Source organism: Glarea lozoyensis (genome assembly GCF_000409485.1).
Source record: "Glarea lozoyensis ATCC 20868 chromosome Unknown GLAREA5, whole genome shotgun sequence".
Lineage (NCBI taxonomy): Eukaryota > Fungi > Ascomycota > Leotiomycetes > Helotiales > Helotiaceae > Glarea > Glarea lozoyensis.
Genome location: NW_007361000.1, coordinates 752,590 through 813,537, shown reverse-complemented (window position 1 = coordinate 813,537; position 60,948 = coordinate 752,590). Strand labels below are relative to the sequence as shown.

The 60,948-nt window shown below is 45.0% G+C and overlaps 15 protein-coding genes across 15 annotated transcripts; 11 read left to right on the top strand and 4 right to left on the bottom strand.

Annotated features, from left to right (window-relative positions):
• Positions 1–1,416: 1,416 nt before the first annotated feature.
• Positions 1,417–2,954, top strand: GLAREA_04471 (uncharacterized protein; the record flags this gene model as incomplete). The annotated part of the gene is made up of 2 exons (XM_008086848.1): positions 1,417–1,477; positions 1,567–2,954. 2 exons carry the CDS (start codon positions 1,417–1,419, stop codon positions 2,952–2,954), a joined length of 1,449 nt encoding a protein of 482 aa, XP_008085039.1.
• A 6,169-nt stretch (positions 2,955–9,123) lies between these two features.
• Positions 9,124–12,769, bottom strand: GLAREA_04470 (P-loop containing nucleoside triphosphate hydrolase; the record flags this gene model as incomplete). The annotated part of the gene is made up of 4 exons (XM_008086847.1): positions 9,124–10,017; positions 10,068–10,520; positions 10,569–12,275; positions 12,323–12,769. 4 exons carry the CDS (start codon positions 12,767–12,769, stop codon positions 9,124–9,126), a joined length of 3,501 nt encoding a protein of 1,166 aa, XP_008085038.1.
• Positions 12,770–13,163: 394 nt separating this feature from the next.
• Positions 13,164–14,783, top strand: GLAREA_04469 (uncharacterized protein; the record flags this gene model as incomplete). Its single annotated transcript, XM_008086846.1, has 2 exons — positions 13,164–13,215; positions 13,267–14,783. 2 exons carry the CDS (start codon positions 13,164–13,166, stop codon positions 14,781–14,783), a joined length of 1,569 nt encoding a protein of 522 aa, XP_008085037.1.
• Positions 14,784–15,105: 322 nt separating this feature from the next.
• On the top strand, positions 15,106–18,159 carry GLAREA_04468 (Nucleotidylyl transferase; the record flags this gene model as incomplete). The annotated part of the gene is made up of 4 exons (XM_008086845.1): positions 15,106–15,189; positions 15,230–15,452; positions 15,504–17,158; positions 17,206–18,159. 4 exons carry the CDS (start codon positions 15,106–15,108, stop codon positions 18,157–18,159), a joined length of 2,916 nt encoding a protein of 971 aa, XP_008085036.1.
• A 348-nt stretch (positions 18,160–18,507) lies between these two features.
• On the bottom strand, positions 18,508–21,907 carry GLAREA_04467 (P-loop containing nucleoside triphosphate hydrolase; the record flags this gene model as incomplete). The annotated part of the gene is made up of 11 exons (XM_008086844.1): positions 18,508–18,531; positions 18,580–18,678; positions 18,728–18,878; positions 18,925–19,110; positions 19,158–20,055; positions 20,107–20,303; positions 20,357–20,387; positions 20,438–20,592; positions 20,689–20,799; positions 20,850–21,433; positions 21,647–21,907. 11 exons carry the CDS (start codon positions 21,905–21,907, stop codon positions 18,508–18,510), a joined length of 2,697 nt encoding a protein of 898 aa, XP_008085035.1.
• Positions 21,908–22,310: 403 nt separating this feature from the next.
• Positions 22,311–26,756, top strand: GLAREA_04466 (NACHT protein; the record flags this gene model as incomplete). The annotated part of the gene is made up of 10 exons (XM_008086843.1): positions 22,311–22,568; positions 22,634–22,657; positions 22,704–22,896; positions 22,946–23,356; positions 23,414–23,968; positions 24,020–24,125; positions 24,290–24,553; positions 24,602–25,062; positions 25,120–26,098; positions 26,159–26,756. 10 exons carry the CDS (start codon positions 22,311–22,313, stop codon positions 26,754–26,756), a joined length of 3,849 nt encoding a protein of 1,282 aa, XP_008085034.1.
• A 6,639-nt stretch (positions 26,757–33,395) lies between these two features.
• On the bottom strand, positions 33,396–33,734 carry GLAREA_04465 (uncharacterized protein; the record flags this gene model as incomplete). Its single annotated transcript, XM_008086842.1, has 1 exon — positions 33,396–33,734. The coding sequence occupies one exon, from the start codon at positions 33,732–33,734 to the stop codon at positions 33,396–33,398; it is 339 nt and encodes a 112-aa protein (XP_008085033.1).
• A 9,769-nt stretch (positions 33,735–43,503) lies between these two features.
• On the top strand, positions 43,504–44,985 carry GLAREA_04464 (uncharacterized protein; the record flags this gene model as incomplete). The annotated part of the gene is made up of 3 exons (XM_008086841.1): positions 43,504–43,654; positions 43,707–43,845; positions 43,911–44,985. 3 exons carry the CDS (start codon positions 43,504–43,506, stop codon positions 44,983–44,985), a joined length of 1,365 nt encoding a protein of 454 aa, XP_008085032.1.
• Positions 44,986–45,774: 789 nt separating this feature from the next.
• On the top strand, positions 45,775–46,377 carry GLAREA_04463 ((Phosphotyrosine protein) phosphatases II; the record flags this gene model as incomplete). The annotated part of the gene is made up of 3 exons (XM_008086840.1): positions 45,775–45,860; positions 45,911–46,188; positions 46,238–46,377. 3 exons carry the CDS (start codon positions 45,775–45,777, stop codon positions 46,375–46,377), a joined length of 504 nt encoding a protein of 167 aa, XP_008085031.1.
• Positions 46,378–46,733: 356 nt separating this feature from the next.
• On the top strand, positions 46,734–47,658 carry GLAREA_04462 (uncharacterized protein; the record flags this gene model as incomplete). Its single annotated transcript, XM_008086839.1, has 2 exons — positions 46,734–47,393; positions 47,485–47,658. 2 exons carry the CDS (start codon positions 46,734–46,736, stop codon positions 47,656–47,658), a joined length of 834 nt encoding a protein of 277 aa, XP_008085030.1.
• Positions 47,659–49,162: 1,504 nt separating this feature from the next.
• GLAREA_04461 (Zn2/Cys6 DNA-binding protein) lies at positions 49,163–51,703 on the top strand (the record flags this gene model as incomplete). Its single annotated transcript, XM_008086838.1, has 8 exons — positions 49,163–49,246; positions 49,314–49,411; positions 49,465–49,763; positions 49,811–49,987; positions 50,043–50,146; positions 50,244–50,420; positions 50,465–51,159; positions 51,214–51,703. The coding sequence occupies 8 exons, from the start codon at positions 49,163–49,165 to the stop codon at positions 51,701–51,703; spliced, it is 2,124 nt and encodes a 707-aa protein (XP_008085029.1).
• A 487-nt stretch (positions 51,704–52,190) lies between these two features.
• GLAREA_04460 (uncharacterized protein) lies at positions 52,191–52,505 on the top strand (the record flags this gene model as incomplete). Its single annotated transcript, XM_008086837.1, has 2 exons — positions 52,191–52,351; positions 52,406–52,505. The coding sequence occupies 2 exons, from the start codon at positions 52,191–52,193 to the stop codon at positions 52,503–52,505; spliced, it is 261 nt and encodes an 86-aa protein (XP_008085028.1).
• A 1,889-nt stretch (positions 52,506–54,394) lies between these two features.
• On the top strand, positions 54,395–55,590 carry GLAREA_04459 (uncharacterized protein; the record flags this gene model as incomplete). Its single annotated transcript, XM_008086836.1, has 2 exons — positions 54,395–55,455; positions 55,506–55,590. The coding sequence occupies 2 exons, from the start codon at positions 54,395–54,397 to the stop codon at positions 55,588–55,590; spliced, it is 1,146 nt and encodes a 381-aa protein (XP_008085027.1).
• Positions 55,591–56,597: 1,007 nt separating this feature from the next.
• Positions 56,598–57,107, top strand: GLAREA_04458 (uncharacterized protein; the record flags this gene model as incomplete). Its single annotated transcript, XM_008086835.1, has 2 exons — positions 56,598–56,731; positions 56,807–57,107. 2 exons carry the CDS (start codon positions 56,598–56,600, stop codon positions 57,105–57,107), a joined length of 435 nt encoding a protein of 144 aa, XP_008085026.1.
• A 976-nt stretch (positions 57,108–58,083) lies between these two features.
• GLAREA_04457 (uncharacterized protein) lies at positions 58,084–59,232 on the bottom strand (the record flags this gene model as incomplete). Its single annotated transcript, XM_008086834.1, has 2 exons — positions 58,084–58,206; positions 58,261–59,232. The coding sequence occupies 2 exons, from the start codon at positions 59,230–59,232 to the stop codon at positions 58,084–58,086; spliced, it is 1,095 nt and encodes a 364-aa protein (XP_008085025.1).
• Positions 59,233–60,948: the final 1,716 nt, after the last annotated feature.

Sequence of the window (60,948 nt, the reverse complement as noted above, 5' to 3'; positions counted from 1 at the left end):
CGGCAGAGAATTAATTAGCGTAAAACTATTGCAGGGTGGATGATGTAAATGAGCTTCGTCCCGATGAAGCAGAGTTTGAAGTGAAGGCGATGTCATTTGTGGATGTGAAAAGAAAAGGTAGAATAGCGGTGAATCGTGTGGTTGTTTGACGGATGCGATACCCAGCGATGACTGATTGATAATTGAACTCTAGCTCGACTAATCGTGGCAAAGAGGAAATCGGCGCATGCATGCTGAGAAATAAGGATGGAATAGGACGGAATTTGTATAATAAGCTTGAACGAACTATGAAGCAGTGTGCGCGTCAACCTTTGAGTTCCGAACGATCGTGATGGGAAAGATGTTCAACAAACATGGCTTTTCTGTTCAGCATCTTCAAACGATATTAGACGACTTAGCCGCCCCACGCGCGGTCCGACTTCCTTCCTTTCCGAACCTCGCATATTGCCGCGTCTAGTCGCATCACGTGTGCAGCTTTCTCCTAGTACGGCGCTTGTTCAGATGTTCTCATCTCTCTGAGTTTACAGGTCGGCTGTTATTGGAACTGGACGGGTATATCTTCCGCTGCTTTTGCTCCTTTTCCCTCTTTTCCTCAGATGTGTGTCTCCTCTGTCTTCTTCTAGTTCTCCCCAACCTGCTAGCTTCACTACTAGCGTCCAGCTGTCTGTGCTCAGCTCCCGTTCCACGGTCCTCGACCTCGATTCCTTGGCCATTCTCCGTCCACCTTCTCCCTCTCCGACGTCGAGCCCTCGAGCACCTTCCTCACGCGCAGACATCCCGACTAACTGCCGCTTGCCAGGAAGACATTAGAGGTTAGAACGGAGCAAATACTGTGCTCTCTGTATTGAGATGCGCTCGATTTACTAGCCGCACGCCACCCTCCAAGCCCCCCCCCACCAGGAAGAAGAACTCGAACTAGCTGCTTGCCAGGTACAAGGTAGAACAATAATGGATGATGCATGTTGTTCACGGCCATATATCTAATCTCGAACAACCTCTCAAAGCCCCAGGACCCCCGATTTGAGCCACCCTTCCACTCCTCCCTATCCACTATCGCCAACTTCTTCCTCTCATTACTTGCTCCAACCCCAGCAGCAGATCCATTCATAAGATCGGGACTCACCCAGTTTCCTCACATCCATTTCACCATATCCAACAGTTATTGTGGTCCACCCACTTGTGCCCCTCACAACCTTTTCTCTCGAAGCCCACGATCCCGCTACGGTTTATCCTGTGTGACTCGGACAAGTACGAATCGATACGATCAATCTGTTACACGATCGTGGTACAACCGGCGTACCCCTCCACCGCCAGACACACAACAGCAGCGTGTGTGCACCACCCTCCCATATACACAGGCCCAAGAGCATGATTCATGATCTATTCAACGTGCCAATTGTTACATCCATAGACATAATGTCAAGTCCTCAGAGTTCCGCCAGCCCTGCGACCGCAGAGGAGGAACCAAGAAAGAAAGGTTCGTAGCTTGTTAATAATCTGCTCTCCATCCTTAGGAAGTGGAGTGGCGCCTATTTGAAAGATGTCAGATACTAAAGTTTTAAACAGGCGCCCGAGGAGGAAAGCGATCAGTCACACATCTCAGCAAAGCCCAGCTTGCCCGTAAACGTGCCAATGATCGAGAAGCCCAACGCAACATCCGTCAACGGACGAAGGAACATATCGAGAACCTGGAGAAGAAAGTGAAGGAGCTGGAAGAGAATAACAGATCCGGTTCCATGGAGCGCATACTTCAAAGAAATAAAGAGCTCGAGCTCGAGGTAGAAAAGCTCAGGGCGCAAATAGCAGCACAATCAGGACATATTCCGTCACCAATTCCAACAGAGCTGTCAGAGGACTTGATGATACCAAGGAAAGGAAATTTGGACTGGGTTCCGGAACAGAATCAGCCCAGTGGTTGGCAGACTTCCTTTGTTCAACCTATCGACGCACATCCGCACGAAGTACCCGCTACGGGAAGCGCTTACACTTCAACCCCAACAAGATCTTTTCACAACACACCCGCTCAAATATGCTATGAACAGGTTATCGAACCAGAGCCATCGAAAGCCATCACAACTCCCATTGTCACGCCTGTCTGGGAGGATCCAATGGTATTCGGGCAGACGTCGCAGGCTATAGCACAACCAACTCCAGCTTGGGCGCCCTTTCACCCCGCGTTTGATAAACCATCCAGATTTGCCGATCTCCAAACGTCAGGATTTACTGACCTCATCAACCAACCGACCTTTACCAACACAACTTGCTGGCAGACGCAACCCTCTGTGTATGCTTGGCAGTTCTCGACCAGGCTCAAGGCACCGGTCACTTTCGTCGATCAATTAATGTTCAATGTCATTCACTCGCAACGCCACCTTGCGTTACATTCCAATCTATCCGGTGAAGACCTTCTTGGACCAAATCTTCCTTCGGTAAATGTATTGTTCAATCAGAGTGCCCCGCCGGCTGCCAAGCCACCGTCGAACATCGCCGAAGTCATGAATCGTTATTCAGAGGTACTGTCGAGCCGTGGCTTTGCTCTTATTCCCGAGAAGCTTGCATCATTCATGTGTATGTATCGTTTCGTTCAATGGCAAATCTCGCCTAATTTCCAAACATTCTCAAAACTTCATGAGTGGCAAGCACCAACTCAGGCCCAACTGGATATCCCTCATCCCGCATGGATGGATTTGCCACCTTGGGGCCTATTCCGTGCAAAGGTCATCGAGCATCAGGATCGGTACGATAACCCGGAGTTCCAGAATGACTACGCAAGCAACCTTTCGGTCAACTTTCCTCACGAACCTAGAATGGCACTCATTTATGAAAACGGACAACTCATGGTCAGTCCTTTGATGGACCGACACCTAAGTGATATCAACAATATGAGCATGAAGAAGCCTTTCGCGGACAAGTATCCTGAATTTAGGGATGTTTGTCGTTTTGAGGAGATTTGATTACGAAGAGGTTGATGATTTATGAATTTTAATGTTGATTTTGTATATTTATCATTTGTGTTTCTACGGTTTTATCTTTGTGGTGTTACAAAGGTGGTGGGGGATCTGGATTCGGAGCGCTTCAAGACGGCCACGAGAAATTTATCTTTTGGGCCTCATCAGCACCGGCTCTGGTTGAGCACGTTTGCTTTGGGAAGGGCGTTTGGTTCTATAGTACCATTGTTGCGCTCACGAGCCACTTGGTTTCTTGGGCGTTGGTTGAAGCAATGGGGATACACACACAAAGCAGGCAGAGCATGGTGCATGCCGGATGCCGGGTGCTGTTTTAGGTAAGTGGGTTTTGTACTGCTGTGTATGTTTGTATTGGAACGATGAGTATAGTGTGTTTGATTGTACCATTACCAACGATGCCAGGTACCGGCGATTAGCTACAATACTATTTAGTATAGTTTTTACCACTGTTCTACCTACCTGAAGTTTTCACATTGAATCTGAATGTTGTCTCTACTCCCCGACTCATCTCCGACTTATTCCCGACTTTTAAGATTCAATTATGATTCATTATGATTCCGTCTTCTTCTCCCATCGGCATCTCACACATCTACACATCGGATCATCCCCTCCGTACCATTGGCATCACACACACCTTTTCTCGCCTGTGCTCTCCTGCAATCATCAATGACTCAACCCCATCGGCAATATTCATGCACAACGACAAGAGCCGAAGTTGCCTCTGCCAAGCTGGCACTGACGCTTTTGACAGGTGTCGGTGGCGTTTATTAAAGTTTATCCTGCGTGTTTGCGTCCAAACTTAAACTTTAAGGAGTTTATGCGGTGTGGTTTGTGATTGACCAAACATCGGCGGTGAGCGTTGTGAGTGGACGTTCGACCACGAGGGTCGGCTTTTGACGGCGCTGCGCGAGCGTGAAGCGTCTATGTGCTTGGAGCCTTAATGGTCAAGCAGGGGGTCTGAGGGATGTTTAGGGTAATCTTCTACAGCTTGGAAGTATGATGCGGTAACATGGTAGGGGTTGGAGATGGCCCGGTAAGGCTTGCGAGGAGGTTTGATGTGTGAAATGGGAAGGTGGACGGACGTTGATCATGGAATGAGGCGTGGGTTAGCGAGAACTGGAAGCTTGGCTTAATTAATTAATTCTTTCGATTTATTTTAGTTTGATGGCAATGTCTAGTTCAGCATCAGAGATAGATTGCACTTGAAGTTTGTGTAGCTTGCTGATTAATAGCTTGCTTAGGACATTTTGATGTGTACAGAGTGAAAGCAATCTAGCCGACCAAAAGAGACGGAAGATTGAGCAATCAGCAGAGCTAACTAGTTTCAAACATTCTTGCAGTACACTCCATTGGTTCGAATCTTGTGCATGTTATTTTGGGTCCTTAACAGTGTCAAATGATTTGAGCTTCCCGGGGCGAAGATATCGCGTCATCTAGGTCATTCGATAGATTTTCTGCTCAGCAATATTTTGAGATCTTATATCTAGCTTAATTATATAAGCTGTAGAGTGTCAGTTGCAGAATTGCTGTACCATTCTCTTGGACACGTCTGCACGGCAGTCCGCGCCATTAGAAGGTTAACCTCTATTCTAGAAAACAGCTTGAGAATGCCTTTAATAGATAATTTCCCTTCGTACAAAAATACAATCTTTATCGAACACAGTAGTACTTACTCTAAGCTTGACGATAATCCATCAACTAGATGCTGGGTCAAGCAAACATTGTTAAGTCGTCGTCAGGAGTCGGAATAGCTCGCTTAATTTTAAGCTTCAGGGGGGATTATTTTTAGACTTCAAAATTGCTTATGTTCAGATAAACTGACCTACGCTTGAGTAAATTCATATGGGAGACGATACAAGAAGATCACGACTTCAGGTTGTACTGAATGAGGAACTTCTCGCTTAAATTCTGTCATACCCCTTTATTACGCTATAGAACTGCTGCTCAAGCAATGGTCCTCATGTCGCAATGATTTAAGATGGAACACTGCTAAACTAAAGCAACGAAAGAGACAAGAGAAGAGCACTTGAATCTGCAATGCGGCTGAAACGTTCTTGAGAAGTTCGCCGCTGTTTTCAGTAATACGACGTTTTGAGGTGATATTTCACCACTAGGATCGCTCGCAAGTGCTTATTGGAGTAGAAATCACTCAGGTGAGATATTCCAGAGTCAAAATATGACAATTTTCATACTACTCCGCGAATGAGTTGTTTTGCAGCGGAGAGAGACCTGGGAAGCCATCACTTCGGTACACAAAAGGGTCCTCGCTAAAAGAGTATTCCGAGAAGCTACATGAACTCAGGATGTAGCCGCTCATAGCCTCTTGACCTAAAGTATCCGCGCTCTTGCGGCTAACACGATGGAGTCTTGCTCCTCGCTTACCATCGTCTAATCCTTTTGCTGCTTTTAGATTCCGTTTTGATGCCACGCTGCTTTTCTACAGCCCTTCAGATCCAGAACATCTTCCGTTAGGTCCTTTCTCAACAAACAATTGCCGAAGGATGCTATTACTCGGCCTCCTTCGTTAGTTAAACTGCTCATTATCGGCAGAAGTCCAGATGACCATGTGGAAGTGAGTCCTTGCACAACAGAATTGGGATACTAAACAAATGATACGGACACACAATCATGTGAACGTGATGAGGCTGATCTCCCGTCACAAGTCCGGATCAAGAGCCGAGAAGCATTGGCGCAATAGGGGCTCGAAACACCCATACATTTGCCTTGTGGGAGCCAAGGTCGTTGGCAACGTTAGTTTGGATGTTTGTGGAGCAACCTGTACCCTTAAACAGCCATACCTCCGTCGCACAGAAGACAGATGGCTAGATGCCGCTAGAAGCCTTGCAAAATTGTGCTAATTTCCAAGGATCAGGTAGATTATGAGGTACCTGAACTTCCTGAAGGGACCTGAAGAAAGCTCCAACGCAACTTCCAGAGACTCTATATAAGGAAACATGTCCGAAACACACCAATGCAGTTCGCTAGTCTAACCGAACAAAGTCACATCACCGATAGAAGGGCTGAAGCGTTTGATGTTCGGTAGATTCGGCAATAGTTGATGTGACCGGCATCGAGTGATCCTGAGTCCAAAATTCATACACAAGAAACAGTGAGGCAAGAACCCGGATGGCGGAATGGGTGATCTTAGGCGCGGAAACAATCCAAAGGAGGTATAGGGTGCTTTCATGTATTGCTGATGAAGTGCTTATGAAGTTGTGAATAAGCGCTAAATGATCTATTAGAGTCTTCTAGACTTTCCACCCACTGACTTCACAAGCATCGGGAACATGGAGGTAAACAGATGTTTACATCGGGATCGTAGACGACTCTTTGTAGACTAAGAGAGTAAGTAGATGCAGATGCATATGTGATATAGTGGATATTGTTGTTGAAATAGACTCGGAAGGAGGATTCAAGGGAGATCATCGTATGTGGGACATGTGGGGTCAGCGATGGGATCCCGAATGAGGGCCCCAGAAGTGAGATGATCAGCACCAGGAATAATTTCTGTATCGAAACTGATCTAGTAATTTCGGTTCTGTGTTACCCTCGCTACCGACTCGTGCTGGGATGGAATGTAAGGAGTTGAATGACTAGGTTGCCGAACAACTCGGCAAGTTCCGGCAAGTTGAAGTCTTGACAGCGGCAAGTACGAAGAGCATAGAGCATCAAACCACTTTTTGAGAAATTTTAAACGCTGTTCTAACCTGCTTAGGCCTGTTTTCATTGGAATAAAGTATTTGACTTTTTTGACAGCGGAATTGCGAAAAGCAACAAAACCATTTAGGCTCGTTTGACCAAGCCATCTAATCCAAATTATAACAGAGAGCTTGGACGACAACCATTTGACTTTTTTAGTGAACAAACTGCGAATTGCAACAAAGGTCCCAATGTCTCAGGCAGTAGCCATTGAGGATCGAGTTCGGTGTGAATAATCCTTGACAATCGCCTCCCTGACTGCCGCATTGACAAGATGAACTACAAACCCCCATGATTTGACTTTCTTAGTGAACAAATTGCGAATTGCAACAATTATGGAGTAGGTCCAGCATGAGGCAGCTACATTGTAATCATTCATTGCTTAATTACTGTTTTAATATCGTTGCTCACAACAAGAATTTGACTTCCTTAGTGAAGGAGACGCAAGTTGCAAAAAACCTGATGTTATTTATATGCCATGTACACCTCGATAGGGTGTCTGCAAAGATGTGAATAAAAGATTTGCTGTGCTATTGCTCTTAACTGCGACAATAAAGGCATCAACAGCTTCTTCATGAGATTCGCGGAACCGGCATCTGTAGTAAAGCTAGAGAATAAGTTGGGCCATCTGACAAGAAGTCGGCCTGGCCATCAGAAAGACAAAGCGTAGTGCAAGAAGAGAAATGCCATATGGCGTATGATTATCATCTTCTTGATTTTTCACAACCAAAACCAGTGAAGTGAATGTTTCTATTGGATTAAAACACTATGGTATTGATTGGCCCGTTACCAGTAACATTCGACTTACTTTGTAATTGTATGGTGCTCAAGGTCTAAGAAGCTAAAGACAATTTCTCGACCGTCCACAAAACAACGTCCTCGTTTTCTCAGACAAGATACGTCAGGAGCTCCGGGAAATATCAAAAGCAGATTGTCATCAATCCCTCCAACAACATAGAATTAAGACTAAAATCAAACAACCTACAAGACACAGCAAGACGGCAGATGAAAGTACTGTTGATCAAGTCCCGAAGTCGTGATCTGTCTGTCCGTCGTAAGCGAGCCTGCCATCAAGGTGGCGTTTTCACTATCTATAAAGTAAATTGATAGCTTCTAATCTGACCCAAGAGAGGAATTTACCACGTTCCGTCTTATCTTACGGGACTTACCACCATAAGTTTGAACTATACACGGACGAACGACCATTCTAACCCAAAAGCATCTAAGGGGGGCCGTCATCGCCCCGCGGGCGCCACATCCAGCCAACGACAACTCTCTCTGCTCCGCCCGCGGGCGTCCACCAAAACATCAAAACCGCATCGACCAAAGCACACCTCCCGGAGCAGAGTCGAAAAGAAGTTAAACCCAAAGCCTCACTCAGTGTTCGACGTTAGAAAAAGCTTGCGCCACGTAATCGATGGAAACGAGGCAATCCGTCGATCTGCGGGGAAACCACCCTGCTCGCTTCCCTAAGGCTGAAAATAAGGTCGGAGATCTCCCGTTTCATACCTTGATAGGAAAATTCCCCGTGGAGACGGATTAATTTCGTAGTTCATGGTGCTTAGATTATTGAAACAGTGCGATAGACAGAGGGGTTGGGATTAAGATGAATTATTACTTCCTCCAAGGCCAAATAAACCACAGTGGGGCGTCTGTGCTTTAAGGTTGACTTTAATATTCACAGTAATGATAAGTAGGATTCTCACCTGGTTATTGGCTCAATGGCCCTTGTTTACCGTACCTTCCGGAAGACCCACTGTGGTTTATTCGGCCCTGTACGAAGTAACTTGCTCATTCAAGATACACAAGTAGTGTGTATACTTAGTCGGGATGCAGCATCAGTTTGTGAAATCCTACATGTGAAATGAACTACGGCTACGGGGAGCTACGCTACTTCTAGCTTTGGAACAAATACGTTGCAAATGTTTAGGGCGTTTCTGTGAGTCTGATAGCAGACTTGAACCTAAATGCTACTGCTGCGTGGTGAATAAATGAGCCGTCAGTTACCACTAGTACCTCCCTACGGCGGGACAGCTAATATGACCGCCTGCGGGCGTCGTGGCAAAAGTAGGATCAAAGCCACAACCGTTCTGACAAGCGTATCGCAGGTAAAGCAGGAGGCTGATGGACGCCACGGTCCAGTAAGAAATGAATCAATAGATGCACTACCGGAAACGAGATAATAAGAGTTAAAATTTAAGCGTCGGGGACAAGACAAGAATGAAGGACATTAAACTTATCATTCCTGAGTTCCGGAATAACAATAGAAGCTAGACTATAAAATCAATACTAGCACACACAAGTCCGGCCAAGGCGCTTTAGAACAACCAGACGCCTATTCCAAGTGACTCCGACAACACCTCGTGAGAGAACCACGATTCGCAGATAAACCCGACACTACGTCTAACGCCATCGCTGAATGGCATTATTGATACAGTACAAACTACACTTTTCTGCATTATCCCGTTCTTGGACTTCTCCTCCGACCCGTGCTTTGTGCCAAGATGTTCACATTTTCTCTTCCTTCTGCCGGAGGAATACTGCTGGTCGACTTTTTACTCCTCAACACCGGCAGTTTGCCGGCACCCGTTACGCTTCTTCGAAAAAGCTCCTTGGTGTCCTTAGAAACGTCGCTGATGAGGGTCGTTGAGCTTTGTAATTCTATATTTATTGACCGTGCAGTAACATTAGAGTCGACCTCGCGGAGACCACCACTTGTCACAGGCCTTTCAGATGTAGATGCTTCGATACTGGGACCTGTCAAAGGCGCGGCAGTGTCTATTACACCCTCCATTATGTCATTAAATACAGTTGGTATTGCTGAGGATTTAGAGAGGCTCTTGGTAGCCGAAGTTGAGCCCATTGGTCGGCGCAGAGCCGCAAGCAATTGCTCATGCGTACCCGTTTTCGGCAGTTCGGTTGGGAACATATATTGAACTTTTTGGGGTGTTGCTCCGGTAGGTTGATACTCTTGGAATTCCGTAGTCGCGATGTTCGAGCGAAGATCGGCAAGCGGCTGTCTTAGTACCGTATCAAGCGGTTTTAGCGAATCTTGTAACGAACTTGTCCTAATTGACATTTCATCTCCGAGATCACGCACTCGCTCATACGTAGCGTTGAAATGTGAACCAACATTGCCGTACGATGTTTTGACGGTGGTAGATAGGGCTTGAAGCGATTGAACATGGCTGTCGTGATGCTGAGCATTCTGAGATCGAGCTCGGCTGACAAAATCATCAAGGGCCTGCATTTGAATCTCAATATCTTTCATCTGTTCATTGACGATGCGGACACTTTCTTCGTGAACAGACTTCGTAGACGTTTGGAGAGAAGAGTTGTGCTTGTTGGCCGCCTGTATAGTAAAGTTAGCATTTGAATTTCATAGATTAGTTCGTTACCTACCACCCAATCTTCCTTGAGCTTGGATTTGAGCGTTTCCCGAGATCGCAGGACCTCCTCGACCAGTTTGCTTTCATCATCATTCCAGGAGTCCATAGCGACACCATACTCCGCGTGTGAAGATTCGAAAGCGTCTTTTGAAGCGATAATCTCCTGTCGCACACCATGAATGCTGTTCGCAAGACGAGCATCCTGCTTCTCGCCTTGAGCCATGACGAGCCCAGTTATTTGCGAGAGCAGATTCTGACGATCCGTAGCAGCTTGCTCTCTCTCTTGACGAAGAACCTCGTCAAGTTTCGATTCTGCAGCAATATTGGCCTGCATAGCCAATTCGCTGGCAGTTGTCAATTGCCTCCGCAAGGTGTTGGCTTCTTCCTTTTGGGCATTGACATGTTTGAGGAGTTCCTCGAACAGGGCTTTAAAGTCGCGACCAAGAGAGCTATACGAGCCATGGAGCTGATAAAGGTTAGTGAAGATACTACTGCTAATATGGGTTCCTCATACCTGTGTGTGAAATGCCCCCAATTCGCCAATGACCTCTTCAGAAATCCGTGCAGCAGCCGCGGATAGTCCTTGAAGTCCCAACCCAACTCTGCCTTTAACCTCTTCCCGTAGAGTTTTGATTTCCTCCAGGACGTTATCCATCTCATTCTTTGCGGAAACTGACTGCCCTAGGACTTCTTTTTCAGATTCGCCAAAAGTGGCCACATCTGATTCCAGAAAGGACTGGGTAGCTGAGAGCTTCTCTAACTCTTCTCCGATGAACGACTGCATTCTGTCTGAAACTGCCGTCATCAGCTCCTGCTGCTGTGTTCGGAAGTCTTCGACCCTTGTCTCCACCATGCTTGTGACCTCGGATACTTGGGCTTGGGAGAGGCCCCAAATGTTGCGATTCAGAGATTGCAGATCTGATTTCCTTCTGTTCTTGTCATGTAGCCCACCAACATCAACGACTGTTTTTCCGAGAGTAGAGATCAGCTCGCTGCCTACAGCGCTAAGCTTTTCTTCGGTCTCTTGATGGGCTTTTCGAAGCAAAGTCTCCTCTACCAAGCTTTGACGAGTGTTGTTCAGAACAAACTCGGTCTGTTCAAGAACGCTTTTAGTCTCGTCAAGCGTTATTCTGGTGCCTTCATTCTCCTTCTTCAGATTCATAAAGGTTGAAGTCAACGAAAACAACTCCTGCACTTTGCTCCTTAGGTTTGTCTCCATTGTTTCGATCTTAGCTGCTTGCTCTTCGCACAAAATACGCCTCGATTCCCTTTCGACCGTCATTTCCTCGTAAGCTTCGTTTGCCAGATAGACCCCGTTGCGCTGTCGGGCAGCTATAAGCTCGCTTTTGAGTTTTTCTATCTCATACGTGAACTCTTTCAATAACGTTTTCTTGTTGATCGTTTGATTGATTTGCGGTTTGTTCCGGATGTTCTTCGCGCGGAAGGCGTAGTCTAGAGTGGAGATCGTCTCTTCAAGATTGCTTTTTGCAGGTGATACTGTCGCGATGATGCACGTTTTAGTCCTGCCCCCCAGAGAGTCTTGAAGCAGCCGCGTGAGCTTCGATTCGCGGTACGGAATATGGCTACTCCGATCAACGAGAGCGTTGATCACTCTCCCGAGAGTCAACAAACTTTTATTAATCAATCCAGCTTCGGCTGCTCGCTTGTTCTCCGCGCCACTTCTCTGAATATTTTCACTACCAGCTAGATCCACCAAATTCAACTTTCCGGCACATAGATAGTCTTCACCATTGTCGCCTGTCCGTTTGATGTATGTAGTGACGGTGAAAACGGTGTGACTTCTACTGCTCAGATCGTTACATTTGGTTGCTGCAACTTGACGTTTGTGGCTGCCGTCCTGGAGAAGCTTGATACCATCAACGGCGCTTCTGATATAGGATTCTTCCATGCCGCGTACAACTGTAGACATCGCATGTCCAGACTTGCTCTTGTCATCGTAAATGTTGAGTTTCGCGTTATCATCTGGTGAAAGCAGATCTCGCAGCTCTTCATTGTAAAGTTCGATAAAAGAGCATTTCACAGAACATTCTGCGTCGTCAAGCTCAAGCTTGTTGAACAAGGCATGGAGAGCTCGAGGGATAATTCCTGCTGCGTCGGATAGCATGCCGAACGTTTCATTCATATCTCCCGACATCGTGTATGTTTTCCCGGTTCCTGTTTGTCCATACGCGAAGATTGTGCAGTTATATCCTGCTAGCATCTACTGTTGTCAGCATAGTATAAAATCTCAACCATAAGATAACTAACCTCATCTAAAATAGGAGTCACAACATCATCATAGATCATCCCTTGATCAGCCGCAGACGAGAAAACTTTATCGAAATGGTAGGTTTTGTTGCTAAGGGCGCTTGGCCCCATAGATAATTCCAAACTCTTGCCTTTGACTCCATCTGTTGACAGCACTACACCACTATTCTCTCGAACCTCACGTTCATTACGACCTCTACAGCGCACCACAACGTTGATATTAGTCTCCTCGTCGTCATGGTCGAAATCTCGTTCCTTGCGTTTTGTTCCTCCATTCGTTGTCGCGACTGAAACTACTGATCCTGCGGGTGATATAGCTCCAACTCTATTAATTCGCGAGCTGGGCGGTGCCGCTGAATGCCCTCTCGTGGTCGAAGGCCGAGGTGGAGGATGCATACTGTTCTTTCGTAGAGGCGCGACAATTGTCGGCCGAGGAAGTCCTGCCATGCAAGTTTGGCAATTGGACTGACTAGACGCGTTGAAATACCGATACTGTTGAGTTGAGCCTTTTCGTTAATTTGAGATATGCGGGCGTCCGAGAAAAAATATATAGGATGAGTTTCCGAACTCTTGGTTTTGACCGCGGGATGCGGTTTGTCGTGCGATTCAATATTATGTTAGTTGGCGATGAATATTGTTGATACACTTCGCCCAAAGTAGAGCGCACAAAGCTTCAATGGGTTGGTCATCTGGTTGACTGGACAACGGTGCCCCTCCAAAGTGCGACAGTTAAAGTGGGCCTGTAGTCAGAAGGTCGCGCTGCGACAGCTACAACTCAGACGCATGTCTACCTGTTTACTACTATGTTGCGCATTACAACACAGTCTTTGATGTAGCAGAAATGTCTCTTTTTACAGCCCAGGTTCGTCCTGATGAGGGTCTCGGTTTTCTTGGTAAGGTTTTCGCAATCTAGAACATGTGTGCTGCTAACCTCGGTATCCTAGTTCTTGGAGCTACCCTCCACGATATCCTCACTCGACTAAAGGCAGAACCACAAAGCTTTCCGAAGCTAGAGTTGACATATGAAAGCACCGCACCAGTAACAGAGCCCGTCGTTTTACACTTGCCTTCAAATGGCCTGCGTTTACGATTCGATGGGCCTGAGCAACGACTACGCTTAATAGAGGTTCTGGACTTCACAAAGAGCCACCTCACTTACAAAGACAGAGACATCTTAAGGCCTATCTCGACAACCCAAAGCGATTCTTCAGCAGTCATTCATCCCAGCGGTCCCACGTATAAGCACATCTCGAGAGTAGTGGGACTGGCATACCCGGGGGAATACATTGAGCCGAATAGCGGAGACGAAAGTGGAATTGGACTTTATGTGCTTTCATATCCAGGTCTCGCATTCTCTTTTCCACTTAAGTCGTCAGCATGGTCTCCTTCAAAGATAGAATCGCTCTTCGCATCGACCAACAGCCCACCCGCCTCATCGATGGCTATATTCCGCGGCAAATCATGGCCGGAGGCACGCGAGCATCTATTTACCGAAGCTATTGATCCGACAGATACTTTCGTAACGCTTTTTAAAAAGAAGGAGACTGTACCCACTGATATTCGCTTGGTACGTATTCATGGAGCGGGTGAGGTCGAGCTTGTACGCTCTGGAACATATACTCCACTTTGGCTACAAATGGGCCAGACAACTCCCCAAGAGTTGGTGGCTGAACTCGGCCCTCCTGATGCGATATACCGAAAGAACGATCGTCGAATGTCAATCCACAAGGTTCGAAGGGGAACAAATAACCGTGCGAGACCAGACTTGACCGATCTACGGCTGCAAGACGACTCAACAGACACAGATCAATCCTCAGCTCACACTGCAACCGATGATTCTGATGACGATACCGAGGAAAGCGAAGTTGCTGGGAATCTCTCTGGAGAGTGTTTCTACAACTACTTCTACCATGGATTTGATATATTGATATCTGCTCCATCATCACATTCTCAGTATCCTCCATCCAAGAAGGCTACCAATCCAGAATCCGAACCGATCATCATCGCCCCAGGCGATGCACCGTCGCGCTTGGTGGCCTCAAAGATTATCCTCCACGGAAATATTCCCGGGTCGTACCCATTTAACAGGCACCGGCGATGTCGCTGGGAAATACAATACCTTCCGCTACAGAAAGGTCAAGATGTTGTAGATTCGGAGACCCCGTTTAAGAGTATTGAGGCTAGACTTCATGAAGAGTGGAAGAGTATTTATCAAAATGAAGAGGAAGCAAAGGCTAGACAACGCGGGATGGTATTGAACCGTGATTGGGGCGATAGTCCAGGTAGTAGTTGTGAGCTGCTCGGGGGGTGGGAAGATAGCTTGGGAGGGAAACGGCCGGATGCAGTTGGTGGAACGACGGAGGACATTAGGGGCATGGGAAGTACGACACTGTTTGGATTCCCTGGACTAGTCTTCGAGGTTCTTGCGAACGGGGTCGTAAGTGGTGTTACAGTTTTTTGAATGTGGACGATTTACAACGAATTGGGTATGCATGGAAGGCGTAAGGGATTGGGTGGGCATTTTGGGTACGATGGGTTGGTGCAATAAAGGTAATGGGGCATCATATGCGGTTAGCAAGCGTACAATCCATTGATACCACAAATAGATTTATTATTGATGAATTTCTATACACACATCAGTTGCTTAATTCATTTGCCTGCTCAGACGGGAGTTGACTAGCGTCTACACAGTAATAAGTCTGGTAAGTTGATGCCTAACTTTGGGTGCACCATCAGGCAACAACTGCTGGATCCCAAAATATTGTGTGAGGATATCAACAAAAATGCGACAACAGATCAGAGACGATGCCAGTACGTCCGGCGGTATCTTGGTCATCGACACTGAGACTTCCGAAATCCTCATTCCCGTAAGCAAAATGCCAAATATTTCTATACTCAATTGGCCAGCTACTGAAGCGCGATTTCAGACCCCGACCTCTGATACCAGACCAACCTAAATATCTCCAACGATGCACCGATGACCTTTATGACTGGCAGAGTGGAGAACGCTCTGCCCAAAAGCCATTCGTACTACATGATGGTCCGCCATACGCAAATGGAAGTTTGCATATTGGCCATGCGCTCAACAAGATCTTGAAGGATATCATTTGCCGGGTCAAGGTACAAGACGGTATGCCAGGACTCCAATTCTTGGCTTAGAAATTACTCGTGAAGCTTATAGCTGGAATTTCGCTGATTGCGAATATCGCAGGCCAAAGAATCGTCTACGTACCTGGCTGGGATTGCCATGGCTTGCCAATTGAGATCAAAGCACTCGAAAGACAGCGAACAAAAAACGGCGAAGATGTGAACTTAGATGCTGTCAAAGTGCGCTCCGTAGCAAGAGAGCTTGCGGCAAATGCGGTCGAAGAGCAAAAAAAAGGGTTCCGACAGTGGGGAATAATGGCAGATTGGGATCGAGCATGGAAGACTATGGACAAATCATTCGAGATTAAACAGCTTCGAATCTTCCAGGAAATGGCCAAGAAGGGTTTGGTATTCAGACGGTATAAGCCGGTGTATTGGTCACCGTCTTCGAAAACAGCATTGGCAGAGGCGGAGTTGGAATACAAGGACGACCATTTGTCACATGCAGCCTATGTTGCGTTTCCAATAATGAGTCTGCCAGAAAGACTGCAAACAAAATTTGGAGGATTGAAGAACCTTCATGCTATTATTTGGACAACGACGCCTTGGACGTTGCCCGCGAATCGAGCGATTGCAGTGCATGACGATCTGCTGTACACTATCATCAAGAGTCGTTCTAATCATTATCTTGTTGCCGAGAACCGTCTCTCTCACGTGGAAACGACGTGTTTCCCTGATCAAAGCACTGACGTTATCGTCGACTCAGTGTTAGGGAGCGACTTGAAAGGTATCCAGTACCACAACCTACTTCGAGGAAAGGCATCGGTCCCTCAGCCAGTCATCCACGCAGATTTCGTATCTGCTGAGTCTGGCTCTGGGCTGGTACATCTGGCCCCGGGACATGGTATGGATGACTATGAAGTCTGTACTCGATTAGGAATCGAAGCCGCAGCTCCTGTAAATGATTCGGGTTGCTTTACAGATTCGGCTTTTCCTGATGATCCCTCGGTATTGGCTGGAAGGTCGGTCTTATCCGATGGTGGTGAAGAGGTGCTCAAAATCCTTGGAGACAAAGTACTTGCTATTTATAAATACAAGCACAAGTATCCCTACGATTGGAGAACCAAGCTTCCCACGATTGTAAGAGCAACTGAACAATGGTTTGCCGATGTTGGAACGGTCAAAGATGGTGCCCAGCAATCCCTAGGGGATGTGAAATTCATTCCAGAAACCGGAAGATCTAGACTTGAGAGCTTTATCCGGAGTCGCAGTGAGTGGTGTATGTCGCGCCAACGTGCTTGGGGCGTTCCCATTCCAGCACTTTACGATGAAAATGGCATCGCTGTACTTACTGACGAGAGTGTTGCTCACATCATCTCTACAATCGAGGATCGAGGAATCGATGCTTGGTGGACAGACTCGTTATCTGAGCCAGCATGGGTTGCCGCCGGTCTCAAAGGGTCATATACACGTGGTAAAGATACTATGGATGTATGGTTCGATAGCGGTACAAGTTGGACTCAGACACAAGGGCAGGCTGATGTCTATCTCGAGGGTTCTGACCAACATCGAGGATGGTTTCAATCTAGTCTTCTGACCTATGCAAGCGCTTCTGGCCATTCACACGCACCATTCAAGACTTTGATCACTCATGGATTTACATTGGATCAGAAAGGAAAGAAAATGTCAAAATCCATTGGGAACGTAATTGCACCAAGTCAAATTATGGATGGCTCATTACTTCCAGCAGTAAATATCTCCTTCGATTTCTTTCTAGCTCCACTAACACTCTCCAGGTCAAGATCAAAAAGAAGTCAAGCGGCCCTATATCTCAAGCACTTGGAGCAGATGCTCTACGCCTCTGGGCCGCAAGCTGCGACTACACAAGAGACGTCGTAGTTGGCGAGCCAGTCCTCAAATTCAATCACACCGCCCTTTTAAAATACCGCATGATAATCAAAATGCTCCTAGGATCAATGCACGAAAGCGCTCGCTCAGTTCCCCTCACTAAACTCGACGAAATTGCTCTCTACCAACTGAAAGCCGTAATGATAGAAGTCAAAACCGCCTACGACAACTACGAATTCTACAAAGGAGTCACGGCAATCAATAAATGGATCAACACCGATCTATCCGCCTTTTATCTAGAAGCTATGAAAGATAGATTGTACTGTGGAGATGGTGGTGGAGTTTTAGAAGATATCTTCCTAGGTCTCATGAAAATGCTTGCGCCAATAACGCCGAATCTCGTCGAAGAAGCATGGGCTCATCGTCCGGAGTGGCTTGCTACTCAGCAACGTGAGAACCATCCCGCGTGTCGTCCATTCTTCGACGCCCCGTATCGAGTTTCTGCGTCGGATGCAGAAATGGAATCGAACATCCACTTTATTAGGGCAGTAAACACAGCGGTTAAACTCGCCCAAGAAGAAGCCCGAGCCCAGAAGCTCGTCGGGTCATCACTTGAATGCTCGGTCATTCTAGCACTTACCCCTGAAATGTATTCTGTCTACGAGAAACTAGCAGACGAATTAGCCACTATGTTCGTCGTTTCTTCCGTCGACGCCTCTGAGATCTCACAAGAGTCGGACACGAAATGGAAGTTTCAGGCCAATGTGGCTGGTGATACGTTTGGTGTTTCGAAGGTTTGGGTTGTTCCTGCTAAAGACGCCAAATGTCCCAGATGTTGGAGATTTGTTGCACCTGTTGATGAATTGTGTGCGCGGTGCGAGGAGGTTGTAAATGTATCATAAAAGCCGTGAGGTGTAATTATGTACTATTAATTGTAACAAACATAGAATACCCGAAATCTCGACGTATTGTATTGTACTTAGTAGTTGACTCGTGAGACACGTGCGAAGTGGCAGCAGCTGATGCGGATTAGATATGGATTTATTTAGAAAGCCATTTCGTCGTTATATTTCATCGTAACTGAACGCCTCCTAGGTCATGGTACATAAGATATTTACATACTATCGCTTCATCAAACATTTTTAGAATTCTGTTCGAAACTTCGAGAAGCGAGAACACTACATAGCACTTTCCACGCTCGAACCACGAAAAGCAACTCGTTATGATTTACTCTTGCTCCTGGGCCTGCCTCACTGAAGGACAGACTTCAAATACTGCTAAACGTTAGACTCGGCCAAATAGTAACTCAGGATGTAGCATACCTGTAACATGCCCATGCCAATCCCATCTTCTGTCAGGGGATCTTGTGAAAATGTAGCTTGCGCCAGCAATTTCTTCTTCTTCTGCAAATCGACGATTTGCTATCGAGGAATTAGGCCACGAACATGAGAGTGGGATTAGAAATCGTACCTCTTCAAAAGAATCACGCATAAGATATCGGATCGTAGTGACATTGCGCTTTTGACCAACACGATGAACTCGACAGAGAGCTTGCTCCTCGACCATGGGGTTCCAATGTGGTTCCAGGAGGTAGGCTCGGGAACCGGCAGTTAAGTCTAGCCTAGGAGTTGTTAATTAATGACATTGGTAGAGGAGCTTCCACTTACCCAGCTCCACCACAAGTGATTGAAACTAGAATAACTCGAACCGAGTCGCCTGTTTGAAATGCATGAACAGCTTGGTTCCTAGCACGAAGCGGAGTCTTGCCGTCAATCCTCGTGTACGTGATGCCTTTGTCGACAAACATCATTTGAACGTAATCAAGCGTGCTGGTCCAATAAGAGAAAACGACACTGGTAGAGTCAGCTGCTGTTGTAGACTTAAAACACTGAATATCAACCTTTTTTCAGTTGCGGCATGTTTACACAGATCTTGTACCAGGGCCTTGATTTTGGTTGACATTAACTCAAGTGTATGAGTGTTGTCAGTCTCTGCCGTTGGAGTAGGAGCTGACGAAGTTTCGATGCTGCTGGGCAATTCTGCTATGACTTCTTGAGAATAACCCATAGGTTCATCGGTATTTTGAAATCTACATCTCATACAGTGCATTGGATTCATGGCGCTCGAAACTATATCAGAAGCTCCACCGAAAGAGGTTGGTCCTTCGAGTAGATCTTCGAGTAGGGGTTCACCACAACTTTGACACCTTCGAGAACCATCCAGGATGTTATTGATGTTCAAATTAGGCTCGTCGGGCCACTGTTGTTTAGTTGATATATGTCCTGTTGTGTAAAGTAGTCTTTTGTCGAGACTATGTTGCCCAAGGAGACCGTGATTGCAGATCAGCCTCAATAGGTTGAGCAGCGACAATGCATTCAACGTCTTGCCACCGTTTCTTCCCGAAGAAATGGCTTCCTCAAGTAGATTTCGGGATGTGGTTTTGACAGACTCATATTTGTCACGCTCGGCCTCTGTGAAGTGAAGGTGGTGGATTTCATCGAGGCGCGGAGGAAGATCAATGACTGCTTTAGTGCGGCCAATGGTGATTGCACGAACAAGAACCTTGAGCCTCAAAAAGCCTTGTGGGTCTGTGCCTTTTCCATCTCGCCATGGTTTCAATATATCATGCTCAAAAGTTCTGGCATCGGCATATGGATAGACTTGTAGAAACTTAACAATGCTAGCAAAGTCCGTCAACTTGTTTTGTATCGGAGTGCCAGTGATCGCCCATCTTCTCAGAGAATTGAGTGCGTAGCAGGCTTGAGCTAGATGGCTTTGCGAATTCTGGATGGTATGAGCTACGGCCATTAGTATTGCAATCATAGATTGGAGCACTGTGGATTTTTTACCTTCGTCCAATACCACCCGATGCCATGAGAACGAGAACAATGTCTTCCGTCGTTGCAAGCTATCTTTGTTCTTCCTCCAGATTGAGGAAACAGTATGATATGTCGTTATCACAACATCATAATGACACAACTCATCGACTTCCTGCGTGTTCTGGCCGTGGTAAACATAAGTCGTGAGGTTTCCTGGTTCGAGATGCCTACTGGAGTCAATTTTGTCAAAACATTTGTATTATTATTGTAAATCACCTACAATCGGATCTGCTTCTCCCAGTTTTGTATCACTATGGGGAGATTAGCAATCGTCTTTTCAATGGCTTGACGTTTTACGCACAGCCAGGTGGAACGATTATCAGGGTTGCTTTCAGGGCTATGAAATTTTCGTTCGAGGGAGAAGTTTCAACTCGATCTCGCTTGGCGACAAGAAGACAGATCATTGACAACGTCTTGCCGAGACCCATATCGTCTGCGAGCAGACACCCCGAAAATCTGGGGGTTTCTCCCAAGTAGCACATTGAGTAACATTGTTAACGTAGCTAACCTCTTACTTAGCACGAGATATGTAAACTTCATTGACAAACTCACCGCTCTCGCCCCTGTGTGTTGCCTTGCCGACTCCACAAGTCCTGGGTATTGCAGTCCCAATCCCAGCCTTCCTCGCGCCTTATCATGAAGGTCAAAGCTTGTTTCTGATGCCTATAATAGATTCAGTAGTATAAGCAAAGAAGAAATATAATTGAATGTACCGGAATAAAGAGGATGAGGATTTGACGCTTTTCGGTGCCTCTGTCTCCGGTAAGGGAATTTCATCCTTCATCAATTGGGCAAGTAGGTCCATCCCTGGTTCCATTCTTTCAATCGAAAGGTCACCAACCGCATCAAAGAAGTCAGTCATGGTGACTTCATCGGTTTCTGAAGAAAGAATGTGTGGGTTGAGATAGGGCACGCAACGTGTGCACCCAAGCGGATCTTGAAGATACATCTTACGCCTCGAAAGATAATTTCCCACCTGATTTTCGAGCCCTCTGTTGCCGTATATGATTATGTTAAGATACCACAATCGTCGTCTTTTCGGACGTCTTTTGCACTTTCCCAAACTATACCTCTCAGAGACAAGATCCTCATTCTTTATATGGCAATAAAGTTGCGTAGCTAACTCTGGAATAGTGCCCAATTCTGCAACTAACGCTGCTTCTTCCCTCTTTTGTATATCGAATGCATTTGTGCCACAGGGGGAAGACAATTGATTCGGATGTCGAAAATCGACTGGAAGAGTTGTCTGGGGGGTAATATCGGGATCACGAGTGGGATTAACAGGGAAATCGCATAGCTAGCAAGCAAAGTCAGCGGCGATTCAACAAATTATAAGCAAACTGTCGGTATTGTTGAGATCCAACGTTTTTATTCACCGTGTATCACTTGATTCCAGTCACTCGTTAGATTGCATACGAAGAAAGCGAATCTCTCAGCATGCGCGAAGAAATGCGTTGTCCAAAAACACGATTTGGATACGGAACCATTTGAAGAATAAGGACTGCCTCACCATGCCAAAACAGCATTGTGTTGAATTATGGCTCAGCGCACTCGAGGTATCCGTGAAAAAGGATCCATCGTGGTATTCGGCACTGACTTCATTAGCACGCTGGTTTCCTGGTGAAGCTGTCCGCCGATCATGCAAATGAGTAGCATATATCGAATCTAGTGGTATTGTTGGATTGTCTTGAGGTTGTCGGTCTCCTGAGTAGTTGCGGTTAAGATTGTCGTCGAGTCGTCTGCGCTTGGAGGGTGGGGTCAACTCTTCCATTTCGCGATTTTATTGGAAATTCTCGGGCTCTCGATCCGTTTCTTCCCCAACCACTCTCAGGCGCCGTCACAGAGTAGTGAAATGATCACAATTGAGCAATAATAAAAATAATATAAAGATCGGGATCGAGCAAAAATATCAGCAGCACCATCTTCTACAATGGAGTCACGACGTCGACAATTCGACCTTTGATCCCCAGCCTCGCACAGCCACAAGTGTTGCACAACAATTAAGCAAATTCACAGTATCATCGACAGATGATTGGGTGTAATGGCGAGGCGGGCGGGCGTCTCGTGCCTTGCGAAAAGCCTCATCTTCTGGCATTTCTCGTTGCAATATAAGACGTGGTTCGAAACAATCAAATCATGATCGTGCCAGGAGAAGTAGTTTTCACGATCGAATTATGGCCGACCCTCGAACCACCATCCAGCATGCGTTTGAGAAACTCAAACTTTCAGTTTCTGTCGACGACGCACACAAGTTTGCGTCTACCGAGCTCGAAGATGTCTGGGCGACACTCCGGGACATTGAAGTGAAGCAGAGGCAGCGTCGTTCGGTTCAGAACCTACGTCGAGTAGAGCCATTGCTTCGGGGAATCGAAAAATATAGAAAAGTTATTGAAGTTTTGTGTAATGGGACTCCTTACATGCCCTATGTCTGGGTGAGCCTGCTTTCGTCTGGAAGAGCTGCTTGAGTTTGCACTTGCTAGTTCCTAACTGTTTGCAGGCACCCATTAAATTAATGCTTGAGGTTTGGAATTCTCCCCTTCTAAATATCAAATGCTTAGGGGAACCAGATCGCAAGTAATCACCGCGACGTCTTTGAAGCTCTGTTGTCCGCTTATGCCGATATCGGTGCTGCTCTTCCGCGGTTCGATCGATACAAATCGGCTTTTGATGATAATCTGGAGTTCCAACAAGTTCTAGCTACGGTCTATTCCAGCATCCTTGAATTCCATCAACGGGCATACAAGTTTTTGACAAGAAGAGGTATTATGTCTCCTCGTGATCAAACAAGTAAACTCATATATTACAATAGCTTGGCATCTCCTCTTCTCTTCTCTATGGACTGATTTTGGCGGCCGTTTTGAGTGCATCATCAAGTCACTTAAGCAGCAGCGAGATTTTGTTGACAAAGAAGCCGTCTCCTTCCACATCGTGGAATCGAAACTATCCCGCTGCGCAATCCAAGATCAACTCCAACGAGCACAAAAGAAGGAACTTGATCAATTGAAAGACAAGGAAGAAAATACAAGGCAGCTGCACATGAAACATTCCATTTCCTGGTTGTCAATTGATGAAAAGAACCAAGAAATAGAGTATGAGCGGACTTCTAGACGACGTCACCTCAACACCTGCGAGTGGATCACGGAAGACCAACTCTACAGATCCTGGATCAAAGATGATAATCTTCATCTATGTCTATGGCTTGATGGAAAACCTGGATCAGGTAAGTCTTTGAGCGAGGTATGTGCAGCTGGCCATTGACTAAACATCATATCGCTAGGGAAAAGTGTTATGTGCTCTTACTTCGTTGAGTCTTTGAAAAATGTCCTAGGATTGACTTCATGTTACTACTTTTGTCACAGCTCAGATCCTGGGAACGTCTGTGAAAATATCCTTAGCACAATATGTGTCCAGATATTAAGACAGCATCCCAGCATATCTACGCTCGTTGCGAATGAATATGTCTATCGAGGATTAGGATGTGTGATGTCTCAGCTCAAACAATTGGTACCAAAACTTCTGGCAATCACCGGATATACCAGAGTTGTGGTTGATGGTCTAGATGAATGTTCCATGGAAAACCAAAAGTTGATTTTAAAAGAACTTCTAGCTGTATGCGTAGGCCAAGGTCTACAATGCAAAATTTTACTATCAAGTAGGAGGGAAACCCACATTCGAAAGAAGTTAGAAGCAAAGCCCAATATATCGCTTGATGAACGAGAGGAAGTGAACTGGGATATAGGGACTTTTGTAAAGCACAAAATGGCTAAGATCCAGACATCTAACCAAGGACTACGGGAGATGCTAGAGGAAATGCTCGTCGAGAAAGCGAATGGTGAGAGGTGCGACATAAGGGCCCCTGGAAAATGCTGACATACAGTTTTAGGCATGTTTCTGTGGGTTCGATTAGTCATAGATGAGCTTCGAGATTGCTACAGTGACTTTATGCTAGAAAAGACCGTCAAAAGCATGCCGAAAGGCCTCAAAGCAGCGTGAGATGTTCCTTTCCTAATATTCCATATTCAGGTTGCATCTTTCTTTTGTGGGTAAAAAGAGTCTAGCGTTCTATTTACTCTGCCATGCTATGGGGGTTTGACAGCGGACAGCGCTTTATAGTGCTTGAGGCAGTGGAATTGTTAGGCTAACTAGGTGACAGCTACGGTCGCATTCTTGATAGAATTATGGATCCTAAAAACTCGCGCAATGCAAGGGATATGGCTATTCGAATCTTGGGATGGATGGCGTGCTCTTATCGAGTGCTGAAACGTCACGAACTTCTGGATGGCATCGCCTTGGATTTTTCGAACACATCTCTGAACGAATATACCCGAGTTCAAGCGCAAATAATGGACCTCTGCCGTCCACTCATCGAAGATGGTCCTGGTAGTACTGTTGATTTCGTTCATTTCTCGGCTAAAGAGTACTACCACTGACATAGTGTATCCGTAGCGGCGCTAACGTAACTTAGATATATTCTCGAAGAAAACTATCACGGGGCACGACCTTTTATATGGACCGAGAAGGCACAGTTGGATATCGCATACTCATGTGTTACGTTCCTCAACTCCTGCACAATGCTGCTTCCGTCGAAATCTACTGAGGTCTCGAGAGCCGCCATTATCGTACGGGGGTTTCATGGCCTCCTAGCATATGCCGATAAATTTTGGCACAAGCATGTTGTGGCATACTTGATTTCGCGAACACTGCAACATTGCAATCTATCTCAAGATCTCTTGATCCAACTCCAGTACCTTCTAAAATTTAGGAAAGACAGTTGGAAGCCGAATCCGTTAATCCTCGCTCAAGATGAGCAAGGACGTGCACTGTCACAACTTGATCACTATCCCGAAATCCAAAGTTTCATTAATGATACGTTAGCTTTTCGACTTAAACAACTTGATGTGGATAGTCTAGATAAATCCCCAGAAGGTTAGTCCCCAAACGGAAAAGTTGACTTCAGCACTAATTTTGCTTCACGATCTGCAGTAATATCGACGGACGCTTGCGAGAAAGATTCTACTTTCTTCAGTACCCTGCGGAGAAATTATCAACTTACCCTCGAGTCTCTTTTAGAGAAGGATGCGGCGATAGCCTATCCCGATATAGACCAAACTGTCCTGAAAAGCTTTCGTGGGACATTCGGCTCTTCTGGATTCTTTTGTCGTTTCCTACATTGTGCTTTGAGTTCGGACGGGTTCGAATCATCGTATAAACGAGACAGCCACGAATCACAGCACCAACGTCGTTTTCGATGCGGAGACCCTTCGTGTGCATTTTTTGCTAGTGGATTCATGACTCGGACCCTCCTAAAAAAGCACAATGAAAAGTATCATGCAGCCTTGTCTGTAGGACCCAGCCTAGCTGATAGCTTGAGAGAACATCCGCATGTGGCAGCGGCTGTTGAGACATCCCTTCATGGAAGTTATGGCGCGCGAAATGGACCACTGACTCCAAATATAAGAGAGGGGCAGACCGTTGCCCTGAATCAAGAAGCATACGTTGATGTAATCCAAGGACCGCACCTTGATTCCAATATTCGGGAGTCTTATAGCAACATAATACCTGCCAAGGATCGCCAAGCTTTTCCCAATGAGTTGCGTGTATTTACGGACACTTTACTTCGGGCTGGCTGGAGAGTACCATCACCAGATATTGAAACTTGGGGACAGCTCAAACTTTGGGCTCAGAATAATAAAGCGCCTAGCTTGTTCGACAAAGTTCACATCCTATATTCTATACATCAGCCAGAACAACCCACCGCTTGGAGAGACCCGCCTAATGTTTGGTGCTGCCCCGATCCTGGGTGCAGCCGCTTTGGAGTGCCGTCTTTTAGTAGTTTAGGGTTGCTTGAACAACATTGTGATGAATTACACGACGTGTCGTTTCTAGAGCCCGACATTTCCCGGATAAAGTCACCCGACTTATTCATGAAGCGGACATTGATTCCAACTTCTGTTGAGCCAAGGTAAGAGGGTCAACCTACTGCGACTTCGAGCTCTTAGTTCGTATACTGACATTATTAAAGGGAACTTGCAAGTATTTACGACGACTATTGGTTAACAGCTCCAACCGAAGTGGAATCACAAATAGGCAAAACTCAAGTTGCCCAACAAGCCGGTAACGAACATCCTAGCTCAGAATATTTCCTCAAGATAGTAAGCGACCACTTTTCGGAGTCGGTGTTGCATGATTCTGAGTCAGTGGTAGAACAAAATTCTACAAATCCAAGCACCACAGATGTCTCATATCCAACGGCGTCGAAAAGATCACTAACGCCATACGGTTCATCAAACATGGACGTGTCGGCTCCAATTCAAATCAAGATTAACGTTGACAGCGCTCACGAACCGACGAGTATACAAAATCTCCTACAATCACCGCTTATGCAGGCTCCGGATCCTTTTTACAGCTCCCTCCTCACAGCACCGAATGCCCATAGTGGGTTTGAAACAACGGACCATGATTGGATGCCTTTCGAATACCCTTCTTTGGCCGTTAACTCTACTGAAGAAGCCTTTGGAGATAGATGGACCGAACCAGAGGAGGAACAAGAAATTGAACTGAAGGAGTATCAATATCAGCTGTCCCAAAAGAATTCGGGGATATTCCCCACGGATCGGTAGATTCACTGCAGTCGTATGAATAGTTTGACCGCTTTTCAACGACAATTGTTGGTACAATGAATGTTGATAAAAGAATTGATAGGTGTGAGACAACTGAAGAGGCAATTACAACTTGAGACAGGCTCGGGGATACATTAATTTGTATGGCAAGTCACGGTGATGTTTGAACTACCGTACAAAGGTGACTGGCACTGGTCCGAGAGAATGAAAAGAGAAAATCGATACTGGCTATTCAGACTGAGAGGATAATCTGGATATTACTTTATGGTTCAGAATGATCTGAGTTGCCACAAATAAGATCAATGACTCCTATGATAAGGAGACGAAAGAGCGTTAATGAGTTCACAGTATGTTAATAGAGCGAGACAGCTGAACTTTTCGTGGATTATCAGAATATTATGTCCTTCTGGTATACTAATATGTCACCTTTTCTCTTTATCTTTCCTTACCTAAAATTCTATGTACCATGAACCCTTCCACTCCCGACTGGCAGGCAATTAGATGTATTACATCCTACCGGACCTCGTCTCTTACGACCGCATTTCTGACAAAAGTTCGCTTCAAGGGGATTCAGCATGTCACATGGTAGATGTTGTGGAGGAGCGCCGTTGATCTTCATTCGCCCAAATGTTAGTATGTTCTACAACCTAGCCATCTTGGTGGGGGTTTGGGAACGTGGTTTCTTACACACTGCCAGTGGGTGTAAACATTGTTTCCAGGACGTTCCTTCTATTGATCATCAGTTGTCTCGTTGGTGCTGGCTTTTGTATTGGGGATGCTGTTCATTTTGACCTAAAATGTTTGAAGGTTGCGTGGAGTATTAGCAAACTCAGGTATTTATATCTCATGTTCTTGAAGTCTGCTCTATTTAAACTCAAGATGGCTCTTTGAATGTCGTTCTCAGCATGGTCTGACGACACGGTGCGAAGTGTCATACGGTGACAAACAATGTACGCCTGAGAAGTCTATCTATCCAGACAGTCAGGCATCTGACGCATTTCACCATTGATATTCTAATCATTCCCCAGATTTTCTTCTTTCATTTTAGAGTCAGAATCTGCAACTCCACAGATCGTTCTCTGTGTTGCGTCCACGAACTTTCTCCGCTGGGCGTCATGGTGGACCATCAAACCCATTTCCCTCTATTTTGTTTGTGTCAAGTCCTGCTTTGATCTTTGCGCGGCCCCAAATGTTGGATGTGTTGATTTATTCTAAGATTAAAACACTTGTTCTATGGTTTCATTCTGTAAAATGGCCGTGCTAGACGCATTGATCCAGGTGCCATGAAAGAAATCTTACCATTCCTTTCACCATGAGGTTTGGAAAGGTTTCGGTGCTTCCTTGATCCAAGCGTCTCCAGAAAAGTCATTGCTATCTTAAAAGGTGACAAGTTTGGAATAATGTGTTACTTTGCTTCCTTTCAGATCATCAATACCTGCTGGGCAGCTTTCTAGTACAAATTCAAACGCCTCCATCCATTCAACTCATTCCCAATCAACGTGCATACACTCTGTTCTCGTCAACCAGCAAAACACGTCGATTCGTATCCAGAACAAATTTCGGAGATACAGACAGCCATATCTCACCATATCTCACTTGGTATTCTGATTGCAGTCCATCAGTTGCAAAAATCCCAGTTTTAATACCATTTTCTAGTCCATTATAAGGCCTGTCATCCTATCAACCTCCCAAGACATGGACATTATTGACAGGTTCCTGCATCTTTGCAGAAGAAACACCTATGCTTCGCAGCTACTGAAAAAACTCGATTACTTTGTGGACAATAGGATCCATCTTGCCGGTAACGCACAACTTGTCGAATACATGGACTCCGTGAGCACCAGGTGTCCGAAGGGAGACCGCATCTCCAACCTCATCATCACAACATGGGTTCTTCTAAAGCAAGAATCCCTTTTCGAGCGCTCGGATCTCCAATCTCGACTGTCATCCCACGGGAGAATGGACAACTTGGAACTTTTCAAGCTAGATAAGCTTGAGATCTTTCAGTATCTATTGTATCACGCATACAAGCGACATCAGGCAAACCTGCACCCTCCCAGATCCATGTCCAAGCATCGTCAAGAGCAACTGGGAGGACATACACCAGCGGTGAGAAAGCAAAAGGTTGAATTTTGGAGATGCGTAAGTTGGCCTTCATAATTCTTTAGAGTTGAGTTGCTGATATCGAAGACATGACAGTGCCACAAGTCCCTTCCAACCATTCCAGTGACTGGTTGTAGGAGCAGAAATAAGGTGATCGATGAGAACTGCGTCTTATGCGGGCACATGAAATGCTTTTCTTGTGAGCTCATGTATTGTCGTCCTCTAAAGTCTAGAGTGCAAAAGGACTGAGGAGTAACTGGCTGGAAGATCTTGCGACAAGTCAACTCGGTTAGCTGTTTTGTCTCGGATGTTATTTGCTTGTATTTTCCACGACTTCCTGGAACAACACTACAGTTACCAGCAATGTTGTCTACATCACTTATTACCGGGCAAGAACCACTTCAACGACAACGTTGATCATTCCTATTTCCAGATGAATATAATCCAGAAGACTTTTTTTTTCTTTTTCACAATGTGATCTAAATATAGTAATCTTATAAACAAATGAGGGTTAAATGCGTCGATAGATAACAACCGTCTATTCGGCACCGAAAATTCCAAAAGCCCGTTTCAACTGCAAACTATCTTTCGACAAAAAGTGCGCCAGTGTATTGTCTCCATTCAACTTAATTAATACATATCGTCATCCTAGATCATGGTCTCTGCCTGCCGCAGTTCACACACACATCAGCCGAACCTGAATTAGGTTGGCGGCACTGAGGTACATAACTTGTAATCTCAGAATTCGGTTCCGGCCCAGTACGAGACTTGTCCGCGCGATCATAGAATTCGGGGTCGTCCAAGGGAGCCGGACCTTCACAAACCCATCTGCCTTTGCGAGAATTGTCTTTCTTGTTGTTTGAAGGTCTATTCGCGGATGAAGTGTTGTCTTCTGAATGTTTTGAGCTATTGCAACCCATGTTGGAGATGTTGGCTCTGTCTTAGTTTTACTGAATTAAGAAACAGAAATGGATGAAAGATGCTGTGGGTTTTGCATTTCTATCATCCTTTTCACGACTTAAGTAGTCTTTCACATTGTAGTCATTTCATGCAGTGTGTCATTTCATGCAGTAATGAGTCTTTACTGGGAGTTACAATCTATCTTCAGTGTGTAATTCATGACGAAATGGAAAGATATGTAAAGCTGTAATGTTTGCTTTGAATCTAAGGGATAGCAATTACTCAGATCATCATTTTTCGAGAAACAAAACTTCAACAAGGGTATGCATTGTTGTCCTACTGTGCTTTTTGTAGGATGATGCAGAGCTGAGTGTTTTAATTCTCTTATTTAAAGTGGTATTGGCTCTTCATTTGCTGTTTTCTGCTATATCGCAGGGTTCTCTTAGCTTTTTGATTTGTTTCCTTCAGATTTGAGCGTTGTGAGTTACTCAATACGGTCTTGTCACTAGGTGACTACCTTTGAAAGTTAACTTGATTCAACTACCCAAACCATTCTTTCTCACTAACTTTCTTTCTCGTTCAGCACAAATATAGAGTTTCAATCTTTTCAATCTTAACAAGAACTCGGATAGCCATTGCTTTGTAATTTATGTCTTCCACTGAAGGACTTAAAACATGATCTTCGATACCTTTGACAGATGGTAACACGCATGTCCACTGTTTGTGCTTGAGAAATCTTTATCCTGCTTGTTTTGATTCTCTTGTAAATTAAGCGAAAGCTTCAAGGTGTTTGCATTTTCAATGGATGTCACAAAGAACTTTTAGCGATTTTAGTACCTTTAAACAATCATGTCTAAAATAAACACTCATTTTTGATGTACTAACCTTTTACGGCTGCAATTGCTCCATAATTGGTCAAAGTCAAGTAAGTAATACTTCACGAGTTTACATTTATCACAAAGGTCGATTGCGAAATTTACTGTTTGATTGAAATAAAGTCTTCTAACAAAGCGATGTTTTCATTTCTAAGATGATCCATGTATCAAAAATTCCGTCACCTATCTCTGATATAAATACAAGAAGCCCAAGATCAGCTAGGACCGGCAGCCTGTTCACCAGCTATGTTCTCCTCCAGAAGTACCACAGTTCATCCTCCAAGTACAAATCAAAAACAGTCATTGATAAAAGGTGACACTTCATCTCCTTCTAAATCGAGTGAAGTATCGATGAATACAGCAATAGCTCCCGAATCGGTTCAACAACAACATGGTATTCCGAACTACCATTCCCGTTTTCCCAAAACCAGAAAGTGGTACAATAAAATGGTAGGAGCTGATTCAACCAAGCCGCTTCTCCACTCAGAAAACCCTGACGGCGCTGAGAATTCTGGATCGGACGAGAAATCAAGAAAAGAGTGAAAATTATGAACATTGGGAACAGAATTTTGCAGAGATTGAAGACAAAATCTCGAGATGGTAAAGATGTTGAAAGACGTGGTGGCCATTGGAAATGTGTAAGAAGCTCTCTGTCACTTCTATCTTTTGTTAAATCATTTAAACTACACAAATTCCAAAAGCTTATTTGATTTATAATGTATATGTGGCCACATCAACGAGTTCCACGGACCCGTCGTGAAGCCGGGTTCCAGATGTCAAGAAGATGAATGCTTCCACGATTATGACAACGAGTGTATTGTGATATAATTTCCTGGAATGAAAACCCAGTTCTACGACAAGGTACTCAGAAATCTAACGAGAACTATTAAATTGCCACGGGTGAACAATTTTCGACCCGACTAAGCTTTAGTGGAGGCTGTAGGAGCGAATGCCAGTTGGCGTGAAAATTCAGGGAGCATTACAGCCAATATTGGCGGCTGGTGCTAAGGTTTCCTCTCCTGGATCATGGAAATAGAGCTACATGTTCAACGAAAGACGTATCATGCAAATGAAGCGAGTCTTGCCAATTTCCTATCCCACGGCTGTTAATTGTGAAGCCTTAACCTTAATGGTCTAGTCGAGAACTGTAAAAGATGTATCTCGCTTAAATATTGATCCTTCCCCTTGAGTGCAACAATGTGCTCGCCTGCCAACTTAAGCGCGAGAAAAAGTCCCGCTGAAACACCATGGGCGCTTGAAGATTCTTGACTGACATGCTTCCAAATCCTGAAAGCCTCTCGGCGGTTCGGTCAAAATTCGAACTTTTCACATTGCAACCTCACGTCAGCAATTCCTGAATTCAGGGCTTTTTCTCAAGCCGCCTTGCCGTTCGAGCATACTAATTTTCCGAAAGTACCTTGCTTAGTCCCCTGATATCCCTTTTCAGAATGTTCTTTCAATGCCACAGCATTATGTGGCCAAATTATTATTCGCTTCTTCGTCCAAGCTGTTTTTACCTGCCTTTTACAAGGGCGAATAATCAAGAATACGTGAAAATACGTAGGCTCGGCAAGCGATTCCAAGTTTCAGCAATTTTCCTCATTTCGCTTTCACGCACATGATCGTGTTTTCAAGGGGCCTGCTGCCATTGAGATGCTCATGACAGAATTTTCGTTTGGAGACGAGGATAGGGATGAGGTCATGGTGTTCACCGCTCTACAAAGCCCTAAATTGTGCTTTTCCGCTGGACAAGGGGTGTCTCAATCCTTGTGCGCGCCACGTGGAAATCTTCTCGACGGACTCCTTTGTGGTTGAGGCGTGGGAAGACGGCAGTTCAAATTGCATAGGAGACTTTCGCTGAATGTGAAAAAGAGAAAATTGACCGAGGTTACTTTTTTTGTAGTGTGCTCGGGACAGAGACAATTTGCAACTTGAAGTCGTTCTTGCTCCAATCATTCAAGATGTGTTGCTTACATGCAAACTCCCAGCTTCTGCATGGAAAGGGTATGAGGAAGGAGGAGAGACGAGGTGTAACATGACTCCGTAGAAACGCGGGATATGATTATCGTTGAGTCAGCAAACAAAACAATTAGGTGAGATGAGACGGGGCTCTACCTCATTGCCGGGACCAACTAAACATATGCCATGCCCTAAAAGATGTACTCCATACAGGTTTTAGATTTGTCTCAGGAAGATGGACAATTTTCATCTGAACTGCTCCGTTTGTAATTTCGTTCAGGCGGTGAAGTTACATTTGTTGTGCATCTGAGCGCCAGGAGAAGACAGATCGCATCTCGGCATGCGTTTGAAGAGTTTGAAATGATATTTACCCACGGTTTTACAACGACACCGCTGCTTCTAGAAGACCCCTTTGACGGTCTCCCGCTGTCTTGGGTCCTTTCCAAACCACCAGAACCTAGGAAATCCAACAAGCGGTAATGAAAAGTAGATGTTTGATACTATAAACAGTAGCAGGACGTCGACATCTCATTCCAGAAGAATCACAGGTGGAGAACCCCGTATCTCGACACGTTTGTTGAGCTTCCTTTTTTCGAAGAATTACAGAAGTTTGTGTGTGGGCGCTAGCTTGGTGATCAGCTGCAGGAACCCAGCTGCTGGTCTGTCAATACCGGGCTTCCAGAAGAAAAAGAAATTGTTCTCTGCAGGGGCAACTGCGTGATGGTTTCGATTTGGTGGAGGCTGTTCACTGCGCAGCAACGGGACAGTGCACCGATTTCGTTGGTCTGTTTTACGATAGATATTATGAGGCGAGTAATAGGGCACTGAAATTTTGGACTTGGAGGTATTCGATCTCAGCTCGAAGCAGCCACGTCCCTGAAGAAGCTGACGACAGTTGTGATGGTGTTGTGGTATGCCGAGGTGGAGCTCTATTGTCTTTGCGAGGCCGGAGCGTAACCCTCGAATTGGGATACGATATGGTGTGACTCGTAATTTGATTGCTAAAAACGGACACGAAGAGATAGAGATATTCCGCAAACGCGTCTATCAGTTTGAAATAGACATTTACTTGTGAATCTTGTTTCGAAACGACGATGAAATACCAAAAAGGACCTAACCATGTCTGGGCGCCGCGACGCATCTTGATGAGAAACTCACATTCGCTTCAAACGCATCTGATCGACAGGGGGTGGCAAGTCCGTGAGTTGAAGAATAGTTTTTCGGGCAAGATCACCTAAACATAAATTCTGCAGCAACTGAAGTATATATCGCCACACGAAAAACCCAAGTGCTAACAAAATCACCGTGCCACGAATATTTAGCTTGCAGCAAGTGTCCATGCGGCAAAGTCAATCACTTTTGGTGCTGTATTTTCGACCGAACTCGTTTGCCATAACTTTATTGCGTGTCGTTGTGTGAGGCATACCCAGCTTAGAGTTCGGAAAGCCGGGTTGATACTCTTAAAGGAACAAAGTTCCGGAGGGTTAGCAGTGACTTAGCCCAGAAAATAATCAACTGAGCAACACTGAAAAGTCTTTCTTCCAAGTATAAAAGTTACCAGCCAAGCTAGTTTACCCGAAGCACGAGTTGAGGTCATTGTGAGCTTGACAGTACGGACGGCGCCGTCTAGTACGAAGCCGTTTGCCGTTTAAGCAAGTATCCAGCCCAGCTCCATAGAAAATATCAAGAGCATTTTTGTCTAGGCACACCGCTTTCGATCAGACCTGTCCGACGTCCGCGTGGTTGCGCATCAAATGATTTCCCCTGTGCAAGTGTCTTTTATTAAGCTCGACCCGACGATGTGTCTGACGTCCGCCTAGCAGTAGTCCGAGATGCAATTGTGGGCATGTCTCTATACATCTGCATGCATCCTCGGCTCCGATTTGTTGTCAGGAGGGAAGAGTCATCGTTGCCCGACTTCAACATCGTCTCGTTCTTCATGGAAGTCCATCTAAAGGGTATGATTGGCTCAAAGGTAGCGGTGAAGCCCAGTACCTTGGACGTTCCGAAGTTTCTTTGCGCGATTGGCATCCCGAAGAGCCGAAGACAAGGTGGAATCTCATGGCCGAGCTGACGTTGTTGATAATGATCGATGTTATCACAAAAGAAATTTCTTTCTTCTACAATACCCAGAGGTATGCAAGATGCTAGTCTCCCGGCCCCATATTCTAATGTCCCGTTCACGTTTGCCGGAAAAGATAATTATATGCTTTTTCTTCTTCGTACTTGATTTCCAGGGGACGTTCTCCGGAGTTGACCATATGATCAAATAATGCGGTTTGCCGGTAAGAAAAAAGCAAATTGATCTGCTGTAGCGAAGAATTTGACCGAGCAGGTTCTACTTCTCGAACCTGCATCCGGATGGAAATTATTGGTGTAGGAAATATGTGAGGCAGATATAATTAGCAAGAAAATAACTTTACAAGGGCTCACCAAAAAGAGCCGCAGATTTCAGCCTTGTAAGCTGTATGCCTTTTCATGCTCTCGTCAGATACGCCTTTGTAATAATAATAACAGACTCCGAATATGCAACAGGCGAAGCGACTGAGCTTTCTTCCCTTGAACCCTTACCAATTCACTGGGAATCCTCACACGAACCACCACCAAGATCCGTTGGCGTCATGTCAGTGTTCACTCTTTGACTTAATCTCAATTCAGATCTCGAAGAAGCAAATTCGATCTTCATTTTGCGGAGAAGCGGCGCAAAAAGGCTGAGACATGCACGGCTGAAAGGCACCAGATGGTTGGGAAACTTACGAGCCTCCCGGAAAAAGCATGTACTTGTTATTTAAGCCCAACCAGGCAGGAGCCAACCCAAGAGAAACAGCCATGGAATTGTCGATAGTCACAAACCAAGTTGTGGATTGCTCTTTTTGGTCGTGTTCCTGGACCGCAACTAATAGCTTTGTCGGATATATATGCAAGTCTCATACAGAACCACACCACACCCTCGGGCATTATTCATATCTATCATATCTAGAAGCATGTCACTGGGCTAGTGACATTTGTCGTCTTGAATACCCTCTCCTACGATGGACTATCGACTATAGACTATGAAAACGTGGTGTCTGCATACATAAAGCGTTTGTGCGAGGTGTGCTTTGACATTTTTTGGTCACCAATATTGGGGAAACCATAAATCTTCACACCTTCCGTCATAAACATGCAAGTCAAGACAAACTACAAGCGTATTTTGGGAAAAGTACACAATAAGCGCCGCCCAACTCCCCACAAACCTAAACTTAGTTTCGACGCAACTCTCGTCTCATCTCCATCAAATACGAGGATTCGCGATAACACAACGTCGCTTCACGAACTCCTACGCGCAGATGACGAGATATATACGAGGATAATCAACAACTGAGACAAGATGTATACGAAGCCGTCAAAGCACATCTGAAAATGCGCATCTCGGAGATAATGATTGGTATATCACTATCACATCTGTCGATGGGTGATCGCTTTGGATTTAGGTTACATTCAAGGCATGTAAGGCGCTTAGCTGGCGCTTGCAATGCGTTGCAATACTCCTCCTGTATTATTGCCTGACGAGGTTGCAGATTCAGTAAACCTCAGTAAAACTGCTGATTTTGTAATTGATAGGCAGGCCTTCAGCGTAATCCAGTTCCGGGCACCTAATAAGTCTTCAAAGTTCATACTTGCTACCAGACAAATGCTCAAATCCAGAGGTTACTGTAGCATCGACTGCTTCCATGTTTTCAAGAGACCGTTTTCTGGCTAGACTGGATAAGGCTGATAGAGTTTATGGATTGATACACTCTAGCATCATTTAACCATTTCGGGGATAGCAGCCGACCAAAAGGATGATGTCTGGTGTCAGCCGTCGTTGTAGAGATAGCTTGGTTGAACTTAGAACAGCTAAACTCTCGAGGAGATCTTCTCCGTCGCCGAATCAGTCCTTGGTATTTTAACTTTCGCAGCATCCTCGGCTTTAAACCTTATATGACAATTCTTAGCTTAACGGACTCTCGTTAAAGTGTACTCTTTGTTAAATATATATTATATAACTAATTATATAATATTATATAATTATCTCTAGCCTCTAGTATAATTATCTATATATATATAACCTTCTACCTTAAGTAGAAGAGTAAGTAATATAATTAAGAGTTCTACTTATATACCTTTTTAATACTCTTTTCGCGATAATATTGTCTAGGGGTTTAGTTCCGCAAGGCCGGCTGGATTATAGACTATTTAGCATTGATGGGAATAAAGATAGTGTAGAAAAACAAGCTTGGCAAGACTTATGTTGTTGATCGAGATTCTCGACGCTATACTTCAATAATGCGAGACTTCTTGTCGTAATGGTTGCACACAACTCGCTAAAGCTAGAACGAGCAGCCAATTCGCTTTGATCCTGCTGGAGTAGGAGGAAAGTTCTAATAGACGCAACCCAAATCCGGAATTCAGAGACAACCAATGGCGCTCGTGATATGCCATGTTTATTGCAAGATATCATGCGCAATAATGTTTCTCATTATATTGACTCCAGCAATGCCTGATCGTCCGCAATGCCATGCCATGTACTCAACAATAAATTGATGCTGTCGATAAAAATAAACTGCACAATAGCGATATCTTGATTCACCCCTCCATCCTGGTAACTTGTTCCTATTAACGGCTTTCTGCCCGGGGACTAAACTGCATCCAGTCGTGCAGATGAACGGCTTACCCCTGACTACAGCTGACCTCCCAATACACCGGGATTAAGGTACGATCAGAGCTGACTCCCGCAGAAATCACCAAGCCTTCCCAGCTTATTCCGCTGCCTCAGCACTGTGCAGCACCTGAGCCTTCAGGCCGGATTACTTACTCAAGCAGGTATTTTTGTGTCCAAGAGTTCTCACTGGTGGGCAGCATCGTGTAACGGCCTTCGAGTGCTTCTTCCATTCGGGTTCCAAAATAGGGGCGCGTCCGTTCCACACGAAGTTCGGCTAATTAATAAGACAGACAATTGAGCTGTTGTCATCGAGTTTTGGACGTGCAAAGCTCACATCGATTCCTTGTTCTGGTTCGCGCCGCGTGGTGTGAACAGGTTTAGATGCAAGCTCGAGGATACAGTAAGGTTAGTTGTAGTGTAGTCAGGGGCATCTGGACCTAGGAAGTCCACGAGCTCTTTCTGGAGGCGCACAGATGGTTACGAAAAGGGGCAGTCTACGCTACACAACGTCAGGTTCGAGCGATGGTCGAGCAGCAGAGGTGGACCTGTACAGCGGTCAAGCATCGTAATGACCCCCTTTTTGGAACATCGAACACACTTGGAAATTTTCTCGTGCACGGTGCTGGCGAACTGACGAGTGCCACTGTCATGAGCCTGGATAGTTCGTTCTCCCATGCCACAACGGTCTGGTGCAGCAAGGAGCAGACCGCCTGCAGCAGAAGAGCAGGCCTCCCACGCTATCGTGTTTCATTTGAGGCGCTGTTGCGAAGCTCACGATTTAGAAGTGCCCAGCGGGCCAACAGCAGGGACTAGCACCCTGCTGCCTGAGCAGGCTTGCAACAAAAGCGGAAAGGAAACACGACTACTGACTGGGGAGTTGTAAAGTGATAGATTAGTGTAAAAATGTCAGGCTGTGAACAGGCCTCTGAGCAATTACTGAGCCCTGGCTGCACTGCTAAACCGATGCCGATCCGGACACGGTGAGTAATTGTTCATTTCCCCAGATGCCCGAGAGTACGAGACTTGCTGGTGTACATAAAGGGTCACCCCCCCAAGACCCAGGAGAAACAATATCAGATTTTTATTACGACCCATACCGACCAGTTTCAAGCCCAAGAAACACTTTATTTGAACATCGACCACTTCGGCCTCGTCAACCTCATCCACTCGAGTACCGTCGCTCCTGCCTCAGCAACTACTACATAAGTCTTGCCAACTCCCACTCAGTCTTGCTCAACTGGACTCGACTCAATCAACTTCTCTCGCCAACAACAACAATACTTCGCTGCTCGCCATTGCATATCACTCTGTTAAAAACAGACCTGATTTATCAAAAGCTCGAGCTTATACAAAGAACACACCTCAATCATCAACATGCCAGCCCACCGACCATCACAGCTCCCTCCTTGCCCAGGCCCACCACCGAGCCGTCCTCTTCCTCCTCTACCAAAGTAGAGTAGAATCAAGTCCAACAATACGATTCTAAAATCGACAATAGAAGCAATCCTTCTCTACGGTACATCCACCACTACACTATACTTGCGAATCGGGAATTACGTCTGCGTTTCAGTGCTATGTCCACGAGGACTACCAAAGCATATTCTTCAATAAACATACAATATTCCGTTCTTCCTCGCAATATCTCGCGTCAACAAACGGTTTCATCACGCCAACAAATTTGTGCCTGGCTTGACATGACAGAAGGCAAGCCGCAGCAACTTCGAATAAGCACAAGCGGCCGCCCCCAACGGTTGCACCGCATTCAGTGTCACCAACATGCAAAGGCCGACATGAATACGCAGCACACAATATCGCTCCGGGATGTGCCTAAAGTCGCCATAACCACAGCCCATTTGCTATCATTCTCCCAACAAATCCGAGCATAATATCTCAAAATCCTTCCACGTTTCCGCCTTACAGCCATTTGGGGCTCTTCCACCCGAGCGGGTATCTCTGCGTCACCCCACCACATTTCAAACATTGCGGCGCAGCGCAGCGGTTCCTCGATTTTCACCAACTCTATTGATACATACATTTCAAATTATCCGCAGCGGGCGAAGCACTGCACAATGGGCTCAGCAATTACTGGAGCGTGGCAGGGTGCATAGCTTTCGAAGCTGGCTCCGAACTTACCGAACCCTCGCCAGTTCTCCTTTTAATCACTTCTTCATCGAATTTCCTTCGACTGTAACACTATCCGGCGCGTCTACATACCATTATCCGTACACAGAGTTTTTACAATACCCAGAACTAGCCTGTTGGCAGTTTCTTGCTTTTATCTGCTTTTTTATTCGTTTCCAACACGGGATTAGGGATTAGGATGTATACCCATCAAGCTGTCTAATTTTGCCTGGCTTGGTCTCATATTGGTATGGGATTTCGGATTTACGGGAGAGCGATGAGCATGCTGCTATCCGGAGCTGGTTTCAGGGAATAGACAGCGTGCTTACTAGCTAGCGAGAACATACTGGTGATTGAGGATTTAGCTCTCATCATGCGATCAATACAATACTTTAACATTGCACACTCTGTCTATTCAAAATCGTGATTTCATGCTCGCCTACTCCATTTCCCTTTCTCCACCTTCCATAACCGCACTAAGTACCTCCTCAATCACAAATCTGCCTATGTGAAAACATTACTTTCCATGTTCCGCGCGCTTACAACGGACCGGCCAGGACCAGCGGGAGCGGGTAAGGATGATTTATGTATTACATCACGACCCATTGCTCACCGGCGCAATCATTCGATTTATGCTTTGATCAAACATGAAACCCGCATTACTTGCATATAAAAGTAGGTCCTCTCTCAGCTTTGTATCTGCTGATACTTCTAGAAGGGAAGCTGGGCCTTGGCTTGGTACTTTGCATTTCTTTTCTTGGTTTTTGGAGGGTAGAGGGGGGTCTGGATCTGTACACCGCTTTTTGGGGGGGTTTTGTGGAATAAGTTGGGTAGCTAGCGCTTTTTGGTGAGGGTTGGGTTTCGTGGGATGAACCTTTTGGGAGCGGCTGTAGAGGTTCCTGTGCTGTGCCTCTGATTGCTGGGTTTGGGTTTGGTGGTGGGTGTCACGAGGAGGTTTTTGTGTGGGCTTGGCGGAGGGGAGGGACGGCGGGGTGGATTGTGGATTGGAGTTTGGAGGGGTCATGGATGGGTGTGATGCATGGGAGGGTTATGGCTGTGATGTACGATGTGTGATTTCAAGGTGTGTATATACTGGCTTCGTGTGGGTTTCTTGAGCTGTGATGGAGTAGGGATCTTTTGAAATTGGGTCATGACAGATAGTTCAGTTATGGGAAGGTGTTGGTAGTGGTTATGGTATGGAGTCCTTTTTCGACAGTGCTAGCAAAGTCAATAACTTTCTTTATTTGAGAGTGCTATAACAATTTCGTATTCATCATAGTATGTTTTCAACATTTAGTAAGCATTCGAGCTCTAAAAGCGCTAATGTATTATTCGTATAACTCGGTGTCCACGCCATTTGTTTCAGGTGTCTGTTGATCTTCTCTATTCGATTCATTTGACATGAAATCACCAACAGACAGCCACCAACCATAGCCCAGTACCAACATTCCAGCTCACCACACCTTTGAAGTAAGATTTTGAATGGCCAAGCTCAAAGTCAGATCTCTAAATCCTCAACGTCAAAGAAATTCATGCGTTGCATTTCTCGATTAGCGCTCACCACAAAAGCGACCCCCCTTCTTGTGAAAATGACTGGAAAACAAAGTCACACCTTGTGCGTACATCCACTCGGCGCCCAAACGTCATTTGACCCTGCAGATACTTGTGTGCTGGATCCTTTTCCACGTGGAACTTTTGGTAGCGAATATCTCCCGTCAACGAAGAACTCAGGTGACAGCGATAATGCAGCTTGGCTGGCTAGAACGAAGTGGATCGAACAAATTGATGCAGTACAACAAACGAAAGATTGGAAGACTTATGAAGCGGTGAACTAGCCATATAACTAGAGCTTGAAATTCCAAGAAAGTATAGCGAGATCAAAATTGAATTGGGTATGCGCAAGAAACTTGAGAGAGTTGTAATCTCACGTTGGAAGCGGGGGTATGTTGGTGGTATGCTTACAGACTATGACTCCGCGCGGCAGATCCAGGCACAAAAGGTACCAATATGAAAGTTATGAAGCTATACTTTGTGGTGCGCGGATAGTTCGGGAAGGCTGGTCGTCGTCATTGTAAATGGAATAATTATTGCTGAGGGTGTGACTACGCAGACGAGCCCAGCAGTTTTCCACACGTGGGAAGGCGCAGAAACGATTACAAAGTATGGGATACCGGATGTAGAGGTGGCACACCTGCATTGTATGCAATGATCTTCTGGGACAAAACCCCAAATTTGAGGTATTTCTCCGAAGAAAGGGGCATTGAAGATAGCTACAGATCCTTTCGTATTAAGATTCCCTTGGAGACCTTTGCTGCAAGACGGGTCCTGTGCGGGAAGGATTTGTTGAGAGAATGGAAGGAAGAAATATTCGTATTGCAACAAAACAAGGCAACTTCTATGGTGAACTCGCTTCTGGAAATTGGGGATTGTAAATGCGGTAAGAATCGTATTCATCCTACGCTTTTGGGAGGGGCGGGAGCCATAATGGTTCCGTGGAGTTGCGGGAAGGATTTCGTACGCTTTGGATTGTGTCCACAAGGCTGTGAAATCATATGCAACCTTTGCGGGAAGAACGGCTAGATGGTAGCTGGTTGGAAGAAGAAATGGCATTAGATAAGGAAAAACCGACGAAGTGAGTCAGGTAGGGAACTGTCAAGTAAGAACTTGATATCTCGATCAAGTCAAACGAATTTAGCGAACAAACAGATCGGCCATTCGCTGTCTTGAGAGGGGCGCAGTAATGGCCATTGATAAGGCGATAAGGTACGAAGAGGGGTATTTGAATACACAATCGGTTTGATACGCTTAACAGTGGGACGAACTCGAAAGAAATGTTTTGGATAAAGTGTTGGTATTGCGGGATTGGTACTCCGTGCTACGAAGTTGTGGGGTAAATTGCTTCTATTGGGGGACAAAACCTCCTCGTGATCATTCGCTTGAGATGATGAAAGGAGCTGAAGATTGATCGTCAAGTATGCTCAATCAAAAACGCAATCATACTCGTGTAACTAATCGCCAGGGGTCTTGGAGGTTGGCGAACTTGATATATCACAAATTGATATCTTTCAACGAAGGAATATTGATGTTCAAAAGCGGTGAAGGTGCAGGAGTATTTCCCCGAGCCACACGCTTCGCTTTCACAGTCCCCGAAGGCTGTTTGTTTGTTTGCTGCTATACAGGTCTAAATCCATGTAGACAGCAATGCGAATAGATTGAAAGCGGCCGCCAATTCATGCAAGGGGACATGAATAAGTAAGCTTATCATGTGGTGAGATCTATTGTATGTTAGCTTAAAGTGCTCGGGATGAGGTTATCAGGGGATTTGGACAGACGATATGCATCAAGGCTGCAACCCTTATATCACGTTGGGGGCACATGGTCGAGGTTCGACTTGTGCCTGAATGACGGTTGCTGCTTCCACCAACCTGGCGTTCCACCGTCTGCTCTGCGTGTGGAAACGGCGTCATGGCCGAGCTATTTGGATATCTGCTCATTGTGCTCATTCGATGCTCACAGTGGGCTGAGCCGTCTCGAATCGAGGTACAGCATGATATGTCGGATGTTGGCTGATGGGGCGGAATTGATATTGGAAGGGAGGAACCGGTGGTGTGGGTGGGATGCAGTGGAAAGGCGTAGACACTAGGTGCTTTGCAGCCATATGAACGCCTATGTTGGGCAACATGTTTTCTGTGCAACGGTCCAAAGTGAGTTGTATCCTTGTTTGACACAACGAGGGCATTGAAGTGAAGAGGTTGAATTGAAAAGGAGCGTGGCACACTTCCTGTTGCGATGGAACGCGAAAAGGAGGCGAGGTCACATGATAGCTTATTTACTTTGGATGTGGATTCTTGGTAAAATAATTCAGGGACCTCGGCGCGTTTGACGATGACGGATGGAACTGGATTCAAAGCAACTCGACCCTTCGATTATTTCATTTTACTACTCTCTGCGCTTTAGTGAATAGACCTGGTCTCGAAGTTCCGCCGAAATTGTTAAATCTCTGTCTATTTGTCGGACAATACTTTGGGCGGAGACACGAAAAGGAGAGCTTGAGGTTCGCTGAAACACAGCTCGAAAACTATACCTTCGATTGGGAGCCATTGTCATGGTGCTTGAGCTCCATGTATGGGGGCCCGGGTTCTCTCTTGCGTCCATAGACCCTCATTGCTTAGCTGCAATTGCATATCTCCAACAAGCTGTCCCCAGAGGTAAATGGACACTCGTAGCTACTGGTGATCCGTCTTTGAGTCCTACCAGTAAGGTTCTTTCGATGTCTGTTTCCTTCCAACTAGTAATTTATTCTTGCAGATGAGCTGCCAGCTTTAAGGAACGGAGACATCTGGATTGGTGGCTTTAGAAATATTTTCCATTACCTCGCTCAATTTTCCTCTGGAGAATGGGTACTTGATGCAGGATTGCCGGAACAGGAGGGGGCAGACTGTATTGCGTAAGTTGATGTGCCATAACGGAACATACTTTTTAGAGAGTATTGCTAATACGTGTTAACAACAGCTTCTCTTCTTTCGTGGAATCTCATGGCCAGCCCCTGATAGACCTCTCTCTTTACGTTTCCTCCGAAAACTTTACATCGTCGACACGTCCACTGTATAACACCATACAATCTTTTCCTCTGCCATACCTCACGCCACCAGCTATTCGAGCGGCGGCGAAAGAACGAACCGCACATCTGGGCCTCTCCGCCCTCGACATTGATAACGATGGCCCTGAGACGTACGAACAATCCATAATACCACAGAGCCTACGAAAACCTAAAACTACACTATCAAGCCTACTTGCTGCATCTCCAGAGACCGGCGCACAAATAAAGCTTGATGCTTTAGCCGGTGATTTCTTTGAACCATTGAAAGCTCTGAAGGGCGACAAACAGTTTCTGGTGTCAGATACAAGTTTCTCGAGTCTGGACTGTCTAGCGCTTGGATACCTTTCGTTGATGTTGGTGCCCGAGTTACCTCAGCCGTGGCTTGCCCGGGCAATGAGACGGAAATATCCAGACTTATGTACATGGGTGGAGAACTTGAGTAATTTGGTCTTCGGGGGGCCAGTAGATGCAGATGATGCATTCCTGACAACAAGAGACGAGTTTACCCCATCGAAGGGTGGAAAGAGTTCATTGCCATGGGTTGCACCTCATAATGGTGGTATGGTTGGAGTTGGAAGTGTGTTCCTGTCATCAATTGCGGACTCAATACCCGTTGTCGGACAGCTTAGGAGGAATACAAGAATGAGACAACATGGCGGCAAAACACATGCTAGCGAATTGGAAAGCTCAAGCTGGCGGAGTATCTCGACTGTTAGTGGCTTAGTAGCTAGTGTGGGACTGTTGATTGGGTATATGTTCCAACAAGGCTTTATCACGTTGCCTGCGGGCGACTCAGAGGGTTATCAGAACACAACGAGTGGCTTCACTGACTTTGGCGATGCGGGAGAAATATTAGGAATATATCCAGTCAGGGTCGATACCGAAATTCAAAGGCAGGACGCTGTTGAAAATCATGGCATGCCAATTGCGGAGGTAGATGTCGAGTTCTCATCCGGTGGTACTAAAGTCACAGAACGCGTTGCCTGATTCGACGACGTTTTGAGGCTAGGTTCGAAATATTGCCGAAACGAGAAGAGGATATAACGAAAATGTGTACTTCGTTGTCACAGTAGATTACTGCGAAATGTTCCCTCCGTCAACAGACGCATCGATATCGTTCTGTTGAGAGAAATTGCATATGCCACTCCAACTGATCAGATAACACGAGCTTGATGATTCGTTGGCATCGCAAATGTTGATATGTTGTATATCTATCAAAGACTCTATGGAGCATTATTGTGTATAATAGTGTATATCAAACAACCATTAAGTCCACTTCCTATTTCCGCCTGATGTGCGGAAAGACAAGGCTCTACTCAAATATATGACCCCCTCAGTATCTTACATGACTGCCTAGGTGCTTGCAATTTTCAGCGTTTGCTGTCATCATTGTCTGATAGTTGACAAAATACGAGTGCCAGCCCGCATGCCCACTCAAATACTAGACAATGTCAAAGTAGTCTAGGCATTCAAACTACGAGACATATGATCATATCAGGAATCCTTCGGAGCTATTTCAAGTAGCATCGGCAATGTATGAGCATGTTAAACGATAGGCTTAGATGATTCAACTGTTTACTGCCCATTGCGTATAATGTCTGCCTAGGTAGAGAAGGCGAAAGAATATGTCATCGCCTGAACCAGGCGACACCCGGTATAAGATTTGAGCATCTATATCACCGAGCCCAAACAATAGATCGAGTGTCCTTGACATACACAAGGTTGGGATTTATAAAAATAGGCCGTCTCGTGGATGCCTGTTTTGGGTCTGCAAATATGGCGGAGCTAATCAATAATCCACAACCGCATACAACAGAAAACACGAATATGGACGAAATTGTTCCCAATTTGTGGGTAGGCAAGTAATGTAACCTTTGTTTTTTCCATTGTTTTACTTACTTACCGGTCGTAGTATTCTCTCAACATATAATACCCAAACCCTAAAAGAATATAAAATCACCCACGTCCTCTCACTCATCGACAAACCCCTCCCACTTTGGCTCACAGCCAAATACAAAGAATGTGGCATAACACACATAAGATACCAGATCCTAGATGAAGGAGAAGTAGATATCTTGCCAATTCTGGCTGAGACTTATGCTGTTATTGAGAAGCATATCGGTACTTCGGGGATATTGGTTCATTGTGGGCTTGGAATTAGTAGGTCTGGGAGTGTGGCTGTTGGGTATCGTAAGTCTTAAGGGTGGTGATGGTCGAATTTGGGCTGATGGTGGTGTAGTGATGCGAAGTCGTGGTATTGGAAGGGATGAAGCTCTAGCTTTGGCGAGGGAGAAGAGAGGGAAGATTCAGCCGAATGAGGGGTTTTGGGGGCAGTTGGAGGTCTGGGGAGCTAGAGAGAACCAAGTGGTCAATATGTAAATATTATTATTTGAAAGGGGGTTGTATGGGGATCAAGCAGTTGAAAGCCAAATTGATGCGGTTGTCTTCCGGTGACCTTTGAACTTGTTGAAACAGCGAGCAAAGAGTCTGTGAAGAGAATTCTATAAGCCAGGCAATTACACTTGTATATATACCATTTTTTATATATCGAAATTTCATCCTCTCGAGAAAGCCATGTCCAGGTGAAAGTGGATCAAAATAAGCTCGCAGGGGAACCATCTCAGCCATCACGTGGATACGTGACAGAGCTTCTTATCAACTCTGTGTTGCGACAGCCTTTCATCAAATAGTCAATTGAGTAATAAAACAAACTTCACTGCATTTCGGACCTTCCAATGGCTGTCAATCCCTCAAAACGCTCTTTTGAGTCTTTCTCAGGGCCCGATTCGATCGTCCTATCACAATTACCATCTTCGAAAAAGACGCGTCCCAATGCCGCTCCCGATCCAGCGCTCTGGGACATGATAACCAAACTACCACCATTGACAGCGCAGACAATACTTTGGCAGATATGTTCGGAAAATCCCACGAGTGCAGAACACGTTATTACTGCGCACAAATCTCGCCTTACCGAAGAAGCCAATCGTCCTCCTGCAACGTTTGATCATCATTCGAAGGCTTGCTGGTACACCCTGAATAAAGAATTCAAGCGATTATCAAGCCACGCGCAATGGGATATGATCGGGCGCGTCGACCACACATTGGGAGAAAATTTGACTGCTGTGATGGAGCAAGCCGGACCGGCTACGAGATGGGAAACGCGAAGAAATGCCCTTGAAGTTCTGCGAAAGATTAGCAAGAGCATCATGTTGTGCGGGGAACATCTGATAAGACGTGAGCTCATGAAGGATGGACTTACTCTGGGGGGTTTCGCGGAAAGCATGCTTAAGTTGGCAAAGGGCATGATGAAAGAGGAACGCGACAGGTATAAAGAGGAGGGCTTATATGAGAAGCTGGTCGACCTGCAAAATGAGTGCGATTGGCAGACTGACATGGTAAATACACAAATACTTTCTCTTGCTGTTGAGTGGAATTTAAACTAGTATATTCATTATACAAATGCTAACTTATCTTCTCCACCTACAGGAAGGCTTGCAAGAAATATATGAGTTGTTTGATGGAGATTTAGATGACGATAACGACGAAGACAACGAAGATGAAGCGCCAAGCGATACTGCTGATTTCGAGGAAATACAACCTCCTCCGATGTCTCCTATACCCCAGCGAAAACGAGTATTCAGCGTGATTGAACTCGATTGAGCCGAACACGATCTTTCAATACCATGTTGAATTCAAAGAACTGGTCTGATCTGGATCGTCACAAATGTCTCGACACGAGCCACTGACTGCACGAATGTCTTTGAGAATAGTGTTGCTCTTTTGCAAGTGCCGTTCCAAAGAGCAAATTCCGAGTTCTAGGTAACGGAAAGCAGTAGCTAGCTTCTTTCAACCCACATGCAACAAGTTGGCCACGTAGGCAACGTTGGAAATCATTCGTGTATATCAGGATATGTACTTGAAGGGTCAAGTTAGCAGCGTTCACGACTTACGCGGCATGCCGACGAGGTAACCACTGGTCGCTTTTTGAATCCCCTGCTAGAAGTATTAGTATTTCGCTCCATGCGTTAACTCATTATTTACTATATGAGACCGACCATAAAATGTATATCCAAAGAGTGGGTTCTTGGCCTGGTAGGTTCCCTTTGTACCTACACCTATTTTCTGGCGCCCTCCAAACTCGTCCAAACTCGTCGTCACAAAATCACTATGTCTCATACCATTGGTTGCTTGCTACACAAAACCGTACTTTGACTTTAGGAGGAACACACAATGGGTTGCGGCTTTAGCAATTTCCTCTTATCTTAACTCCGGATATGCTTCTTAACGTTGTTGACCTTCCAGGTTGATAGTTGGCGATGTCAAGCGAATACGATGGGAACGGAATTTTCCCCAATACCGTGTCTTGACGCACAGAAGTACATATCACAGACTATGCTGGTCCAATACTACGCAAGTGCTTGATGATTTTGATGCTGAGAATACTTGGTGGAGCCAGTTATTGCCTGTATGTCATTAGATATATAGCACTTTTGAGGGCTTCTTCGCTGAGTGCCGAATCTAACTCGTTGTAGTTCATTCTAATATGCGCCGCGCGTGCTGTGACTCATGGTTGCAGCTAGGCACATTGCAATAGCCATGAGTTGGAAGGCAGCTGGGAAGTCCCGAAGTGAAATTTCTGGTTCTAGAATCGCGGTCGGTGTCAGCGGTGGGAGAAATCCGTCCCTGACATAAGAGTCTTCGGCCGAGTTCGACCTAAGGGAATAAGGTTATGCAGCTGATTACCGTCGAGGACCCTCGAGAACCCCTTCTTTCAATCATCTGTCTGCAACACTTTCAGCAAGGCAGAGTAGACCACCACACAGCCTTACATTTCAACTCCCGAAACCTTTTTTTTATTGTATGATTCTCCGCTCGGGCTCTGCGAGTACTCCGAACGCCGTCTCGACCGGTACTTTGAAGGTTTTGGTCGGCGATTTCTGCCCGACGGTCAGCTGACATCGCTCATTGGCAACTTGCGCCTGATTGTGCTTTCGCCCGAGTCCGGCTTCAATATCTTATTCCTTAACGCTGTTCTGACATGATATAGCGGGCTGCAAGCTTTCGGTGAGGATCTGTGCATGAGCAAAGTCTTCAACCTAGACATTCTCGCGGCGCCTACTACCGGAGGAGAGCAATGGAGACGTCAAAGCCTGCCGAGGGGCCAATGGCCCGACACTCGATAGAAACCAGTCCGCAGGGATCAGAGAAAAGAGCTCGCCTGTCTTGTGTGAACTGCCGCAAGCGAAAGGTGCGTGCCGGAATCATGATCCCTTTCTGGATTTTACTGGCCATTGTTGTTGATGTCGATTTGATAGGTCAAATGCGATAGGAAGGAGCCGCATTGTACAGCTTGCGAAAAGCATCAGGAACAATGTCAATATCCATTAGAAAGAAAGCGTGTAGTTCGAAGATCGTAAGTCAACTAGCTGTTCTGGTAGTTCCTTGCCCGACTAATCTATCATATAGAGCCTACAAAGATATGGCTACAAGGCTGGCGAAAATGGAACGCCTGATTTCCGATTTCGCTCACAATGGACCAGATGATAGTGCCTCTCCTGCAGTATCTGATGCCAGTCACGACACTCCGGTCAGGCAAAGATCTGTCAAGCGTGGCCCCTCTATCGTCATGGAATCCTCGCCTATAGAGGAGACCGACTTCGCATGGTCTATTCCAGAACATGAACAGACCCCTCATGATGTAAATCTCAATACAGCCCTTATCCGTCAGAGGCATGATGTGATTGAAACAGAAGAAGGTTATCAAGGTTCGAGTTTATGATCTCTTCATAGTATCCGAATTGACCTCTCACAGGTGCTTGTTCCATTTTTTCGCGGAAGGGAGTTGAGTGGGTCAACTTGCTAGTTGGCGACGATTCTTTCGGTCAAATGATGTCCAATTTTAATCCTGTCAGAAAGACCAGAGATCTACAATTCATGGCGGATCGAACGCCTCTTCCGCCAAATGAGGTACTAATAGCTTGTGCTAAGAGTATGTACAACGTATCCACCATTGGAAATGCTGAGCTTATTCTGACGATTGTTAGCTTATTTTCAACAGCTCAACAAGGACATACATCTTTTTCGGGAAGAGGTTATAATGGGAGGATTAGAGTCCTACTTAGCTGGGAATCCTAATAGCAGTCTTGGAGTAAGTGCCCTCACATACTCATCCACTCAACACATACCATCTCATCGCGAGAAGTTGGCCGAATCGTGTTCTGCTCCAAATACTAACATATTTCTAGTGGTACGCCGCGATGAATATTATGGTGGCCCACTGCCTCCGCCATGAGACCGATATTACTTCGATGTTCGATAACAAGTATCATTATGACCACTACGTTTATAATGCCATGAGCTTAATTCCTACCATGATGTTGTCGCCAGTTGACGAAGTGAGCGTTGGTGCTTTATTATCCATTGTAAGTGGTTTCTTCCTCGTTTAGCTCAGCAGCTTATCCCATAGGTTTTGTACTTTATGTTCGGCTTTGAGAACGTCCCAGCAACAACGATACTGGGAACAGCAATTCAGCAGATTTTGATTGCGAAATATCACTACAATGTGAAGGCACCGGGATGTTCAGAGGAAGACTTTCAGCAGAGACGTCGATTATTCTGGAACGCCTATCTTCTAGATGTTGACCTCTCACTCCGGCTCACAAAGCCACCCGTGCACAGCTTGCATCAAATCATCGAGCTCCCTCCGGAGATTCCATCTGATGGCATTGGCCTTGTTACTGTAAGCGGACACTCGTTCCATTTCCTTCGAGAACATGTCCGTCTCGCCAAAATCCAAAGCAAAGCATATGCACTCTTATACTCCGACACTTCGGTCTTGAAATCCCCAGAACAGCTGTATGATGATATTGTTGAGCTTGACGAGGAGTTACACGAATGGAAGGATAATGTACCGGAGCCACTGCGACCCCAGAATCCACTTGACAAACTTGGTTCCGACAACTTGATGTTCTTAACAGTTCTTCACTATACTTATTTCCAACTCATCATTGTCGTGCATTCTGTTGTGTTTCATGGTTGGACGACTCAAAATCCTAGCGATCGCGAGGAAAAGATCGTTGGAAGTGTGACTTTATGTGTCGGAGCTGCTCGGGCATCCATTGCGCTTCTGAACTATCACGACAACTCGCATCCTTTCACTCGGTAAGTTGTTTCCCTTACGACTCTCTAGCCAAGTTCCGACACTTACTCTCATAGGTATCTGCTTAATCACGTCGCCTGGAGTGTAGATATTCTATTCATGAATATACTCCAGAATAAGACCAACCCACGAGTAATAAAAGACCTCAAGCTTTTGGAGAAGATTGTCACCTTTTACCAAAAGTACGACCCTGAACGCGACTCTAACCCCTCGTACCAACTCACAAAGACGATGCTTCTCGTGGCGACGCGAGCTGTTCGGAATGCACAAGGAGATCAAGTAACAGCTTCAATTGGTCAGCAATTCTCGAATCTGGATATCAAAGATACCCCAATGGAAAACCCAGAAATTGTACCTGTTACAATGACGCAGAGTGGCTTTCCACCCATGCCTGCGAATGGTAGTGGGCTGAACAACGGCTTTTATAACATGCCCTTCATCGAATCGGAGTGGATGATGCCGCTCGGATTTCAGCGAGAGTATTGGCAAGACCCATGGGCGAACGTATTTCAGGATCCAGAGACATATGATATGGGACTGCCATAGAAGACCCGGCCTATTCCGTTCGCCATCGGCCATCAGACGGACCAGAGGAAACGGTCACGTGATTGTCACATCCTCCTCCTCGATATAACCTCCTCATCTTTTTCGTCAATATCAGTGCTATGACACTGAGTTTTACGTTACATGGAATGATGTTGTTGTTCTTGCCTGGCGAACCTGCTGTTGTTGGATGACTTGCGCATAGAGTTGCGCGATTACGGCTGCATCCGACAAAAATCACGATCAGAATGGGCTCATTCCTCTACCCAATCATACCACCCACATAACGTCTACCACACAACATCACACGACTTTGGCCTCTCTGAGAATCGGATCCCGAATCGTCATTACGAGTTCTCTTCAACAATGTATTATATATCGAATTCACCGCCACATTCGCTACCGCCAGCACACAAATAATCATTTGTACAACATACAACACAAAAACAAAACTCAACTCAACTTCCCATCAAATCGAAATAGACAAACCATGAGCTCACGCACTCTTATTCTATCCGCCCTCGCGGGCGTCGGTGCCATTGCCGCTGCCAACGCCCTCTCCAAACCTTCTAAAACTCAATCTATCGCCGCTGGCATGAGGAGTCAGTTGGACGATCTTAATAGCGCTGCCCACCCCGTACAGAATCGTCGGTAAGTCCTCGCTCGTCCCCTTGCTGCTTAGACATTGAGCTAATGGAATTATAGTGATACACTATTAGATCGCACCGAACTTATGGAAAGCGCGAAAAAGAGAAAGCCTTGGAATATGACGTATGCGGAACGGGAAGCGCTGTCGAAAGAGTGACTAGCAGTGCTTATTTCTTTGGGCTTGGAGTAAGCTTATGTGGATTTTGGGGGCGGCGTTTGGTGTATATGGGGTCTTTTGTTTTTCGGAGTGCGTGGTTTTGGGTTGGCTAGGGATCGGCCTTTGGCATGGAGATGGGAATGAGTGAGGGGGCGTGTAGAAGCAGAGATCATGATGCAGTAATTTTACAAGACTTTCAAACAAGCCCAATCAAAACTTTGGGTCAGTACAGCCTGTTCTGGAAATCTCATCCCATACACCCCTCTCGTCTATACCAGCAAGCCTCGGTTTCTAGGTTTCTGTTTTCGAACGTTTTAGACCGTCGCGTCTTGGTTTTTTCTAAGCATTCTTTTACTAGTGAGGAGGAGGTGGTGAAAACGGTGGTGTTAGTGAGGTGGGTGAGGTTTTGTTAATCATTTTGGGAGGTTGGAAAGATGATTGGGTTGAGAACTTGATACTATGGTTAAGAGATGAATGGATTTTATGGGGAATGGGGTGGAACATGAAGGTGTTTTATGTCCTTCGTTTTGAGGTGAGTGCTTGGAGATTCAAAGATTGCTAATGTAGCGTGATTCCATTGAGTATGACATCATCGGCCAAGCTATCGAGATTAATGGAGTATTTCGAGCTGGGTAGTGACTCTTAGTGAGTTATTGTTGGGTTGGATGACATGATTCGGAATATTGAGAGTTCTTCAGTGTTGCACTCACTAAGCGGGACACTCAGTACTTTCAGGATTATTTACGGATTAAGATACGTCAAGAAAAAAATAGGAAACCACGCTTAAGATAGACTTTAGAATCCTAGAAAAAGGTTACTGGTACTAGCTGAAAACCAGTAGTAATTTCGTATAATTCTAAGTAAAGGGTTAACTATCTGTCGTGTCACTAGTATAAGTTATATGCCCATTGTTTTAGAATTTGAACTGGTCCCTAGGCTGTCAGGTTTCTATTTTTGTGTGTATTTTCTTCTTCTTATTTTTGAATACTATGGGGAAATGATGAGTTGAACACTGCAGTTCAATTTAGAGATACTCACCTTGACATCTCCTTTATTCCCTCTTTTCTTATTTAATCGTGCTTACTTTTGACTCAGGGACAGCTTTTTGAACACCATGTGACACATGTTGACGAACATTTTGTGCGCACTTCAGAGTAGCATAATAAAACAACCTTCTGTAATTGTTTGTTTGTCTGAACTAGTAAAAGACTCGGGTAATAGAAGCCAAATGTACGTACTACTGTTTTGGCGTTCTTCAGTCATATCCCATTGGTGTGCTATAAATTCTGACTTCAGTCCAAGACCTCAGTTCAAAACATGTTGTCAACTTGTCATACAAAATCATGTACTGTGTTGTGTTGTGTTCGTAAAAGTGCAAACAAACATCATGTCAACCCAATCTGAGATTTCGAGATTTCAAGATATTACACAGCTGTCCTACCGAGCTAAATGCATATTAGAGATCCTATATTGCAAAGTGCTCCTAACAAAATGTAAAACTCTAGACTTTTTGTGGATAATTGACAACAAATTCTGGCGGAGTACGAAGTCCGTGGCGATTTCGGTCGCGTGGAAGATGAGTTAGCATTTGAACAGCGCTTTGATCAGAGCTAATCGATGAGATACCGTGTTCTAAGATCCTTCATAGTAATGAAGACTCAGATAGCGCTGTTTTCGTACTATTATGTGGGTGTCGTAAAACAAGGGCGGTTATAAAGTCAAGCTAATCTCCAGGCAATTCATAAAAGAAAGCAGACAACAATCTTCAACTCATCAAGAATTGAAAGTCATTCCGCAGATCTTGAAAACTTCGTTAAATCCGAACCCTTTGATAAAGCCACCAAATCACCAATTATCATTTGCAAGCCTAGCAGTATCCCTACATCAACATGCCTGACCAAGCCACCAAAGAGACTTTTCAGAATTCAGATCTACGGTTCACATGTCAAGATCATGGGCTGACTCGTCTATTCTTACCCACATTGGCTCCATTAATGGAAGAAGGGCATACTCACTACCGTTTCAAGACTCCAGTTGTTAAGGAGTGCCGACGAGGAGCTGTGTCATCCACAGGATCCGTATCCCCTCCAGGTCCCTTCAGGCAAGATGAAGACCTACCAGAAGATAGGCCTCAAGAGACAGCTTCTGAATACGAGACAAAGTTGGTTGAAGCGAACCGCCGAATTCAAAAACTTGAGAGTGATGCACTCGTTAGCGAGAGAGTATTACGCATGGTCCTGAGTAATCTCCACGTCTTTGTAGGTCAGAATGAGGAACTTCGGGAGATGCTCAATGAGCAGAGACAAAAGGTCATGCTCCAGACTGCCGTATTTGAAGAGGCAAACAAACAGTACATTTTGCAACTTGATGAAGTATCGACACAGAATCAAGCTCAAGAACAGAAACTCACGGCTCTGGAAAATCTTGTGAACGAGCTCGAAAGCGAAAAGGCTGAGCTCATTTCTGAGCTGCTGGAAAAAGAAGTGGACGAAGCGAGAGTGTTCTTCTCTCCAGAGGTGCTTGCAGATGGTGTTAATTTCGTCAATATGATCCATAGATACCCGGGAATGGTTTTACAGCCCCCGCTCTCCATGGATGATTCAATCTACCCTCTGGAGCGTTTTGCGCGTTGTGCGTTCAAGAAGATTCAGGAAGAAGAAGAAAGTGGTAGTTCTGAGGAGACTACAAGCCATAATGAGGGCGACAGGTGGGATTCGAAGTATACGTATGGGACAGTTGATGATTTGCTTCGATTTTTCGCCCATCACGCTAGAGCCAGTGTAGGGGCTAGACGTCGTCGTCGGACTTCGACCGGCCAACAAGATTTGCCTGGCTCACCATCGGTGCCTACAGCTTCCAATTCTGCTTCTTCTCAAAACAACAACCACAACGATGGCGGTAATGTCAGTGTGGAATCGAATGGTCCCAATGGCGAGACAGATGACGAATTGTAAGTCACATACTGTCTTACATTGAAAGTCCCAGCTAACTTGGTAAAAGTTCTACGAGTTCGGATAGTCTACAGAGCTTCTTAGAATATCTGGCTATGCGAGTAAGAACTGGCCAACCGGTTGGCAATATGTAGGACTTTTCTGGTCTATTATATTTTCAGGTTCTCGGGTACGATTGGTAGTCATTGTATGGGTCCATAATTGGTTTTTATATATCTGTGGTAATCTTTTGTCATAGTTTAAGTCTTATGGTAGAATTCAATATAAGTTTCTCGAAAAAGACTACTCCAGTAATAACTCCATAATTATGAACTTGCAACGCAATTCGTGATATGTTCTTGGAATTCCCGTTTTGCGTTGAGACAAGCATAGAGAGATATTTGCACCACTCTTTAGACAAGTCCTTAGCAGAAGTTTTTTCCACAGGTTTTGATTTATGAAAAACGGATGGACTACACTTTAGAATCGCTTCGGATAAGCTATAGTCAATCTGCACATTGGATAGAAGATACTCCACAAAGCTCGGATCAAACTTTTGGGACGAATGACACTAATATAGCCAAAATTTATCTAAGGAAATGAAGGGAACCAACGTAAAGAGATCCCAGAATGTCGACTCGCTACTGTATGTAACTTCTCGACAGAGGTTTTCTCGCGTCAAGAGGGCCAGTAGAGCGCAGGAAGAATTTTAACTGCCCTGAACATTGGTTTGAATATCAATGAGCTTTGTGCACACCAGACAGACTCTTATAGCAAGGTTATCTTTGCAGTCCCAAACCCAATTATCGGGGATCGGACTCGAGCTGCAACATGAACGATCAATGAATCACAAAGATGGTGAGACCAAGATAATCCGATTTTCATCGGATTCATATCCTGAGAAACATGTAACATAACGGAGGAAAAAATATGTCATAATTATCTCCTCATGAATCTTAACAGCCTCAACAGCTCATCGTGAGTTTATCTATTGTGGCAGAACAGTTGTCGTTTTGTCAACTCATGTAGGGCTGATAGTACCAGAGAAAGAGGAGGATCTTAATATAAATATAACCTTCTTAGAATGTGAAGAATAACAACAAATTATTCAACACAAACCAATATCCACTAACGAAAAACAGCCTATTCTGTTAACACCAAAATGTCTTTCGCCCAACTCAGTTTCATTCCCGTGATAGTATTATCACATCTCTTGCCCACCGCGAAGACCCACGGAAAGCAGCAATTACTTCAAATCAAGGTTTTATCCGAAGAAAATACAATTCTCGGTCGACTGTATGTTGCATTTCCCCTCATTATGGCTACTACATACAATGGTTATAAAACTCGAATCCCACATTTATGATGTAGCTTTCTACCCGTCCTCTCCCCAATGCGCGAAGTCAACGATAATGAAGCGATAGATGAAAGCACGTCCTCAGATGATGAAAACGCTAGCGCTTCATCTGCCAGTACATCATCCTCCGCGTCACTTTTAGAGGTCCCTAGCCTAGCAGCTAACACAGGTTCGACGACAAAGTCACTTGATTTCCAGAATCTAGCAACAGAATTATCAAAGTTGTTAAGCTCGTCGACCAAGGACAACAAAGCCAAGAAAGACCCCCCCAAAGGCCTTGACGGTAAACCTCAAGTCCACAGCAACAAACATTAAGACGAAACAATTGCAACTCAAAGAGAAATGTCCGGGTATGATATGGAGATGTGTAAGTTAAAGCCAAGTCCACAAATCTTTATGCATGTTCTAAACTAGTTGTGTTTACAATTGCAAACTAATGTGATATGGAGGAGGTCCACGATGTTCTCATAGAAATGATATTTCGAAGACGCCCTGTCAAAGTAAGGGATGTTATCACCCTGGTCCCTACGGAGCTTCACCTTGCGATCCCGGACATTGCACTGTTGAGGATAATACTCGAGAGGGGTAATGAAGAGTGGATATGAAGACGAAAATCTATAGTTGTGATGGAATTGCTGGATGAGAAGGGTGATGAAGAGAAATGGGTGACTAGAAAGAGAAAGTCGTGGATGAGTTTAATAAATTGCATATCTTGTCTATATTCGATTCTCCAATTGATGCTGCTATAACTTGTCATTATGACAACCACAAGAACATCCCGAAAGGTTAACCACTAGGTTTTAGTGTTCCAAGGAAATATACGATACTAACATTCCGAAAGACTCACAGGAGAAGTGTCGATTATCGTCACGTTTATTGGTAGGAACACCACAATTCTTTTTCTTCAAGAATTGAATTTGACTTTTTCTTTATGTCTTTGAGTAAGTGCGTGAAAATGTTTAATTCGTGGATGACAAATAGACATCAAGACGTCATTTATGTGAAGGACAAAGTCAATACCGTCAATGGATACCACTATAAGTTGCAAAAGAATTCCCTGTCTTAGACCTTCTCAATAGAATTTAGGTCGATTTCTCAGGAAAATGTAAGAAGATTCTTCCACTGAGATAAAAAAAAATATTGACTTCATGATTTTGACTACCAAGGACAGTTAGAAACAAAACTGACAAACAAAACCCCGCCCACAAATCCAAATACACTGTGTTACCCATTACCATCAAACTTAAAACGAAATTCATAAGTAGGCCACTTCAACATCTAGGATATATCTTCATTCTCCCAATTCGCTAGCGTGAGGAGTGAAATCATTTTTGCAGAGCCCACATTGCTTAGTTCCATACTCGTTTGGAAATCCACAAGGCTCGCTTTTGCCGGCTCTGTTTACGGTATGGTACTACTACTTCGTCAAATTTTGCCATAAAGTAGAGGGAATTAAGTGAGAACTTACACATGCCCAGCCATTCTCCAAAGAGGGCTTGATGTTTCTGCTGTTATCTTCATCGCCACCAGTAGCGGAGCATACTGTATAGCGAGATTCTCCCGAGGAAGATACGGAGTTCTGAAATGCAGTTTCTTGAGAGTCGGGAGCAGCTTTGGAACCAATTGGTACTGCCTTAGTGCGAGCGTAGTTGATGAAATATCGAGTCAAATCTTTGACTGTCCCACAGACATATTTTTGTATAGCGAGTTCTTCCGGTGACAAGTTTTCTAAGCCACTACTATCCTCATCACTCGTGTAAATCGTGAAAGGAAACCTTGAGAATTTTCGAATCAGTTCTACAGATTCGTGCTCCGAGAGATCCATCTTCCGAATACCATCGACCAAATGAGTCCTTTGGGAGAGAAGCTCCATTGATAAATAAATTTCCGCATCGTCGGCTCTTTTATCTATCAATTTGAAATCGAGATCGGCGTTTTCTTCCTTAAGCTCAGCAACATAATCATCATGAGCCCTTGCATGTGCCGATAACTCTCCAACTTTAGTACGGGATGTCTCCAGCTCTTGCTTGAGAGTCAAAATTTCGAGCTCAAAGTTTTCTCTTTGCTCGGCAAGAAGCTTGGTGATTTGCTCATTTTTGGTCTTCAGCTCTTGGTTCTCAAGATCTAAGTTTGATAGAGCGACATTCAGTTCCTGGTTTCGCTTGTTCGTGTCCTCGAAATTCTTCTTATTCAACTCACGTAAAACTTGGGAATTATTAGTCAGTCCCTCACTTGCGAAAAATGTGTGGGGAGTTGTATTTTCTGGCGCAAATATTATCTCTCGTCGAAGATCATAGAACGTAAATGGCCGTGATTGGTCGTATCCCAAATCCCCATTTGAGAACGAGGATTTTCGATTTATTGATTGCTTTTTTAGCGTCGTGCAATTGCCATGAGATCTCGAGTTTCCTGTCAGAAGTTGGGTAAGTTGGGTAACCATCATGTCGAATGGACGTTGATTGAATAGAAATTGTTAGTTGATAGAGTCGTTAAGGAACTCTGTGCCTGCGTACTACGTGGATGATTTGGATGATATGTGGAAGATTTTGAGAAAACAAAAGAGAACTTTTATACCATGAATGCATCTCTGACTAGTATATTCCGCTTAATCGGTATTTCCATTGCTCTACTGTGTGTTTGAGATAATCGTTATACAACAATCCCATATGGCTCATATTGTTATGAGACATATGTACGAAAGATTATCGACGATAGAATGTCTGTCACGACGCAATGGCTTTTAAAACGAATCTTCAAAGATTGTTGTCATGTATTACCATCTTAGTTATTTTCGATGAGGGATTAACCTCTTGTCACTTGTTGTTATCATTGATATTGACGATTCGCTTACTGTAAATTAATGAAGAATCGGTCCAGTGATGTTACACTTTTTAGGCTGGAGTATTCATTTCTTAAACTTTTAGTTGTCAGTAATTCAATAATTAGTCATGATAATTGTTCAAGAGAATGTGAGGCAAGTAACTACCTTCATGACTAATTTTGAACAGCAGGTCCTGGCAGTAGTGTCTCAAGATTGGGGTCTATAAGTTACATAAGTCTCACAGTCGTGACTTCTCCTATGTTGTCTACTATGTTATGACAAATAAATAGTAAATTGATAGCAAAAGCAATGACATGCATACCTGTCTGATGCCACTCTCCGTCAGTCGTGTTTCCTTCAAGTCTCGGGTGCCATGCGAAGACTGTGCGACAGTATCTGTCCGTACGGCCTCAGGGTAATTGATTGTCAGTACTTCTATAGACTGTCTCTAAACATACCTAGACACTCCAAATATACGTTTTGCCACCGTTTTTCTTTTTCAACGGGGGCTCGCTGGTTGTGGTATCACAATATACTTGGCCACGAGAGACTGTTAATTCATCAATATTTAAATTTCATTCAAATCCTTATAATAAACTATTCTCTCCTTCTATGAGTTTGAAAGTCGAATTGTTTCAATATCAAAGTCGCATCGTGGACACTAGATAGTCTTTGTGGTGTCAAACACTTGGACTTCATGGCATCCCGATCCGCATTTTCCATGATGACATTGTCCCAGAAGACCGCCACATTTTTTCCAACTAAATTTATTGAGGAAGTGATGACAAGCAGTTCTACACTGATATTACGTTAGCGTAAGACCCTTTCCAATAAATGTTCTACATACGCAGCTCCACATTGTCTCAGCAACTCTTTTGATGCCCTGTCGTTGATCTTTGTCCCTAAGGTCTCGATATTTAGGAAGGTTGTTGTAGTCATATACCGTGATATAATTTAGTAGCTGGGATGGCATTGTCTTAAAAGTCTTATGAAGCCGCTTTAGAAACCTGTAATAGAATTTTGTTTATCGATATTGAAAACTGGTATCAGGAAATTGGCTTTGTGAGAATCTGCTTGAAAATACTTCAATCAATACGTTAGGGATTTATATATATATACATATCTACTGCTCAAAGGGGAGAGTAGGACTAGTGTCTGATTTCCAAATGATGAGAGCGCAACTTTTCACAGTCATCAGAAACTGCTTTTGCCGTGTATTGAGACACAGGAACCTTTTGGGAGTCATCCATGGTCCATGGTCCTTGGACTGTTTGAAATGTTAACAATCAACAAGATCTATACCTAAAACTCTCAAGCACATGAATGGGTAGTATT